The sequence below is a fragment of the Rhyacophila brunnea genome, unplaced genomic scaffold (assembly GCF_057557595.1).
Source record: "Rhyacophila brunnea isolate RB1 unplaced genomic scaffold, BYU_Rbru_1.0 scaffold_22, whole genome shotgun sequence".
NCBI classification, from domain to species: domain Eukaryota; kingdom Metazoa; phylum Arthropoda; class Insecta; order Trichoptera; family Rhyacophilidae; genus Rhyacophila; species Rhyacophila brunnea.
In genome coordinates, this window is record NW_028232882.1 from 32,423,360 (window position 1) to 32,483,573 (window position 60,214).

The 60,214-nt window shown below is 33.2% G+C and overlaps 2 protein-coding genes across 5 annotated transcripts; both read right to left on the reverse strand.

Annotated features, from left to right (window-relative positions):
- Positions 1–6,530: 6,530 nt before the first annotated feature.
- Positions 6,531–13,835, reverse strand: LOC147070369 (royal jelly protein-like protein). The gene is made up of 5 exons (XM_085949952.1): positions 13,704–13,835; positions 12,504–12,668; positions 10,246–10,408; positions 8,431–8,612; positions 6,531–6,989 (listed from the first exon to the last, which is right to left on the reverse strand). The coding sequence occupies exons 1-5, from the start codon at positions 13,833–13,835 to the stop codon at positions 6,531–6,533; spliced, it is 1,101 nt and encodes a 366-aa protein (XP_085806078.1).
- An 11,688-nt stretch (positions 13,836–25,523) lies between these two features.
- LOC147070370 (royal jelly protein-like protein) lies at positions 25,524–49,063 on the reverse strand. 4 transcript variants are annotated; one of them, XR_015070974.1, is made up of 10 exons: positions 48,961–49,063; positions 43,757–43,806; positions 41,257–41,473; positions 39,355–39,533; positions 38,027–38,191; positions 35,226–35,394; positions 33,427–33,617; positions 32,154–32,399; positions 27,789–28,234; positions 25,524–27,345 (listed from the first exon to the last, which is right to left on the reverse strand). XR_015070974.1 is itself a non-coding variant. In XM_085949690.1 (9 exons), the coding sequence occupies exons 3-9, from the start codon at positions 41,456–41,458 to the stop codon at positions 28,112–28,114; spliced, it is 1,275 nt and encodes a 424-aa protein (XP_085805816.1). In that variant the 5' UTR covers positions 41,459–41,473; positions 43,757–43,806; positions 48,961–49,063; the 3' UTR covers positions 26,939–28,111. The 4 variants fall into 4 exon arrangements, 2 of the variants coding, with proteins under 2 accessions (XP_085805817.1, XP_085805816.1); XR_015070975.1 differs by lacking the exon at positions 43,757–43,806 and having other exon boundaries at positions 48,961–49,045; XM_085949690.1 differs by having other exon boundaries at positions 26,939–28,234.
- Between the last annotated feature and the right edge of the window lie 11,151 nt (positions 49,064–60,214).

The following is a 60,214-nucleotide window of genomic DNA, read 5'->3' on the forward strand; positions in this document are numbered from 1 at the left end:
CACTCTAAACTTTGTCAGTGATACTAATTTGTTTTCATTGAACTAAGAATACAATTTGCAGACGGTGCTGATTAGTTTTAAAAATTAAATTAAGCCCTGCTAAGCCAAATCATAATAGTTTAGGTATGCTATGTGCAATCCGTCATAAATAGTGCAAAATAATCTTTTTTAGTTATACTTATTTGTTTTTATTGAATAATAATACAAATTGCAGATCGTATTTGTCAGTTTTTTTAATTTCATTCAGCCCTGCCTATAATAAACCATAAATCTACCATGACTTATATTAGCTATGGTTTAATTGAATTTTAAAAACTAACAGACACTGTCTAGAATATATTGCAGTCTTAGTCCGATGAACATAAATATGTTCGACTGACAACGTTTAGTGTGCACTGTTTATGTCGGAACATGGTAGCCAACTTCCAACCTTTGCTACTGATATATTATTACAGTCGAACTTGGTTATTATGAAGAAGATGGGACCGACTGAATTTGCTCGTTATAAGTATTACTCGTTATATAAATTTTTTCGCGCCAGGGGCCCGATTTCCTAACTATCGTCTGGTGCCACACGAGACGATAGTTAGGAAATCGGGCTGCAGGTTCTATTTAAGCATAGAACATAAAACATCTGAAAACCATCGTAAAAATCCCCGAAACAAGCATGGCATTCATAAACTACAAAATAAGTTGTTTATTGTAATGAAGTGCTGAGCCGCCGGCGCTGGTAGGTACCTACTGACTTCACAAAGCTTGGATTTTTTACATGCAATTTCAATCATATGCCTGGATACTTTTTCAATGTTGTCGGCGAAAACACCAATTAGGTACTTAGACACTTAACTAGTGGCATAAACGTAATCCGATCCCAGCGGCATCAGTCTAGTTAACTTCCCGGTCGGATTTTTTTACTTAGGGTCGAAAATGTTGTTTTTAAACGATCGACACATTAACAGTTTTGCTCGGTATAGCCGAGAAGAAGCTCGTTATAAAAGTGAATAAATGTATGGATAAAGTCATAAATGTCAACGAATGTTTCCTCATTACGTCCGAGATCTCGCTATTTCCGTGATCGTAATAACCAAGTATTCTGATAAACCTACCACTTAGATCATTTTGTTTGTTGATAAAAAATATACATAGTATTTACATAATATTAGACCAAAAAAGGAAAGACCAAAAAGAATTTTTATCACCGAAAAGTTTATTATTCACAACAAAAATTATACAACCATATAGTTACACATTTATCATTCCATATTTTGCAGTAAATTCATGATTAAATGAATACAAAATAACATATGAATTAATGCTAATTATGATTGATAATGTAAATGGCGTCGGAAAAACTTAACGTGAAATGAAAATTTTGGCAGGGGTAGGTACTTTATGATAATATTATATTCAAATATGAAGAATTTTATATCATCACTAATTTAAAGACGGACATGTAAAATCTTATAATTTTTTTTATTTTTATTATTTTAGCATTTATTGAATGAGAAAGAATGGGCATTGAGATTATCCATTAAAAATTGTACAGTATTATATTTAATATATTATAATATATATCACCATTATAAACGCTACTTTATGAAATATGAATGCGCTTATTATTATTTTTTAAGCATTCATTGAATAAAAAATGGGTGTAGAGATTCTACGCCTATACTAATTTCGTGGGGTTGCTGACAAATGTTGGTAAGTGGATAATTTATGTATTTAGTGTTAATAACGGATTACGTGTCTATATCAGTGGTTCTCACGTGAAGTTTAACTGTGGCCGCATAATTGACATTGACAGTTCTATGAAAACGTCTGGTGGCCGCACCAAATTTTACTTTTATTGTAATTGAAAAAATTAAAGCTAAATTTTATTTACTGCAAAATTGGATCGATTGATTTATAGACAAGTTTGAACATTTGAACATTTTAGTACATATCTATTTATTTAAAAATAATGCAACTGGAAATTCCCCAATACTCATTTTTTCCAATGCGAGCCTCACGGCTGCTTCTAAGTTTACATCTGTCAACTGGCTTCGATATTTGTTTTTTTTTTATGAAGTGCTTTACACAGAATGATTTTTCACAGTATACAGTTAGTAGTAGTAAAAACCGACAATATTAATAAAACAATTGTTGCCAATTCTTTGGATTGACTTTATTATCATAAACATACTATTTCACACACGGTCTCATCACAAAAAACACATTGTGGATCGTTTGAGCGAGGAAAAAAATAATAATAAAAGTCATGTGTATTCAACCAGTTTCCTAATTTTATAAATAATTTTTTGAAACATTATTCTGTAACACGCTGGTGGCCGCACACGAGAACTACTGGTCTATATATATGCTTGAAAAACAATTCAAGGCAATCCGTTGTATAGAACATGCACATAAAGCACAAAGAAATTAGCAATATGCCTGATTTCAGAGGGTATGTCAAACAAATTGCGGTAACTCCATAACATGATTTCGAGACTTAACAACTTTTGGCAGTAACCCATACTATCCATTATATACACTATACCATTTATTATATAACTACCCTCTATAAGTATAAAAATGATTTTTTTATTATCATTTTAACATTAGTTGAATGAGAATCAATGGAAATGGTGATTATAATATTAATAATATATTAAATAATTATTGTAAAATATATTCATCACGATGGTAAAATATTGCAATTTTTCCAAGATTATCAATCAATTATAAAATTAAATTAAACCGAATATATTTTACAATTTATGGTAAATAAACATTTAATTAAATGGATATTATGTATTTCAACGAAATAATACTTTAAAAAATTCTAAAACGATGAATATTTGATGAAACACTATTAGAAATTTTTGAAAGTTGATGTTTAAAATAAAACATTTGGGCAGTGTCGAAGGGTGGAGGTAGGCTGTTAAGATCCGCCATGAATAGTGCACACGAAGCTTTGTTAGTCATACGTATTTGTTTTCATAAGACTATAATTAACATATGGGTTTTCTTAGTTTTTAAAATTCAATTAAAACCTGCGAAAACTAAGCCATGATATATAAAAGTCCAAAAATAGTCGTCTATCAATAAAATATCTAAAATTATGCAATAAAATCATACATAACTATCAATATTTTATAGATCTTCTTTCGACCATGTCCGATCCTAATAGGACCATATGGGCCTCCACAGAAGGGAGGTTTGTATTAACAGATTTTATTTTTACGAGAAATGGATGTCAGCCACTTGCTCAACCTATTAGGTCCATACTCTGACTCATACACAAATTGAAAAACAATATGTGTACTTGCCAGACCCAGGATTCGAACCTGGGACCCTCGACTCTATAGGCCGGCGTTTAAGCCACGCGGACATCGTGGGTGTAGGCGTAGTGTTTTATAGATAGAATAATATTTTTATTTATTATAGTTTTGTTAGGCAGGGCTTAATGAATTAAAAAAATTAACCAACAGTTTGTGTAATATGTATTCTTAATCCAACGAAAACAAATAAGCATGACTGAAAAAGTGTGCAATACTTTTGTCGTATCGCCCATAGCACACCTAAACTATTATGGGTTGATTAGACAGGGTTTAATTGATTTTTAAAAACTAACCAGCGCCATCTGTAATTAATTGTAGCCTTATTTCAATAAAAAAAATACAAATGACTGACAAAGATTAATGTGCACTATTTATGTCGAACCTTAACAGCCTACCTCCACCCTTCGCTACTGCTATTAGGTGAGTATTGTATTATTAAAACATCATACAATCTTGATAATGAGAATAATGAGAACATATCGTCTCTGTTCTGGCAGAACACACCAACTGGAGAATACTAGTTTATATAGTTTATAAGTAATCGTAAAAAGGATGACTTTAAAATAAAGACTGTTTATTTATTAAAAAGGTTTCCAGACGGTAAAGTTTGAAATAAGGAACATTTTGGTATAACTAACTCAATATGTCATTTTTTCGAATTAGTGTCTTCTGCCAGAACAGTGACCATATAGGATCTCTAATAAACCCCTTATTTTTCATCCCTGTCTTGACAGAAGTAAATGCAACAATAGCAGATACCATTAGTTACTAAAGATTAAAAACCAACGCGACCTACTTAGTTTTGTCTTACAGTAGGTTGTGTTAAGCCTAGTACCTACGCACGTTCTTGCTCGACGGTTTTGCTCGATCGAGCATGTTGACTTGGAAGCATGCTCGTCGTTGCATCCACACAGTTGAGCAACTGGACACTAGACGCTGTGAGGCCACCGCCGCACCGCCACGACTTCCACCACGAGTGAGAGCGAGACCACACGAGCCTTGCCGGTGCGTCCTACCTCCCTCATTCAAATTAGATCGCGTAATGCCGGGTCCACACTGGCAACATATCGCCGGCAACTTCGGTAAATTTTACGATAAGTATGATAATTATCGTAAAATTTAACGAGGTTGCCGGCGATATGTTGCCAGTGTAGACCCGGCATAAGAATTACAGAACTTCAATCTTTTTTGGATAGCGCAATTTGTTCGATGTCGAACAAAAAACCATCGAGTCAGATGGTACACACGTAGAGACATGAGACATGTTGGAATCAGCGTAAAACCATCAAGCAAGAACGTGCGTGTGTACTTACTATTAGGTTTTGTTCAGCAAGCTTGCACATATTATTATATACATAATATACAATATCGACATTCACAGAGGACGTAGATATAGTGACGTATGGCAATTAACAAATTGGTAGCGTCAGCAATTTATTTAATTCTATAAACAAGGCATGCTGGTAAATTTAATCTTTTTTCATTATTAGGAAAGAAGGTAGAATAATGACGATGAATGAAGATAATACCAATAAGTCTTACATTGTATATAGGTAAAATACGAAAATAAACAAAATCCCGTCACCCTAAAAATACACACCAAAAAAGAAATAAACTATGTGATTACTCGATTAGTTTAAAAATAGTAAAAAAAATTAAGAAAAAAACTGAAAGTAGGTATATCTTTTTTTTTTGGGTTATTTATATAAACTCCAATTTATATAAAAAAATATTAAAAAACTAATCTTGTATTTGGACTAAAATACAGAAAATTTAACATTTATTAGTTTCTTATTATTCAATTATTAATTTAATTTAATAAAACGCAAATTTTATAGTACTTTTTACACTTGGGGGACATGCTAAGCGTAGGTCAAAATTGAGCTTTTATTGCATTTTCCAACCATGATCCTGGACATTCCTTAAACGTTGTAGATAATCTATTTATATAATTTTGAAGCCTTATTATCCTTTATATTTATTTTAAACATTTGATGACTGCATAAAGTATTTTTATTACATAAAATAGTATTTTTTTAAATTTCTCGCTCGAATGTTTTAGAATATAGTCATATTTCAGCACATAAATGTGCAGTGGTGTTAAGATTTTTTACATTTATTAATTTTTAAACGCATTTATAAAACCTTTTAAGGTTAAAGATAAAGTTACGTTTAAGGAATGTCCAGGATCATGGTTTGAAAATGCAATAAAAGCTCCATTTTGACATACGCTGAGAACGTGGGCCGTTAATATATTGGACCAGTTTCGTCCGCCAAAAAATGTCGGAAACGAAACCGGTCCAGATATAATTAATAGAAGTGGAAAAAGTACTAAGATAAAGATTTGCGTTTTATGAAATTAAATTAATACTACAATGCATATCCACTATGAATTGACAGTTAACACAATAGAACAAATTATTATTATTCAGCTATTTCTGCTGGAACATCATTATCAGGACTTCAAAAAATAATCAATTTGTCTCTTCAAATATTTCAACTCACATAAAAAAACAGTAACCTCCCTCTTACTTACTCCAGCACTATTCAAGAATAACCAGCCGTCGAAATGGATTTTTTACGAAGCGGAGCGCTCGATAATTTTCCAAAAATATTAACATATTAATAATAGTCTAATTTTATGTATATTTTATAAAAATAAGGGTGTTAGATTATAGCCTATCTAGTTAAAATAGTCAACGATATCTCGAGGATTACATGAACCGGAACTGCGCTCCAGTGGGCTCCGGTCTATTTAGACTTTAGAGGCTGATAATAATACAAGCTACACGGAAACCGTATTAACATGATTAACTATCTTTCGAATAGATTATTAAATATTATTTACGTGAATACACGGGATTCCTTGCCCCTCATAATTATCGTTATAAATTATTCAATAAGTATCATAATTTATTATAATTTGAATTGAATAATTTATATTGGTTATTACAGAAACCATGAAAACTCATTTATTAGCAAAAAAAAAATATATATTATTTGAGTAAAGGCGAGATGGAGGGTCCTGTTTTTTTCTATGAATTGTAATACTTAAGTGGATACAAATAAAAAAAACTCACAAGGCTTATAATCTTATAATTTACAGCCGAAATAGTCTTTGAGTAATTAATAAACCTACCTGTAGAATTTGATATAATTTATAATATTGTGCTGTAACGTATTGGTATTAATTAAAATTTAAAAAGATTATGACAAGTAATTGACTTGATCAGGCACAGATACGTCTACATCAAATTGAGGACTAAGATTTTCAGGATCTGGGGTAATGGATGCAGTTCCTATTTCTCTTGATCCTATTTTAATTTCACAAGCAGTACCTTTTGATAGTTGCTTTGCGTCACCAACCAGTATTCTGTAGTTAATAGTGGTGTTGGTCAGAGTCCCTGTCATGTATTTCTGAAAGCGATTAGTGTTCAGCCACAGTTCTTCTTTGTCCTGGTCTCTTGGGTTGACGATTATCTTCACGCCGCTTGCAAACTGTAACGTGGTGTTGTCTTGGGCTATGGTTTGGATGTTCGCTCCACCATATGATTTGGATGTATGCCAACAGGCTATCGATAGTTCTTCGTTCAGACCGAAGTACATTGTTCCAGAACTGTCAATTGCTGTTGCTACTGACTGGCAAGGTCTCCTTCCTGTATACACCTGGGAGTAGATATTTATTAATTAATTTATTTATTTAAGAATACAAAACATTGTGGGCATAAAACCTAAATTCAAGACGTACACAACATGAGATTTACACTATAAGTCAAATATTATCCTCAAATGAGAGAAGAAGAGAATATAGAAAAAAATATTCTTAATAACAATAATAATAATAATAAAAAAAATAAAATAAAATCAAAACATACTAATTACAATTTTATACAGAAAATTAATGTTTCAAAAACAAAATGCAAAGTACATCATTGAAAATGTTTATGTCTTTAGGGAGCGCATTTACTAATCTTGCACCCCTCGCTAATGGTACCTGATAGGCGGCTCTCGTGGTGCAGTGGGTAAGGCGCTGGCCTTCCACCCGAGAGTTCTGGGTTCAATTCCCGGTCATGACAAAAACATTAATGTGTTTTTCTCAAAGCCTGGGTGTTTGTGACTGTTCAAAATTACTAACAACCACCTTGTACGAAAAAGCAAGGACATGCTTATAAATAATTCTAAAAGAAAAAAGTAGTGCCTGATAGGCTTGATACGAGGAAACGGTTTCGATCCATAATAAATCATGGCTGCGACCACGTAGGTAATTGACATGGGCATGTAAATTCAAATTCATTAGGACACTAGGATTGGAAACCATCCCTCGTGATAACAGGCAAAAGTGTAATCATAAACAATATTCTTCGATGTATAAACAGGGCTCAAAATGGACCGGAACGCACAAGAGCGCCGGTCCGGTTCATAAAATCTCCAAAATATCGCTCCGTCTCGTGGAAATATTAATTTGACCGCCTTAGCTAGATATGTCATATAATAAAAAAATCTAACAGACTTATTTTTATAAAATACATATACAATTTGATAACAACGTTAATATTTTCATAAAATTATCGAGCGCTCTGGTTCGTAAAATTTTCCATTCCGAGCCCTGTGTATAAAACATCTAAAATGCTATATGATTTAAAGAGATACTTTTAGATATGTGTTATATAGATAGAAGAATATTTTTAATCTACAACCTATAATTTTTTGATATAGGAAGGGTTTAATTGGATTTTAAAGATTTACTAATACAATCTGCAATTTGTATGTTTTTTTTTACCTTATCCGATCCTAATAAGTTCATATAGACCTCTACAGCGTGGAGGTTTGTATTAACAAATTTCGTTTTTTACGAGAAATGTATGTCAGCCACTTTCTCAACCATTAGGTCTATACTCTGACTCATACACAAATTGAAAAACCATTTGTGTACTTGCCATACCCAGGATTCGAACCTGGATGCTTGTAAGACTTTGTATGCTTAGAGCAATAAAAACAAATAAATATGACTGACAAAGTTTAGTGTAGACTACTTATTCCACAATTTTTATTATTATCTTATCACACGAATTTCCACATGTACCCACACAGAATATGACAATAATACCTGGAAACTAAGTGGGGATGCCTTGGAGTTCTTTTCAAAGATGGTTGAGTTCCTGATGAGGCTAGTGGCCACGCGATTCTCAGTCAAAGCAGACAAGGATTGGAAATAGAGGAATCTATCAGTACCTATAAGTGGTCCAAGAGACAAGCCCAGCATTCCATCCATCAACTCGAATTGTTCGCCTGAATAAGAAATTTTAGAAAAATATTAAACTACAAATTTAGCGTTGAACTAGCATTTAACACTATACCTACAATATAGAAGTAGTTTTACATTTGTTTTCGCTTGAGAGTTTGACAAATAATGGTTAACAACTATACCAGATTAGGGATTGCAATACCGAATGAAAATGTCAATACCGGTTTTTCGGTATTTATTATTGAATACCGGTATTTCTTAAACATTTAAAAAACAGAAGTAGGTGCTTATCAATAAATATAACTATTAAAATCTTTTTAAAATATTTTTTATAGCGAAAACCTACATACCTAGATTTATTATGTTGACATTTAAAAATATGTATTAATCATAATTGTAGAACTAGTTATTTTTCACAAATAATTTGAATATATTGATAATTTTAACTAAAGCCCTCAAAAGTTTATCAAGTGCAAATAAGTCCCGGCTGCAGGAAAAGCTTCTTAAAAACAACGCTTGTACAATCATCGATAATTATAAAATTTTTGTCATGGATGTTTTCTATTTCGAAATAATATTATGATTATTTATCGCGACAATTACTTTATAAATATATTTGGTGAAATTTGTTTTATTATTTATTCACCTCTGGTGGATTCACTCAATATATTTGCATTTTAGCAGCACATAAGTTATAATTCATTTCCAAAAACGTAAGCGAGTGTGCGTTCCTAATACGGAAAATTCCGGTATTTTGGATTTTTAAAGCCAGTATTTCGGTATTGATACATACTGGAATACCGATTTTGAAAAACCGGTATTGCAATCCCTATAACAGATACCTAATGCCAATTATTGAAAAAGTAACCAAACTGGGATACGATACGACTTGTGGACTTTCTAAAGACCTTGATTCAAAAGACAAAAACATATCATGACAATCATACAAACAGATGTGGTATTGTAAAGATTATTTAATTAGTAAAGCACATTGGCTGGAATATATTATTCGATGCAGGTTCAATGATCAAGTCCCACCCTACAATATGCACTGACTTTCTCTTACGTATGCTTACATACTGCAGTCTGCAATTTAGAAGAGATCTTTATTTAGCTACGTATGTTTTTCGACTTATACGAGGTATAAATGAGAACTCCACCATTCTGGGTAGTGTTGACCTGTGTGTCCATGATAACTATTTTATAAATAGGTAGCATCAGTTGTTTAATTTCCCAAGTTACAGAACCAACCTGACACTGGTAATGCCAATAATTGGGAGGGCGATAACTATGTTCAACCAAATTGCTTCGGGTGTTGATATATTCCACTTGCGTCAGAGTGAGTTTAGGTGGACGTTATTTTATAAATTATTAAAATAGAGTCTCCTTGGCAACTTCGATGTACTTCTTTGAACTTCTATAATATGTATAATTGTATTTTCACTGCTTTTGTATGTTTATATTATGTTCTCTTTTTATATTTTCATTTGTATCCCTTTTATTACTTTTCTTTTTTCTTCTTCTTTATAATACTTCTTCATATTGTAAACGTTTTAATCTTATAATTTGTAATGTCCACGATATGTTAAAAAAATAATAATTGAATTGAATTGAAATAAAGTGAAAAGTCTACTCCAATTCATAAAAAAAATATTTTGAAATTGTGTGTAAATTTACCTGCTACACGATGTGTTCCTGACGACGGGAAAGGATAGAAAAGTTTATTGTCTATTCTCCACGAGGAGTTCCTGGCATGGTCATAGACAAGCAGGCCAAATCCTTGAACATCGGCTATATAAAGAAATGTGTCTCTACATTGAGTATCTCGAACATCGGCTATCTGTAACAATTAATAATACTGACAATAGTATTTTCTTTATACAGATTAATACAAAATAATTACAAGATCAAAAGAACTTTTTATATACCACGTTTTTAAATTTTCTGTTGAATCATACAAACTTGACAATTCTATGTATTAATAATTTAGGATAAATAAGGCAATTGTCAACAAATCATTTTTTTGCTATTTTGCAACAAACAAACAAATATAGAATACTGAAATGTCATTTTGATTTACATATTAACGCATGTATATATTAATAATTTAGTTGCTATGACCACCTCCTTAGCAACCAATAATAGTGGATTGGATTACGGATTAATTCCGAAATAACTTTTCATACAAAACAAAATTAGCTGAAAATGAATTCAATTCTACTTTAAGATGGCTAAAAGTATTAAAATAATGCAGTGGCATCGTGTTCTGTTATATTCTAAAAGTTTAAAATGTCTAGCTAGTCGGGAAGTTAGTTAAAAATCAATTACAAGATTTTACTGGGTAAACAACCACCGGACAAACAAGAATACGATCTAAGAAAAACGTGGTAAAATAATAAACACTTCTGGTAGACTCACCTACCCTCGACGACTGAAATTCCATTCTATTGAAAGTGAAGTGTTTTTTTTTTAATCATGACGATGTCCGATCCCAAGAAGATCATATTATGGATTTCCATAGATGTTGTATACAGATTTTTGTTATTACGAGAAACGAAATGGATGTTAAAGCCAATTGCCACCAATCAACCTATTAGGTCCATACACTGCTTCAAACACATATTACACAAAATAAAAAAATGATTTTTCTAGACCCGGGATTCGAACCCCCGACTTTACAAGCTGACAAGGTAACCATTTAGCCTTCGTGGGCGTCAGTTAAAGAATTTTTACTCAAGATAGTAGTCTTATCTGCATTTCGTATTAGAAATTATGAAGGCAATTCGATTTTAGAATCCCATTTTATCTCTTCCATTGGTAGTCCTAAAAACAAAATGATTGTTCGCGTTTTGGTTTGAAGTTTGTTGCTTTGTTTACGTGACGCATGCATTTTTCACTGATTTATGTGACTATTCATCTTTAAAATACTGATCCATGTATTGCTTTTGGTTACCTTCATATAATTTGTAGAGAAACTATCTTTCGTTTAAAACAAAGTTTTACATGAAAATCTCTGCTTTGATACAGCATTGTGTGAGATGCGTGAAAGTTACATTTAAGTCATCTTTAATTAATCAAGTTTAATTTTGACAATATCTGTACATAATAATATAATCATGAAAGTATGTAATAATTATCTAATAGGTGAATCTGAAAGTATGGTAGAAAATAATAGTAGAAGTTCGAAGTTCTCTTCAAATAAACCTGCAATACAATCACTTTGAAGATTCTAGCCACCGGACAATTGTAACCTAAATTGGTTTTTTATGTATTGTCATCAAATATATCCTCCCCCTCAAAGTATGCCTCAAATCACGCATCAGAACTCAATATCAAATCAGTAATCTAACCACAAATTTAAAAACATCATTAGAATATCCCTGACAAAAGTTGACCAGCCCTACCTTGCAAACAATATTACAAAAATATTCTTTCAAAAACGACGAGGCGAATTTCGTGTACGAAGGTCACGAACGAGACTACCTGCGCCCAAGGGTATTAGTTTAAATGTATAAAAGTGAGAAAATGTGGGGACGAATATTGACTCTTGGTACATTAAATTTAATGCAAGACAGTGGTTGTAGGAATCTTTATGGTTATTAATTATTTTGAAGATAAAAATAAGGTCAGAAATTGTACGCCGTGTTTCTAAAGACTGGATTTTGAAATGTTATAATTGGGAAGAATAATTGGATAATTTGAGGTGATTGCTGAAAGATCGATGATTTATGTTGATGAGTTATCATTCAAGCATAGACAAATCGTTAGAATATGTGAAAGTTGACAATCGAAATGTAAAACTATATAATATGATTATTTTAAAATAAGTTTTCTTCTTATGAATGAGGTGGGTGGTCACAGGTTGCTGGAATATTTAAAAGGGGGTCGCGACTCTTTTGAAGTTTGGGAAAAAATAAAATAAAATAAATATTTACCACGTTCACAAAGACCGACGCCTGCTTGTAAAGTGGCTGAGCGAAACGGTGCCTATGAAGAAGGCTGTCTGTTTTCAAGTCGAAGAGAAGTATCTGTGGTGGACAATACTGTGTCGCCCCGATACGTCCGGAGTCCAGAACCCACGCGCGGTCACAATGATCTAACTGAAAATGATTTAATGTTATTGGCTTAATTATAATGTATCTTTTTATTCACTATTGACTATAGGTATCTGAGAATTTAAATTCAAAATTATTTATTTAGATATATGTAGTGAACTTACCAAATTATAAATTTATCATTTAACATTTGAGTAGTAAAAAACAAAAAAAATGGATACAGTGCACACCGAATGATCAAAGTCAGGGATTCACAAAGTGTGTCCCGCGGGCCAATTATGTCCCGCGTAACTTTTTGATGTGTCCCGCGAGATTTATGTTAAATCTGTATTATTTTTTATTCTTCATATCGAATATTAAAAATTACATTTAGAATTAAATATCCTTTGGCAAGAATGAATGGTCAGACACTTTGATATTTGTATACGACTGTATGCGTATGTGCAAAGTGCTGTTCCCGTAGATATGCAGTTTGAAAGAATAGATTTGTAAGAGAGCATGGAAGCAAAAGCATCTTATCGTGATAAGAATTTAATTGAATTATACAAAGAACTTTCACTTAAGGTATATCTAAATATAATTAAACATACTCATCAAATGGCTTCTTTATTAGTAAGTACTTACCTATATTTGTGAAAAAAACATTTTCTACAATATGCATTAATATCTTAGGATCAAAATTAACAGACAACCATATTATGGCACCTGTTTTGCATATTCACACCACAAACTTTGAGCCTGGATTGCAGGATTTAGTTTCAAACAACCAAATAATGCATAAATTCAATGTTGAAAAATTTTTAATATTATTTTTTAGTTGAGTAATAATAATGTGTAAGTATTTAATTAAAAATATAAGTTTACATAATAAACCATATTTTTTATTTTTTTGCCTAATGAATTAGAGTTTAGACTATATTAAAAACAGAAAATATTTAAAAAATGGCGGCAGTTCAATTCATTGAATTTTGTTCAATTCAGTATGTAAGTATACTATACGACAGAGCTACGAGATGGCGAGCGACAGGGGTTCTTGGGCGGACATAGTCTAAGAAGAATAATATTATTTGTCAGACTTACCGCGATCCTGTAAACCGATACCATTCCCTCACACTTTGTAGGATTGACGTGCCAAGAATAGTCAGGGAATGGCCGGAGGAATGGTCCAGCTGGTCCTCGACTGATGTCAGTTGCAACTGTAGTCAGAGTCATTGGACGTCCAGTATTGAATCGTGGAACAGTTAAGAAGTATCTTGGTGCACCTTGAAAATACAAACAGGTTAGTTTAATGTAGTGGAATCTGAAACCGCTCCAAAATTCATGTGCACGGTTCCCGTATGTAGGAATGTATTTTTGTTATCTATTGATGCTATAATAGAGTGTGTTTAGGTCGCATCTGTTATAATATCGGTATCTCTTATTAAATGCCCCACCCACTCTTTCTTGTTTTCTGCCAAAACTAGTGAACCTTGTGGTTTGATTATAACATTATTTTTTTATTAAATAAATTAATCGTGTAGGTATAGTCACTATACCAACGAGTGCTAGAACATCGAACCGACCCCAGCGCGTGCCAGCCCTCTCAACATAAAGGTCAGCGTCTGGCATCCTGTGTAGACCCTCCCACCTTAGATCCGTAATCCACCAATCCAGCATCACCCTCAAATTACAGTCCACTGCTAAAAGCACCACCAGGAAGAAACGATTCGCAGCTCCGAGATGAATGTGATGTTTTTGAGAACATTGTACATTATAGCACTGCAATACCATAAATATGAACGTCACAGAGTACAGCTGCGAATTGCGGATATCTATGAGAATGTCGACGAATTAAAAGGTGCCCTGGCGGTGGGTAAAATGGAAGAGCTTTGCAAAATTGTGAATCCGAATGAAATGGAAAATCCTCTTCTAGAAGAGAAGAGGCGATATGACAGCTAGTCGCAGTCAAAGCCTCGGTGAAATCACAAAAAAAAGTAAAGTGTCGTGATACGCCAGATTAAGACCGATTGTGGTGCGGGGTGGTTGGTTTGGAGGGTTCATGTTTGTAATGTCATTAACGGTCAGTGCAGTACCAGTCTCAATACCAAAATTCATCACTTTTTCAGAAAAAAATTGACCGTTTTGAATCTTTTGAAGATTTTTGTTTTCCCGGTTAGACAATTTTTTTGATGATGAAGCTATTTAGCCAAAAAATAGCCTCCTCACAAAATCTAGGTATAATCGGTATATTAAAAATAAAATTTAATTATTTTAGTCCGTTTGTGCACTATAGGTACACCGTGTCATATTAAAAATGACAAACATAATATACTCAATTACTTACCAATAGCCCCATAATACACTGAAATATCGATTGGCACCGAATTCCCCCGGATGTATGACTGATCAGCAATGGCCGCATTCCGAGCTGAATTGTTCGGGAACAAAAACTCCAATTCCCTCCATTCGAAGACTGTCCTCAAAAGAGGGGCAGGGCCAGATGGCGTAGGTGCGAACGGAGATATGAATGCTACTGGATCTGGTCTGAGTAGTTTAGGTGCTGGAGTAGTTGTTGTTATTGGCTTAGTAATTGTCGGGTTTGGTCTCCCCGGTGGTGGGAATAACTGCTGCGGAGAACGGGGTATTCGCTGGACTGTTCCCATCGGTATTGGCCGTGGATTATCAGCTGATTTTATCGGAGGGAAAAGCCCCATTGTTACAGTTATAAATAATATTAATATCATTGTGTTTTATCGTTGGTAGAATCTGGAACATAAACCAATTATGTGAAATGAAAGATATTTAATATTTTTATTTGTGGTTCAAAAAACATGTATCTATGTTGTATTTATTAGGTAGGTATATAATGTGTTGACCTAAAACGTCTTATATTTCGATCAGCGCTCGAAATGAAAAACTTTACGAACCGGAGTGCTCGATAATTTTACGAAGATATTAACATACTTACCTAGTTATCTAATTTTACGTGTATTTTACAAAAAAAATGTGTTAGATTTTTTTATATGGCCTATCGAGCTCAGACGGTAAAATTAATCATTCCACGAGACAGAGCGATAATTTTGGGGATTTTATGAACCGGAACGGCACTTCGGTGCGCTCCGGTCCATTTAGAGCCCTGATTTCCATACAAATCGCGCTTTAATCTCAGCGTTCGCACTTTGGCGTTATTTATGTTTCTTCATATTGCTCCGCACCTATGTCGAATGACTAGCGCAGTGACCGATACATCATTTGAAAGGTTAAAAATATCCATATAAAAAAATTTGTCCAAAAATCTTAAAAACAGCCAAAATGACGTCCATGTAAAACATATTGGAGGGTCATGCAAAAGAAACATATTTTAAGGGCTCTGGGGCCCCTAGTCCTTTGGCTTTATGGTAAATCGGACCTTGCATATCTAGCAGTTTAATCATTTTAACTCAAGCAAAAAAAAAGATCGCCAACATTGAAGTTGTTGGCGTGACTTTTTATGTAAAATTTGCGCCTTAATTGTAGTTTTAACCTCGGCGCTTTTAGTATCGCAGTGAAAGAATCTTTACAAACTAAGGCTGCAAACAAACGGAATTACAGTCGATGCAGGTACTTGTTTGATTCTAATCGGATGCAATTGGAATCAAATAAGACCTGCGTCAATGCATGTCGACTGCAATGCCGTGTGTCTGCAGCCTAAGGGTGTAGTAAAATGATGAAGCGTAGGTATTAGGTGATTAAAAGAAATAATGATGCTTACCAGTTGTATGCAATTTAATATATTATTTATCAGACGAAACCAAATGAAAATTATAGAACACTACTTACAATATTATCAGCGGCCTCAAAATGCATCTGTCCCCAAATGCCTTCAAACCAATTATAAAATGCGTTTTCTACCAGGGGCTGACTAAATGTAAACCTTCTGGCTAATTTCGTATGCAGGCAAACAACATATATTATTTTCTATTCACTATTGTATTGTTGAAATGTTTGCAAACGAAACGAAAGTAATTTCATTGTTTTTATACAATTCGTGAAACAACAAGGATACAGTGCCCACGTATTATAGTACAAAGTAGTATTATTATATTAATATAGTATTATATTATAGCAGTGGCGAAGACTCCATACTAGGCGATTATTTAAAGCCTACATTCTTAAGAAAAATAATTTTTATTTTCATGTTGACGTATTTATATAATCACAAATAATAATATTATATTAAATATGCCCAAAGACATCTATCGTATAATTGTCATAATTTTACGATCTTTTCCCATATTTCAATAAGAACCATCTATGGCATCTCTCGAAAGTTTAAAAAAATAGAACACACCGCGTTTCGCTTCACGTATTGTACCTATAGGATTATTTTCGCGTGAATCGACGGATTTTTCAATATGAAGTTTTTTTCTCATTATTTAAAAAATGTCTGGCATCCCGCATACAAATGTACAAGCTGTTTCGTTAGCGCTTACGTCGCGAGAGCACGTTTATGCAAAATAATTAATAAGAAGATATTTTAAAAAATACTTTCTATGTGATTCAATCATATAAATATGTATTGATTGTTGTTAAAAATATAAAATAATTTATCTCGTGATTTTTATTTATTTATTTATTAGTTCACTCATTAGACAATTTAGATATCAGATATTGTACCTACCTAAGTCTGTGTTTTAAAAATAGAAGTATTTTAAAATGTCTAGTTTTACGGGTAAAATTATAAATTGTTATGGAACATAATATATGTAGAACAACGGATATTTTCATAGATGACAGGTAATATATTTTGAGCGTATGTTACGTTTATAAATGTTTAGGAAAATACTTAAGTAATTCAAACTAATTGCTTATTTTTATGAACTAGTTATAACAAACCAATTAAGCTTTTGAAATTTATTCGTTTTAGCGTACCTATTCATCAGTAGTAAGTAATATTGGGTTATCTTCTTATTTCCCGCAAATATATCTGACAAGCATGGTTACTCCCACAGCCTACCTCTTCCAAAAAGTCACCCTTCGCCACTGTATTATAGTATAGTACGCGGTGCCGTACCGAAAAACATGTCAACCATCCATATTATATCACTCCTAGTTTCTTCCATTCTTATCAGTCCCTAGTTCTTCCCGTACATCCACCAGACATTATCCATCGTGTTTTAGTGTGTCGCTGTAGTTATTTGTGTCTCTTTGGAGTAACTGTGTGGCTGCATTTGTCCAGCGGTTGTCCACTTGGAGAGCGACATAGCCAGCTCATTTCTAAAACATCTGCTTGGATACTTTTGTTTCGTAATTTTTGGATATTAAGGGTACGTATTTCACAAGCATACGTGATCACTGGTAACACGCATCGGTTGAACACTTAAAAACACAAGAGAAGAAATAATATACTATTCAGGCGCCCAAATACGCGTCATGCCAGTTTATTTCTGCAAGCAATTTCATACATACCACCATCAACTGACAGTATTGTTGTCCGAAATTGACATAGTTGTTAACCCGCTCAATTTGAGTGTCATTGAAGCGTCTCGCTTTTGATTTAGAGACATTTACCTTTAAACCTGCTTTGTCACGTAAAAGATTATAATTTTTACAATATAGCCCCATTAACAAACTGGTTTACGGCAAAATGTCCATTTTGCCCTTTTGCCTTACAAACTAGCAATATAAAAGAACAAGGGAATACATAATTAATGGGAACTGAAATATCTAACGAGTCTGGAGTAACAGGCGACCGATCGCGAGTGTGGAAGAATATCGGATAAACTTGTCAATAATACTTCATTCTAAGCTTGTCCTTCGTTCCATCAACTCTGCTCTTAGTTTATGGACTGATGCTCCTTCAATATTGGTGTATTTGAAGGTTGCAACACACACTATTGCACGTCGATTATGTGTTGCATTTTTGTAGAATAGTCATACATTCAAACCCCTGCCTAAAAATGTAGTGCATTGGGGTATAGCCTATCTGAATTATATTTATTAGTAGGAAGCAAATAAGGGTGGAATTTAAAAAAATTCAAAATCCTTTTAAAAATATTAAGTACCTACTTAAGCACTAATAATAATTAGACTCATTAAAAAATCGGAAAAAATGTTCACCATATTTTAATTAATCTATTTTTATCTATTTTTTCCAATTTTAATTTATTACCAAAGTACGAGTAATTGGAACCTAATTGTAAAGTAAAATTGTTGTAACTGAACATGACGTGCAACACTATTGTTGGCATGCTAATTACCACCTTATTAAATAGGCGTTTAAAGATATTACTAGTGTAAATATTTACGTTCAATTATTGTCATTTTGGATTATTTAACGATATAATAATGTAAACAATAATCTAGTGCAGTGGCTCTCAATTTTACTCTAATTGCGGTCCCCGAAATCTGAATAAAATCTGAAAATACCAATAATTATTAGATAAATTCTTGTAATAATTTTTGACTGAGTTTTAAGCGTCGGTCGTAAGCGTTGTTGGTGCCATGTTCGAATCCTGGGTCTGGCAAGTACACATATTGGTTTTCAATTTGTGGATGAGTCAGAGTATGGACCTAATAAGTTGAGCAAGTGGCTGACATCCATTTCTCGTAAAAACAAAAATCTGTTAATATAAACCCCCACTCTGTGGAGGCCCATATGATCCTTTTAGGATCTGATATGGTCGGAACATTCAATCCTACATCTGTCACATGCCGGGCGAATGCTTCACCAATGAAATTACAGATTCAATTCAATTCATTTATTTTACATATTGTGGACATTACAAATTATAAGTTTAAGACGTTCACAACATGACATTTAGAAACAACGAAATATTATTAAAACAATATTAGGTACATAACAAAAGAGATAGATCAGTATTAAGTTATTCTACAGTATAAAATGTGTAAATATAAAAAAAATATATAGGTACAAGGAAGTACACCGGATGAGTTAAGCAGACGATTTTTTGACTCAGTTCACTAAACACTTCAACTCACTCAGTTCAAATTCAAATTTTATTTATTTTTACATAATATATTGAACATTACAAATTATTAATTTAAGACGTTCACAATATGACATTTAGAAACAAATAAATGTTAATAAATAGTATAATATAATAATTGCAAGATAAAAAGAACTTTTTATATACCACGTTTTTAAATTTTCTGTTGAATCATATAAACTTGACAATTATATGTATTAATAAAAACGTTTTATTGTACTTGATAGAAATACTGAATAAATATTATAGAATATTGATTGACATTTCATATTGATTTCTCTAGTAACGCACGTATATATTAATAATTTAGTTACTAGGCCACCCTTAGCAACTGACAATAATAACTTTCCATACAAAACAGAATTAACTGAAAATGAATTCAATTCTGCTTAAAAATGGCTAAAAAGAATGCATTGTCGTCGTGTTCTGATATATTCTAAAAGTTTCAAATGTCTAGCTAGTCGGGAAGTTAGTTAAAAATCTTCAATCGTCTAATACAAATCTTGGACAAACAAGAAAAAAAATGTACTGGACAAATAAGAATACGAGCTAATAAAAACGTGATAAAAAAGAAATACATACATCAGCATTAAGTTATTAAACAGTAGAAAAGTGTAAATACAAAAGTGTTTTTGTTGGGGCACATTTTTTATTACTACCCCTGGTGCTAAAATATCTTAATAAAGATTATTGTGATTCGCTAATGCAATCAAATATACTATTTTAATAGATAACTAAAGTCGTATGTAATATGTTACTGGTAGAGCTTCAGGTGTTCTTAATTTGAAAAGCAATGCTTTATTGAACTGATATTATACTACAATAAGATTAATAAGTCTGCATATTGTTTACCTTGAGTTCAATGCCATATGTGTCATTAGAACCGAACTCATAATATATGCAAAGATTTACCTAAAACACTTAAAGAGGCCGGTTTGCATTAGTCGAGTAATTTAGTCGATGGCGAGTAATTTAGTAACTAAACGTCGACGAACAGACAAATTTAGTCGAGTAATTGAGTAAAATCATTTAGTCGAGTCAGTCCATTTCTGTTCTAATTTTTCGGTGGATCAACGACCCCCACCACCTCTCACTAAATACTATACAAGCCACGAGCCAACTCTGAACACGTTATTTTTAGTCAAGTACATTAGTTGTCGAAGAATTTCTTCCTCCAATTCTTCTAATATAGCCATTATTAATGAACTTATTTATTTTTCGAATATACATAATTTAAAAACAATTATAAGGCCAGTGGTCACTTATGGCTGTGAGACTTGGTGCTTAACTCAAAACGAGGAAAACAAATTAGCTGTCTTCGAGCGCAAAATACTTGGACCCACATTGGAAAATGGGAACTACAGAATAAAAATGAACCACGAGTTGGAAGAGCTGATTGAACAGCAAACAATCATAAGATACTGTAAGTACCAAAGACTACGATGGGCGGGACATGGGGAGAGAATGCCTGAAGTTAGAGCGCCAAGGATCATGACGAAGTGGCTACCCCAACGGAAGAGACCCAGAGGCCGTCCAAGAAGGAGATAGGTTGACGCCGTAGAAGTGGACTGGCTTCATATGGGAAGATCCGGTAACTGGAGAAGTGTGGCGAGATACCGGAGTGAGTGGAGAGCGGTTGTGGAGGAGGCCAAATCCCACCCCGGGATGTAGCGCCGTAGAAGAAGAACATAATTTGAAAACACTTCGAATCAGGTTCATCACGCAGGTTCAAACCTGGTAGGTGTCGTATTTTTATAAAAAAAAGATTTTTTTCTATTGATTATATTATATTTCTCAGAAGTATTTTTAAATTATGTATGTTCGATAAAAATACTGTTACTTTATTAAATCTTGTGAATTATTCGTTGAATAAAAAAAAATAGTTAATTATTTATTGTTGTTTTGTAACGTTGTGATCTATTCATTTTGATACGTCACTCACTAATGTACTGTGTTCGGACATTTTTCAGTTACTAAATCATTTAGTGGTGACTAAGTCACTCGCCACTCGACTAAACTACTCGACTAATCCGAACCGGCCTTAACCAAGAAAACACTGGTTATAGAGACCGTTCATGTGTAATGGAGTTTCAACATTTAGGATTGCAGAGGCTTACCGAATCACAATATCCTTTCAGTCATCCACTCGTATAGCGATAGGGTGTTATTAAAAATTCAATGTGTTTGTTGTTCACTGATAACTCCAAACTTTCCAAGAAAGTTACCACCTTGGACGATTGCTGTCAGCTTCAACTTAAAATAATAATTATCAAACACTTCATTTTGTATTATTACAGGATGATGTCACTGACTGAACTCTTGGGGATCTCAAGCGAGCGAGAAGCCCACCTGCTGCGGTGCGTCTATATCCCCACGCAGTAGAGGACACCAGTGATGGTGGTAATTGAAAAAAAAATCCCTTTGTTTTTTATGAATTCGGTTTCATCATATAGGCACACTATTTTAATAATTATTTCAATTGCTATTTTAATAATTTTACTTCATAATATTATATAGGTAACTTCAACATTTTTTTAATTTTCTGCGTTTTATTTGTATACAGCAGCGGTCGGCAAACCGCGGCTCGCGAGCTACATGCGGCTCTTTGGCCCCTTGAGCGCGGCTCTGCCACAAATGCCATCTACCCTATTTGACATGGCTACAACATGGACCCTGAAGGCAAGAGAACGGAAGGCAATTGATGCCTTTGAGATGTGGTGTTGGCACCGAATGCTTCGCATTTCTTGGACGGAGCACGGGACAAACCAGTCAATCATCCAGAGACTGAAGATAAAGGAATGGCTCTCGACGATATGTCTGAGAAGAATTCTGCAGTTTTTTGGACATATTGTCAGGCGCGGACCGGACAACCTGGAGAGACTGGTAGTTTTGGGTAGCCTCCAGGGAAAGCAAAGCAGAGGAAGAGCGTCTGCGCGATGGAGCGACCAAGTGAAAGAGCTGACTGGGGGCACCGTCCGTTCTGTCCTGAGAGAAGCGGAAGATCGAGAAGGATGGAAAGTCTTGGTCGCTCAAAAGATGGCGAAATTTAAATGTGGTCACGATCCTCAGCCATGAGTGCATGACCAAGAAGAGACAAAAAAGAAGCAAAGGAAAACGGAAGACGAAAACCGTGAATTAAAAGTTGAATGGACCGAGACTTTTGCGTTTATTCAAAACTTAAATGGCCTACCGACCTCTATTATTTGTCGGGAAAAATTGGCGCATAACAAGAAGTCAAATTTGGAGAGACACTTTACAACTAAACACGCCCTGTCACGTCATTTAGCACTAAATATCCTGTCAGTGATGAAAGGAAGAGAGCGGTTGAGGACCTTTAGAAGAGTCATGAAAAATCAAGTTCTCTATTTCGTTACTGAATACAATCTTCCAATAATGTTAATAAAGCAAGTTTTGTGGTTAGTAAAGTAATTTCTAAGAGAGTAAGAGTAAATTGAGATGTCACCTTATTAATGAGAATCTGGAATTGTACTTAAATTTAAAAACAACAACATGCAAACCTGACTTCCCAAACTTTCCAAGGAGATAGATGCATGCCCATTATGCACATTGAGTGTTTGTCAGTTATTGTCATGATTTATTTTTATGGATAACCTACTGAAAATTTATTTTTAATAAAATAAGACCATTATTACGTATGGTATCAAGTTTTATTATGTAAATAAACAGTGTATTTTAAGTAAAATTTGGCTCTCAAAAGAAATCTCAATCGTTGTACTGTTGATATTTGGCTCTGTTGACTAATGAGTTTGCCGACCACTGGTATAGAGTATAGACGTTAGCAAATGCAGAAAAACTAAATTGATAATATTATAATATTAGCTTGGGGTAGACATAACAAATTGGACTTCAATATTGATACAAGTAATTGATTTACCATTGCCTCATAGGTATTATTTTTCCTATAGACGATGCATAGCAGAGTTCTTTCGCGGATATCATCTGTAAAAGATCTTGGTATTATATTTGACAGTAAACTGATGTTTCAATTTGTAAAAAGGCGCTACAAATATCTTCGTCTTCCGTATTTTCTGGGTCTTTTCGGATGCTACTGCATTCAAAATCCTTTATAATTCCTTAATTCGAACCAGGTTTAAGAGTGGTGTAGGATGGTTTTTATTTATTTATAATATTTATAAACACGTTAAACCCCACATTGCCAGTTATAGTATGTTATAGTATTTATAAAATTGAAACACTTCCGGTTTAGTATTTAATCAGAGTTCACAGAGATTTAATCAATAATAACAGAGAATACTTCAAACGGTACACAAAAACAGATTAACAAGATAAGATTACTCGCTTGACAAAATAACCAGATGATCTTTCCAAAGGATTAGTTCAGTTCAGGTATGTATCACATTTGACAACTAGAAACCACACTTATCATTAGAAACAAATCTTAATAGTGTAAGGTGCTTAGTTTTAAAATAGAGGACCTGTATGATCAAAAGGGTCAGAGCTAATCCGACTAAGCTGACTAGCTATAAAAGTGTGAGAGATCTGTGAGAGATATCAATAACGGAGTCAACATAGACTTAAATCCTAATCCGTCTACCTACATAGCGGTTGCGGCGTCCAGTCTATGGGCCGCTCCATCTATGGGTCTCTTTTCGAAGTCACGCCGCTATACTGCCCCCATAAGCAAAAATACAGCTAATTTTTATAAAAACATAAATGTGTATAACTTGAAATCCTTTTTATTTAGGTACATAATTAAAAAATAATCATAATAAATTGAAGTTACACTTCTTTTGGCGCGTTTGGGAAAACAGATCAGAGTGTATTTTTGGCGTGTGACGAAGTTGCGCGCGCCGATGCAGCACATAATTTATTAATATGATTATATTAATTTCGGTCTCAAGGATACCTACATGCGCATGCATTATTAAAATAGTGGGTCTATTAATTGGGTACCGCATCAGTAGTTGAAGTACGGCCTTATGGTAGAGAAAGTTCAGAAGAAATTCCCGAGATATCTTAAATTGAGACTGTATGGATACCAGATATGGCTTTATCCAACAGATTCATCATATTTTGTATGATCACATACTGTAGTCTAAGCGTCAGAAGAAATATATATATTTGGCTACGTACCTTTTCGGTTTTACACGGGATGTGAATTTAAACTGTATTTTTGGTAGTGCGAATTCCTGGTAATTATCTTAAAAATCGAGAACATCAGTTGTTTTTCTCCCACGATGCAGAACTAACATTTGCACCGCAGCCTTCTTTATGAATAATAATATTAAGTATGTAAGACCATCTCTCCCCTTCAAGTCTTAAAGTCGTATATGAAAGACCCCTTAATAGCAGATAGTTCGCTGGATAAGGCATATATGAAGCAGGTTTCAACGATATGCTCAGTGGGTTGGATTTTTTCGCACCCACACAAAAAGACAGATTTAATTCTATATTATGTTGTATGCACATCTGGTATATTCTTTAAGTATTAAGTTGAGACTAGTGATTACTTCATCTTGTCACGCCCCATAGTTGGAGCATAGGGAAAATACAAGACAGCACCATTGCTCGGTCCATCGCTACGTCTTGCGTCTCCTGCCATATGATACTTGCAGTGCGTAAATCGCTTTTGTAGTACTGCTACAGAAAGAAGGAGACTGATGGTGTGCCAAAAAAAAAACAAAATAATGATAAGAAAATATTTGGTCACCACAAGTTAGTGAAACACTGATTATAATATAAAATAATGTTTATTTAAAGGAACATAGAATAGTAGAACAATATAATTATGCCATTTCAATAATAATATTAAATTGTATTATAATATTTTATAATATACTATAATATCAACGCATACTATAATAATATAGTTTAAAACCCTTAACTGCATGGTGTTGCCTTTCAGCAACACATAATATTCTTATTATTAGTATTATTCTTTATATTTTTTGTGTGAACGAAATTTTATTTTAGAACTTACAGTTCTCTGCAGTTGACAAAATGTACTGACAAAATAGTTATAATTTTTATTCAGAGGCGCCACTGTTAGTTTATAATAATATTACACATTGAATGTAAACGTTTAAAAAAGTAATAATGTTTACATTTATTAAAGAGTTGCGATCATGCACTAGTCTCAAAATTATGCATAATCGGCCGGAGATCAAAACATACAGTCGTGAAATGCAATAATAAATGTTAATATTTCCTTTACTAAATTTAAACTTTATATCGCTGTTTTTTAATATATTTTTTCATTCTGGGACAAATGTATATTGTATCCATTAAAATGTTTTCTTTTTCGAGTGCAAGAATAGAGTTTTTTAGTGATGTTATTGTATTTCACTAATAAGTAATATAATCACAATCAACTGCATGAAAAAAATGCGTATTAACGTCCAGAATCTTTATTTTATCAAGCATCGCTAATGAAACTGAGAGGTCTCGCAAATGGGATTTTGAAAAAATTTATAAGTATATTATTTCGAAACAAATAAAGAAAAACCAGCTATATACTAAATAAAGATTTTTTACATTTATCACAACTTTTAGCCGGTAGTGTCGGAGCACACTGCAAGGAGCTGTGCGATGCGCGCACGGCGCAGAAGGCATTTGATGCAAATGATAACTATACCGACTGCAGATCCTCTCCTGCTAATCCATAATTTGACGTGGATAGCATATCATCCAATATTATTTTAAATCATAATCGTATCTTTTACAAAATAATTGAAAAACACCTAGTTACCATTTGTACGAGTATTACACAAAAAAAATTATTAAGAATGGCCACAATCATAATAAAATAAAATTGGTCTGTATTAAACATATTAAGATTGATTAAAATAAATGTAAGGATTTTATTTAACTTAAGTATTTTTAAAATTTATAATGTCAATCATGAGTTTTTATTTGCTATAAGGCACTCCGCACACATACCATCGACTTAATTAACCGACACATAGACGTTACTTATTTCATATGTATTTTCAAAATGATCAGCCGTCAAAATAGTTCGTGTCCGGAAACTTGTACGTACACAGTTCGCCATATTACACTTCACCGTGAAATGTTGTATCGGAAATATATGGCCGTAAAATTTTTTGAGAATAGCCGATATACAGGATTATTTGTTATGTTAGGTTTTTATTCTTGAATTCATGAATTTTGCCAAAATCAGCTATGAAAGTTGGAGTAATTGTTCATATTGAATCTAATAAAATTGAAGACCGTATAGTATACGGTCATCTCTTTTCGATATGAAAGCGAACTGTGCCACGGTGAAATGTTTTACGTATAATTTACATGTAACCAAAATAGTTATTGAGACGAAAAAGTAGTGATTTTGAAAACAGTATTTTTGTTGCATTCATCAATTAGTATTACATAATATGGGATGCAGAGTACATCTATTACTGGAAATATGTTTATTAAAACTTTATACAACACATAATTTATTTATGCTCATCGGCCATTGTTGTGCTGTGCGTTTTGATAGCTGGTTGATGAAAACCAATATGAAGACAATTATCTGTAATATCCATTATCCGTATAATCAAATGTATGGATTATCACGATGAGGTCACTTGACAATACATCTACGTAGATTACCACTGCACTTAAATATCATAATGCGTCAATGACATTGAGCTACTTTACGAGCTGTTTGTTGTCGAATTTAAAAGCGGGCGATTCAGCTACTGATGAGACAGCTTGTGATGATGACACACAAAACTTTCCATTCGCTGAGAAGCCAGCAAGACAGGAGGCGTCTAATTACAAAAAGCGACAAGTCCACAATTCAATATTTTCGAGAAACAACGTTTTTATGTTTCAAGCTTCAATTATTTGTTTTAACGTGAGAATATTTTTTCCGTTGTATTCTTTGTCGAAATAAGAACCAAATGGCAATTTGTTTCAGCCGATAAACTCTTAAATGTTATAAATATAGGCAAAATAAAATTGGACATAGCGCTACTTGTACCTCACTTTTTAATTTATGCCGCATAAGGCACATATTTCCATGGCACTGTCATGAGTTTACCAGATGCTATAGCATGGGAGATGCCCTTTTCAACATTGAACGTTCCCTTATTGGTTGACTTAAACACACGCGAAATCAACCAAGCTTTAAATAATATGAAACACGGTTCTTTTTTCTCGATTTTGACCAAATGTGGAATTATCGCTTTTTGGAATTAGACGCCTCAGTGACTGTTTTGACAGAACGTAGTTCGTTTTTTACGGGGAGGTCGCTACTACGCTCTACTGCGCAGACGCAGTAAGCCAACACGCCGGCGTGTAGCGTGTAAAGTTGACCGGCTTTCAACTTTTCTCGGTAGATTGTTTACAATCTGCTTGTTAGCTTGTTCGATGATGACACTGGGCGACTTTACAGACATATTGTAAATTCGCCAACAAGCAGCTTGTGAAGTAGCTCAATGTCATTGACGCATAAGGTAGAGTCAATATTTCACTGCATTTCTTCCGACTATTCTTAATAACTGTGCGTCAACCAATGAGACATGCTCTTAATATTTAACGGCCATAGTTCGAGGAACTACGTGTTCCTGCGCACTTGGTGTCCCTGATGAGGTCGTCAGTGCTGGCAGCGTGAATTCGGAAGTTCACTTCTTCCAAATTATAAGTCCTCCTCATTAGCTGGTGAAGAAATATTGAATGATTAATAACAATCATATTTTTAATTAACTATTTATTTTATTCAAACGATTAATTCACAAGATTTAAGAATATATCATTCTGATTATTGAACATTATATTATTTAGAAGAACACTAACTGAGAGAGTATATCACAACCAATAGAAAAAACTTTCTTTGAAAAAAGTAAGCCAACCGGTCGGGAATCGAACCCGGCATCTCCAACGGGTAAACGCCCCAAACTAGTCGCATTCAGCCATTATGCTACGGAAGACATACTAATGACGACAAATATTTAAGCTATTGGCTATTAAATACCTACCACTCAGCGCTCTTCGAAATCATGTTACTTCGGCAATCGATTTTTGTTTATTAAATCAAAGTAGGTAGTTATTTTACTATTACAACGATTACTAACCGACGTCTAGGAATTTCTCCAATATTTTTTAAGCAACTTCTTGTACTTGCTAATAATTTTTAATTAACTATTTCTTTTATTCAAACGAATAATTCACAAGATTTAAGAATATATCATTCTGATTATTGAACATTATATTATTTAGAAGAACACTAACTGAGAGAGTATATCACAACCAATAGAAAAAACTTTCTTTGAAAAAAGTAAGCCAACCGGTCGGGAATCGAACCCGGCATCTCCAACGGGTAAACGCCCCAAACTAGTCGCATTCAGCCATTATGCTACGGAAGACATACTAATGACGACAAATATTTAAGCTATTGGCTATTAAATACCTACCACTCAGCGCTCTTCGAAATCATGTTACTTCGTAGCATAATGGCTGAATGCGACTAGTTTGGGGCGTTTACCCGTTGGAGATGCCGGGTTCGATTCCCGACCGGTTGGCTTACTTTTTTCAAAGAAAGTTTTTTCTATTGGTTGTGATATACTCTCTCAGTTAGTGTTCTTCTAAATAATATAATGTTCAACAATCATATTTAATTGCATCACCATTGTGTCATAAATAACTCATAATTATGCGTGTGATATCTACACACAAGTGGAGTTACAATAATTTCGTCATGACTGGACACTGAGTTGAGTTAAAATATTGAAATTTGGAAGAACATTATTTCACCTATGATCCAGAAGCCATATTATGTTGTTTTTCTCCCTTTTTTGGGTAATAAAAATACTTTTATTCTCAATATATTCTAATTTAATTGAATAGCTAGGTAGGTATTCAATTAATATTAGCCATTAATATTTCCCGACGATGGCCGCGCGGCTTAAGCGTCGGCCTATAGCATGGGTAGTCAACCGTTTTATACCTACCGCCCACTTTTGTATCTCTGTTAGCACTAAAATTTTCTAACCACCGGTCCACAGCGATGGTTATTTTTAAAGTAGGGAAGTAACTTTACTTTATAAAATTTATAAACCAGAGTTACAGCAAGAAAGCATAATATAATAATAATTACTTACCAAATACTTTATGTCAGACTTTCGTGAAGTTTGGCTGAATACATCTTTATAAAACAACTTACTGTAGTTTTTAAAACCCCTACCGCCCGCCATGAAAGCTGGAACGCCCACTAGTGGGCGGTAGGGACCAAGTTGACTACCCCTAGCGTCGTGGGACCTGGGCTAGAAACCTGGGTCTGGCAAATACAAATATTGTTTTTCAATTTGTGTATGAGTCAGAGTATGGACCTAATAGGTGGATCAAAGTGGCTGACATCCGTTTCTCGTAAAAAAATAAATAAAACCTGTTAATACAAACTGCCACTCTGTGGAGGCCCGTATGATTTTATTAAGATCGGATATGGCAGGGATCAAGGCCTGAACAAAAACGATGCTTGAGTGCGAGTGAAAAAGTATTCGGCACCCTTACAATCTCTGCGACACGCGCTAGAGTAAGATAAAAGGTCTACATATCTATGGGCTAGTTTCCAAAAGTATCGCCATCAAATCGGGGCGAAACGCTTCACATAGCGTCGATAACTTGCGAGCTCGAGTTGCTAAAATTGATATTTTTTGTGTTAAGAGGACGTTCTACAGAATTGGCCTTGAGAATTGAAAATATGATTTTTTAACATGTGGTCCATAATATCTGGTCTACTAGTTAATATAAAAAGGTCGTGTCAAAGTTGTTTGTGTTAATAAATTTGCTCTGTGACTGATCCGACTCATATTTCACATTTATTTCATCAGGGCTGTCGAAGACATAAATCATAATATATATTTATAATTTTAAATTTTTATGTATAATATATATTATTTAAGTTTTGTGCATCTAATGCCGGGTCCACACTGGCAACAAGTTAATTTGCTGGCAACCTCGTTAGATTTTACGATAATTATTGTAAAATTTCTTAAGCAATTATGGTAAGTATCGTAAAATTTAATGAGGTTGCCAGCAACTTGTTGCCAGTGTGGAAATGGCTTAATATCCACTGTGGTTCACGTAGTGGCATGGACCTGGGGTTAGCTAATTCAGGAAGTCAACACCCATGATAGAATTTTTTCCAGTTTTGGTTGCATTATATTCCAAAACTCTTCTGTAAAAATCGTTTCCGAGTTTATAAATGGAAATTTCTCGGTGTACACAGTAAACAAACCTATGAATAAAAAAAGACAAAAAGGAACATACTGATTCATCGCAGTAAAATCTGGTAATCAAATTCGCCATTTTGAAAAGCGACGATTTTGCGTAAACAAATATCACGTGGTCTGTACGTGTGCGGCAAACTTCGAATGTGTTTGTAATTTTGTGCAAAGTGCGAATGTAATGTTTTCAAATAATTGATATGGATTAATTATACCATCGTATTATTTTCTCGAAATCATAAACATACTATAATAGTATTTGAGTATCAACCTATGTTCAATTTGAATTGGGTTATAATAATAATATACCCGTATATATATCAATAGTATGTTTGCTACAAAATCCACCCAAGTTATCAGTACGTACTTGCACAGGTTTGATTAAAAACCATGATGAAATTAACATTTAAAAAATATGAATGCTTAATATTATTTTGACAGCCCTGTTTTCTGATCGGCTTCATCTCGCAGGTGTTCATAAAATAATAATAATTCTCCGCGCGGCAGAAATTATCAGTAATAATAATAATATTTCTTCAAATAAAATCTCCGATGATTAGTGATTTTTGCGAAAAGATCGATTTAAATTGACGTAGTTACGACGCCGAGGTCCTTTTTACACTGAATTATATTTGAACGGCGGGCTCTTCAGCGGGCCCTTAAACATAAAGTCAATGGTAAATATTTTTAGTTAATTAAGTAGAAAAGATGGTTCTGTGTGTTGTCTTAAAAGTGGTAGCCGTACTGATAAGCAAGAAGATGGTATTACGTTTCATATGTGAGTTGATACATGTTCGTGATAATTTGTTTGTATTTTATTATATATTTTAATATCAGTGACCTAGTGTTTCTTTAAAATAACTTAAATTATGGATATTTTTACCAAATGGTTGCATTTTGACCGTTTAAAAATACTATATAAAGTAAAAAATAGAAAATTATATTTTAATTCTGAGCGTCTAGTACGAGCTCTTTGGGCGAGCACTAGCGAAATGGTCTATGGTCTCGAACATTTGTAGACAAATACGTTCGCTCGCCCACAAACCAAACGCAAGGCACGCGGCTTCATTTAGCAATGCAACGGGTGGCGTCTAGATGTATCTATAGTCTAAGGCAGGGATGAATGAATGAAATTATAATATTTATTGTTAGTTGTAATAATATTGCACTGTATGCAGGTTTAAGAACTTCAGCAGGGGTCAACAGCGTATCTGAAATTGCATGGATCCATAGCTGTTCTGCAAATCAATGCTCAGATGTCTGCAGCTACAATTACTTCGACGATAACCTATTAAATTTGATAATATATCAAGTGTAATTTTACCAGTATATCTAACTAGTTGACATTGTACCTTTTGGAAACGACACGACAAGGCCCACACCTCCTGGTTTCCTTGCATGTTAGTTATAACTTTCAATCCGCTGATAAATTGAAGAGTGTCTGGGTCCTCGGCGATGGTTGCAAAGTTCTTTGGCCCGAAAGGAGTGGTGGTGTCCCAGCAGCTCATGGACGTGGGGGTCGCCATGCCGAAGTAAAGAATTCCGTTGCGGTCCATCGCCTGTGCCGCTGCTTGAGATGGTCTCGTCATTCTAAATAACTGTAAAATTATAAATAATTACTAGAGAGATACATGTTGGGCATAAGGTGTAAAGATGTTATGGAATGGCGGGATCATTTTCATATAAACACCTTTTATATTGATACCGATTTTATTTGAAGCTAATTCATATAATATATAAATAGCAGATTACATTTTAGTCAACTTGTTACAGTATGCTTTGATACAGTGAATCCAGTCGATGCGTCTTTCTGGATTCGCGTCAGTATGCTCTTCTAATTAAACTACGGGCATATTATTAAATTAAAATGATTTTAACTAGTAGTTGTTACATGAAATGCTTATCGAATCACGTTATAATGTTGGCTATCGGTTTTAGTTTATTAAATTAAGATAGGTATCAATTAATTCCTTAATTACTAACCAACGTCATGGATTACTCCTTTACACAATCACTGCTGAACTTTTAATTACCACATTTAAATAACACGTTACTTATATCTAATGGCCAAGTACTCCGAACGCGTCTGTCGCGGTTTTAGCACTAAATGAGTTAGTTATTTATTATTCGTGGGTTTATTTACAATCCGTATATACTGGCAAATATTAATTTTCATGTTCCCACCAATATCACTCGTAACTCTACGGTCTTCAAGATACCTCGTCGCAGGACAGATGTTATGTTTCATGATGCTGTGTATCGTACGATTAACTTATTTGATGGCACCATAAAGGTTGATTGTGGACCTGTTAAATAGGTTAAATTTATAATTGTATATATTATCATGTTTCTTTAATATTTACATAAACACATGCTGTCTTTTCTACTGTCTTGTTATATTAGTTGTTATTTGTAATTAGGATATTTTTATAGATTTGTATTTATTATGTATTATGGCACATTGGCCAATCGCTGTAATGCCGTAATACTCTTTTTCTAAATAAATCAAAATAAATAAATAACGTACTGAGACTTATATATTACTTATAATAATTTAATAAACTATATTTTATTTATATTGGTGGTGATAATAGGCAAAACGAAAATATACTGTCATTAAGTTACCTCAAATTGTCTCGGGTTGGCAAACGGAAGAGCACCAATCCATGCCGAGGAATTCCTTAAAACTGCTGTGCTGACTTTGTTTTCGGTGTGTGATGCCAGGGCGTGGAAGTATAGGGACCTGTCAGCGGTTGGGCTTCGCAGTGGAGATAGAGCCATACCGAATACTCCACCCATAATTTCAAAGGTTTCACCTGTTCGTAAGGAGATTGGAATGAAGTAAATGCGGTATGAGTAGAGGGAAAAACCTTAAAATTAGTAAGTTATATAACTAAAATAATAATTATTGCAAAGATGACGATGTTTGTTTATTGTGGTTTAAATTAATCAGTATATTTTTTGTTACAAAATGTTTTCGCCAATTCCTAAGTTACCTTCCATCAAATACTTTGCAATCTTTGCCTGCCTGTGGGTCTATTCTATACTATTATCGACCGCTAAAGTGATAAAGTAAGAAATATTATCAAACTTAGGATAGGTTTATATCAAAGTATTAGCACTTATTGCAACAATACAACCAACTTATTGTAATTGTTACAATACGTGCTAATACCTTGATACAAACCTACCCTAAGTTTGACATTTTTTTTTTTTTTGACCATGTCCGATCCTAATAGGATCATATGGGCCTCCACAGAGTAGAGGTTTGTATTAACAGATTTTTTTTACGAGAAATGGATGTCAGCCACTTGCTCAACCTATTAGGTCCATACCCTGACACACACATATTGAAAAACAATATGTGTACTTGCCAGACCCAGGATTCGAACCTGGGACCCACGGCATGATAGTCTAATATAAAATATAATAGTGATCAACATTTAAATGATAAATGCCAAAATACAGTGATTAAACAATAATAAAACCGCTCGCATGTAAAGCCAGTTACTCCGTACGTATGTGTGTGAGAAACAGTGACGTCCCTAGACCAAATGCCGTCCCTGAGCAGCGCCAAAATGTCACCCCATTTTTTTTATTCAGTATTTTTTATCATCCGTGCACGTGTAGTTTATGGTCACCAAGAACATCGAAGGGAAACGGAAGTAAACTAGATATCGCGAACCCGACAAAAAAGTAGAGTCCTGTTAAATATTTTATGTTAATTAATACATTTTGTTTCCAATCACTGAGCTGAATTTTTTTAAGGAAAGATATTTTCGTTGTAACTAAGTTTAGGAAGCTGTTTCTATATAATATGTACGAAATGATTATCCTCGATTTGGGGCCCTTCGAGTAACTGCCGCCCCCAAGCGACGCTCAATCTGCCTACCCTCACGGGATGTCACTGGATAGGTTAGCAGGACAAAACAGAACGTAACAAAGCAGAACATGACAAAATTGAACGGTGACAAAACAGAACAGTGATATGTATGATTGAATGACATGGAAAATGCATTATTTTCAAAATAACGGTTTTGTAAAAAATGTAAAATGTATGTATATGTAAGTACCTATACCTTATAAAGAGTTGATGATTTCACTTCAAAATTGAAACTTTTTAAAATATTAAATATTTATATATACATTTCGTTTATAAAGTTAAGTTTTATAAGTATTTAATTAATAAAAAGATTCCACAAAAATGAATGTTTTTCCCCCCCTGGTTGTTCTGTTTTGTCATGGAACCGGTGAGAGATAGCAACTCTTGCAACGACGCTTCAGAAAAAAGCCAGTATTTGGAGTGCCCACCAACAACATAAGGTGAATGCCCGGGCTCCACAGTCCACCCACCAAATGTATCACTAATACAGTATATTAAACTACTTATCATTAAATGTTAAAAATAAATTGACATAAATTACCGGCAATATTGAAGGTTCCTGCTGGCGGATAAGGGTATAATAGGGTGCTTTCGGTCCGCCACGAAGAATCAGTGGATAAATCAAAGACGATTATTGCATATGCCATAGAATCGGCAATGTAGACAAAAGTATCTGTGCATCCATTGCTCGGGTCGCGAACGTCCACCACCTTTTGAATTACAAAACAAATTGATTTTTCTTATTAACATGGAACATGTTTTACTCATGATATCCGACGCAAAAGCGTTACAAAAAATAGATGTAGAATAGCTATAGACGCGCAGCCTACCCGCGCAGCCTACCCGCGCAGCCCGACCGTGGCCCGCGCCCCACCCCGATTACTTCCGTGCGCCGATTATTTTCATTTTACGTTCAGTAGCCTACGTTTTGTGTGACGTATTGTTCTTCTGTTATCATTACTGCTTTAGTTTTATTATTGTAAGTACATAATTTTCAGTAAAGTAAAATTGTTTGAATCCTTTTGATTCGGTTACTTTGATAAATATTTTTTTTTCCAATTTAGACAACCAGCATTCAGAGAATCAGTAGGCAAAGCATGTTCCATGTTTAATAATTTTTGCCATCAGGGTTTAAGTAAACATCATGTTAGAGTCCCCCGCGAGGCCCCAAAAGCCGAGTTTTGACCCTAGTTTTTATGAGTATAGTGTGTCACCCCTAGGGCTAGGGATCCATTACTCTTCAGAACTATATTAATTAGACAGAAATAGAACCTAAAGTATAATAGACCAGTGATATTGGGAGAGATGGAACAGTGCAAATGGAAGTGGCGAAGGGTGGAGGCAGGCTGTTAAGATCCACTATAAACGGTGCACACTAAACTTTGTCAGTCGTACGTATTTGTGTCCATTGAAATAAGACTACAATTTACATAATGGTGTTGGTTAGTTTTTAAAATTCAATAAAACCCTGGGAAACCAAACCATAATACAAAATAGTCAAAAAATACTCGCCTCTATAAAATATTTAAAATTATGTAATTAAATCATACATAACTTTAGATATTTTATAGATAGAACCATATTTTGTATGTTTTATTTTTATTTTTATTGGTTTAGACAGGGCTTAAGGGCGGACGTGCTCAGCGTGGGTCAAAATGAAGCTTTTTTTCTATTTTCAAACCATGATCCTGGACGTACCTTAAACGTTGTAGATAATATATTTATATAATTTTGAAGCCTTATTATCCGTTATATTTACATTATACTATACCTAATATATATTATACCTAACCTAACCTTTTTTTTAACGGTACATGTTCAAACACGCACGTTATCATCATTTTACTTCCTACTTCAATTATAGTTTGTCTATTTATGGCCACGGCCATATGTTGTAGCTTAACCACTGGGGAATGCCAAAAAAAATGGCGTATTTCAAAAAAATTCTACCTTATTCTTAGGTCAATAATTACTATAAAGCAATCATTATTCGTAGGATGTTTATCACACTTGAATGGTCAAACATAGCTTATAATAATTAGTATCTTTAGAAGTATCTTCAAAAGTGTTAATCTTGCCCATTTTTTGAATAATAAAATGCCTAATTCTTGTCAAATTTGGGATCACAGAGATTATCAATATAATTTTTTATCGTAAATCACTATAATAATGTCAATATAAATTATACTGATGGTTTTATAAATGCGTTTAAAATTAATAAATGTAAAAAATCTTAACACCACTGCACATTTATGTACTGAAATATGACTATATTCTAAAACATTAGAATGAGAGGTTTAAAAGAATACTATTTAAAGTAATAAAAATACTTTATGCAGTCATCAAATGTTTAAAATAAATATAAAGGATAGTAATGTTTCAAAATGATATAAATAGATTATCTACAACGTTTAAGGTATGTCCAAGATCATGCTTTGAAAATAGAACAAAAGCTCCATTTTGACCTACGCTGAGCATGTCCCCCGCTTAATGAATTTAAAAAAATGTATAATATGTGTTTTTAATCCAACCAAATTTTATAATTATATATTATGTATTTAATACAATTAATATTAGGCATCGTGTTGGTATTTTTTAATAAACGTGTGTAATGAATGATATCACGATATTAACTGTACGGATAAAGAAAAAAACAAACAATTCGAAAAACAACGTCGAATGGATTTTTTCCTTCAGAAGCGATAGGTTTTAGTGCACTCCCAATTTAAAGATTATTGGAAAGCACTTGCCGCCACTGTTACGAGTTATCATTACTACGTTATGTGATCGTTACGTCATCCATTTTGATAACAATATAAATGGATACCAAATAACTCACAACAAACTGCAAGTGATATGTGAAATTTACACAGGCGTTAAAACCAATGTTAAGAGGCGGGTATTGAAATCATGGCCCCCACATCCTGAAGCGGGCCCACAGGCTAGTATATTTGACGGGCCCCCCTACCCATCGCTAAAGACAAAGCCAGTGTGATGCTCTACCGTAGGTGTACACAATAAAATTAATGTGTATATTTAGTGCATTTTGTATATTTTAATACATCCATTTGAATTATGGAGTTTTCGAGTATCGTACACAATTAAAAATTAAATCGTACAACCACATAATTTTATATAATACTAATATTGAAGAACAATAGCGCCGCAGGCGACTTTTTTACTATTAGAGGGAATTTGTGATGTGTATTTATATCATTTATCTGGTCGACTCGCCACGCTTGGCCCTTTCTGAGCCCGGGCCTCGAGGCTAGAGCCCTGCTAGCCCCCCCTTTGTGGGGGTCATGATTTAAATACTGTATTAATTTATTATTGACGACTTACAGGTGTGACTAAAAGCGAAGCTGGCAAAACAACTCCTGGCTGAAAGCGATGTCTATGAATAAGAGTGTCAGTGTTGAGATCAAACGCCAAGATCTGAGGAGGGCAGGTCTGGTTATTGCCAATTTTACCACCGTCAAGGACCCATAGTCTGGAGCATTCGTCAATCTGAAATTAATAAAAGATATTTACTTTATAATATGTCATACCAAGGTTTTTGGCGCGCTCCATAAACGGCAATGTACCTAAGGCGGTTCTCGTGGTGCAGTCGATTCCTGAAGAGGACACAATATTTATTTACTTTTCTCAAAGCCTGGGTGTTTGTGATTGTTCAAAATTACCAACAACCACCTTGTACGAAAAATTAAGGACATGATTATTAATATTTATTCTTTAAAAAAAGTAAATGAAGTTAGCTGCAACTTACTAGAATACGTATAAAAACACAAAAAAAATAAGTTTTAAAACAATTTAAAAATCTGCCATGTTAGTATTGTACTAATTTATTACTTAAAATGTATTATTTAATGGTAACTTGTGGCATCGATCCTAATGGTGTTAAGGTCCTTTCAAAAGAGTCAATGAGATTTTTGAATTATTTTCAGTTTTAATGCATTTATTTAATTTAAAAAATTCTCGATCTTTCTAAAAAATAAAAATATATTTAACTTGAAATCATTTGTATTTATAACGAATCGAGCATCGATATGATCACAATACTGAACATATATAGCATAATAGTAATTATTGAATATATTACGTTACATTTTAAGATTATAATAAAATTGAAATAGGTAACTGTACCTCGTAAAAACAAAAATCTGACCAATGTGATTGTCTTAGGATCGAACATGTACCCGAGAGGCAGTTTGTCTTATAACCAAAATCGGGATAACGATTTTTCTTTTGCATTTAATGTACGTTACATAAATAGAACATACATACATAGAACATTACAAGTCTAGCTCTGCCCAAACATGAGGACAGAATCATGGGACATACTAGTCCATGTATATAACCAATAGTAAAAATCTTTTTTGGATCCCTTTCCAAAAAAGGATCAAACCTGCGTCTCTCGGAATTCGCGTCCACGAACATCGACCACAATTCTATAGGCTTCCTATCTAATTGCGACAAATTTTATCTAATAGCTCTTACACTACTCTCTGAAGCGCTTTCCAAATTGACTTACTATTGGCAATCGGCTTTTAGTAATTGAAGTAATTAATACCTACTGTTATTTTAAATGAATAATGTTACATTCTTTAATATTATGAATTATTCAATAAAAATAGTAATGTCTATGTTTTTATTAAATAAACAGTGCGCACAGCTGTCCTGAAGACTGATGTCATTCCATTGCAGTTGGTTTCCTGATCATCATGCCACGAATAGTCAGGATAGGCTTCCACCTTAGCACCTCCAGGCCCCACGTCGTCGCTTATCACACCCAGGGTTATAGGTCTGCCAGTGTTGAAGCGGGGAAACGTTACGAAGATTTTTGTCTTGTCTAGAATGTAAAAATTTTGAAATTTAATAAATATTTTTGTTTAGGAAACAAAATGATTGAACATAATACTTAATAATCACAAGATAAAAAGAACTTTTTTATATACAACGTTTTTAAATTTTCTGTTAAATCATATAAACTCAACTTGCTAGCTTAAACGATCAAAAAAAAAATTGTACTTGATAGAAATAATACTGAAATGTCATTTTGATTTCCATAGTAGCGCACGTATATATTAATAATTTAGTTGCTAGGACTTCAGACCCCTAGCAACCAATAATAATGGATTGGATTACGGATTTCTTCCGAAATAACTTTTCATACAAAACAGAATTAACTGAAAATAAATTCAATTCTACTTAAAGATGGCTAAAAGTATTAAAAAATGCATTGGCATCGTGTTCTGATATATTCTAAAAAATTAAAGTATCTAGCTAGTCGGGCAGTTAGTTAAAAATCGATTGGAAGATTTTTACCGGACAAACAACCACCGGACAAATATAAGAATACAAGCTAAAAAAACGTTGTAAAATATTGTTAGTACAGGGGAGCGCCAAACGGTTACATTTAAATTGTATATAAAACATTTCACCGTGGCACAGTTCACCATGAGCTTTCTTATCTGAAAGAGATGACCGTATTACTATACGGTCTCCAATTTTATTAGATTCAATATGAACATTAATTCAATTTTCGTCGCTGATTTTGGCAAAATTCATGAATTCAAGAATGAAAACCTAATTTAACCTAACCTAACAAATAATCCAGTACATTGGCTATTTTCAAAATTTGTTTCCTGCTGGCTTCCTGTAAAGTGTAAACCGACAAGAACCGTGTTATATTTTGACATGAATTTTATGTCAGTACTATACGACCCAAAGAGGTTGGACGGTCTTTAATATACGATCATATATTTCCGATGCAACATTTCACGGTGAAGTGTAATACGGCGAACTGCGTACGTACAAATTTCCAATACCGAAATACCGGTTTCAAAAATCCAAATTACCGTATAAAGGCGATGTTCTTACCTACCAGAGCCACCTAGCGGAAAAATACGAAGATATTTTTGATAATGTACAATTTCAACTGTATCAATAATTATTAATAGATAATAATGTATCTGAAAACATTACAAATAAAAATATTTTTTATTTTTAGTCAATGATACTCGTAAATTAAATTAAGATATTGTAAAAAAATGTTATAAAATGTGAATTTGTCAAAGGACTCCATCTTATTATTACTTATTATGTTATGGTCATATTTATTATTATAACTTTGTTTATTAAGTTTTCTATGCTGTACATAAGAGATTTTTGACTAATTCATAGTTTTAATATTTTTTATATTTATTTAAAAAAAACGTCGATTTTTATAAAAATATAAATGGATATAACTTGAAATCCTTTTTATTTAGGTACATACAAAATAATTATAATATATAATTTTTTTATTTGACCATATCCGATCCTGATAAGATCATAATATGGGCCTCCACAGAATCGAATATAATATAATAATGTACCTAATAGGTAATAAGTATATTTCATTCTAGGTATATAGTCAATACAATATATATATATAGTAAATAATTACAATTTATATAGTAAGTATAGAGAAAATTGTTTAATGACGTAAATATTTTTAAAATACGACCACATGCGTAACGCCTCGTCTGACTTAATATGCCGGACCAAAGTGAGTTTGATATTTTTCTTACCTTCTTTATAGAATACGTCTACATCGATCGGCACCGACCTTCCTCTGATGAAAAACTGATTATCCACCGCCTTGGCCATCGCACTTTCATCAGGATAGACAAACTCCATCTCCTTCCATTCATAAAGAATTCGGGGGACGGTAAGGGCCGTCGCTGTCTGCAGCAGCAGAAAACCGCCAAGCAACTTGCCAAGTGTCAACATTTTGTTCGCCTAATTCTGAAACAGAATGTAAAAATTCATCAAAATAATAATAATATTATAAACATACTGGTTGAGCCAAATTGTGGTCGCATTCATTCTTAGTGCGCATGTACTCAAATCCCTTTATTTAGTATTGTTACAAGACTAGACAATGAACAATTATGGGTCAAAGAAGACCGTAATTGCAAACAGCATTGAGTTACCCCAAGACCGCCGTTGCGCGTGAGTAAGATCAACCAAACGATCGGGTGCGTGTTGTCACACCGCGTAAAATACAGACTGATTCAGAAGTAGTTCGTGAACCCCGGCCGGGTCAGCTTGATATAGTGTGACCATCGTACAAGCGATACTTCTGACTACCTGCCAAGCCGTGATACCGGCTCTCATCATTCATATCACCAATCATCATCATCCATCAACCCCATATCATATCATCCATAAACAGTGTACCGTCAAGTGCCGCGCACCGGGTAACCCAAACAAACAAACCGCGCGAGTGATAGTACAACTAGACCATGGAGCCATCATCAACATCATAAAAGGTCAGTGTCTGGCATCCTGTTAAATTGCCCACACCCCTAGATCCGGAATCCACATCATCCTTAAAATTATACAATCCACTGCAAAAAGCGTGACCACATACATAATTTCATATATCATAAATATTGTATTTAGTTTTTTTTTTTAATATTTATTACATAATATGTAGCTATTACATAATTGAGTTATCAATTAATCATCCCTAAAGAATTCCTAAAAATATACAACTTGTGTTATTTCAAATTGTCGTTGATTTTTGATATATTTTTTTGAAATATTGCTTGAAGTTATTAAGAGCGTACATATAGTGAAACGGCAAATAATTTTCAACAGTATGTGGGACGTAATTTCGGCCGCGTTGCCAGTTGGAGAGCGGTCGACCTGTGAGCACGTCAATTTGTTATGTGATGGCGTCGGAGGAATATATTCTTAAATCGTCTAAAGATGACTAAAAAACGTTCCGCATGTACTTGAAAAAGAAAACATGTCAATGAATAATACTGTTATCAAATATTACGAATATAATAATAAACATAACATTAAAAGGGCGCATGTTGAATTTTTATGACAAATTATATTTCGTTCGGCTTGCGCCATTTACATAATCCGCGCATCGCCTAGTCACGATCTTTTTAGACCATGCCTCAGCTGAAGTATACGCCTGAACAATAATTATGTATCGGGATTTCTCCATATTTTAGTGTTACGGTACCTATTAATAATAATAATAATTATGGGAACTTATACTTTGAACAACATTTATTATTTATTCATATAAAATAACACATCTGCTGAGGATACTAATTGATGAATTTTAAATTTAAATTCAAAATATTATAATTTTAATATTAATACTAATGGATTTAAGTTTTGTACTATTCCATTTGAGTCGTTTTTTGCAACCCGGGTTTCGCCTTTCGGCATCTTCAGGCGCTGTGTATACTCAACAAAGGCAAACACACGCTGACAACGAATACTCTTAACTCTAATTAATATAATAAATCAATAAAATAAAGTTGGTAAAAACTCCATTACCCTAGGTCAAAATTCAAAAATAAATCAAACAAATTATGAATAATTGAAATGTTAGTAAAAAAAAACCCCTATCTTATTAATAATCATACACTCGATAAACATATTATAATAAGTAATATTTAATCTAATATGACTGGACTATTTTGATGGTATGTAGGTATATAATATATAAACTATGGTTACAAACATTAATTTCACTTAAAATTTCTATTTCTACAGTACTTTTATCAAAATATAAACAATTAATTAACTATATTGTTTGTATGTGTTATAATATTTAGATACTAGTAGATTGTCGCCCAGGGTTGACTTTCGAGTTCCAGATCAGGCAGTTTCACATGCTGTTTCTTAAATGTGTGTGTGAATCTAAATAGGCTAAGAAGGTGACTAATATTAATGTATCATAAATAATATATAAATAAATCTCTCGAGGCGTCCGCTATCCACATCGGATTATAAGTCAAAAATAATATTAGATTTAAACATGAAACCTGTTTAGAAGACGTCATAACATGACAATCGTTAGATAATGCTAACATTTATTTATTGTTAATTGAATCAACAGAGAATGTCTCGGACGAAACCGGTCTTGGAGTAAGTAAATAAAATTGTTGGCAATTGTATAAAAAATAAAATATAATTAATTACACAGTTTATAATTAATACAACATCTTTTTATTGAAAAAATAACAGTGCACAAAAATAATATTACAATTTGTTTACCTTGAACTTCAGATGTGAATTAAACAGCAAATATTCTCCTCCTATTATAACTGAGAGGACAATTATTATTATTATTTTTTATTTTATTATTATAAGATAAATATATTTATTTAAGAAACACGTCAGAATAAATTAATGTTTTATGTATTATAAATGAAGCCGAAATAATGTGTTAAAGTGAATCTGAATCATAAAGAACAATGCTAATGATAAAATTAAAAGCTTTGCTTTGAAGCTAGAATTTTCACGTTTTCGATAATAATTTCGATTCCATAAATCATTATAGTATTATATAAGCAGTCATTATTACACTGGAGTAAGGAACCACATATGCATTAAAATATAATAGCAGCCTTATCATTGGCGGCGATGCTTTTAAAACTGAGGTGTATTTTTTTATCTCAGGTCTGAGATTAAAAAAAAACAAAATACAAGCAATGAAATACATCGCTGGATAAACAGCCAGCATGTGCTATTTTGGTATCCACCACAGAACAGAATATAATAAATAAAATTCCGGTAGACTATATACCAATACAGTAAATTGTGTTGTAGGGTTTTGAATGTGTGAGTGTTCTACGAATAGACGTGTGTAATACACCAATATTAAATGAGCTTCAATCCATAAACCGAGATCAGTTGTCAGGGCGGAGGTTTGTATTAGCAGAATTTTGGTTTTATAAAAAATGAATGTTAGTTAGCCACTTGCTCAACCTATTACGTCCATACCACAGAACAGATTAATAAAAATAATTCCGATAGGCTATACCCCAAATACACTACATTTTTATACAGGGTTTTGAATGTGTGAGTGTCCTGAAAAAATCAACCACATATTATAGACGTGCAATATTGTGTGTTGCAAACTTCAAATACACCAATCAAATCAAAAATCAAATTTCGACGTATGACGTATTCTTTACACGCATTGAAATTTATTCCGTATTCTTCCTTACTCGAGATCGGTAGCCTGCTTTTCCTTACCCGTTAGGTATTTCAGTTCCCATAAGTTCCCTGTAAAAGACCTATAGGAAACATTCAACACTTATTTATACGTCATAACTTAATCAATTTATTATTAAATTATCACTTTTTAGTTTCAATTTATTATTTTTAATCTCCTTTTTATCCAATAGTTGGTGACTAGTACCTACGTTCACTTTAATTATAAAAATCAACATAGAGTTTCATTCGTTTGTTTTATCAAATTTATTCAATTTGGGTAAAGTATCTAAAATAATATTAGTTATTGATTAATACACGTTATATCACTATTTATCTATATCTACTTGACACGAAAAAAATCTATTTACAACCGGTATTTGAAATGTATCAAGAAATCATGAAATACCGCTTTATCTGCTTCAAACAATAAAAAATGGTCTGACAATATAATAATAAATAAATGGAAACTTGTTAGAATTAATTATGTATTTTTTTAGAATCAATAATATTTTATTCATTGAAAATAATATATTAAATCGTTCCGTGTGAGATATATCTAATAGTTTTGTTCAAGTCATGATTAAAATGTATTTATTTTGTATATTTTGTTCCATATTTATAAATAAATAGATATTTCATTTGAAGTATAAGCAATAATTAGGACTATCATTGATATCAGCCGGCGCTCCATTGGCACGCAACTCAGACGATTTACAGTCTTCGAACTTTTTTTCGCGTGGAGCACCCCAGATCTGCGGACTTTTTAATCCGCAGACCAGGCTCGTTGGATTTCAAAAATGTTTGATATTTTACTCTCCGAGTTGCCAGACGTTCGTCGATCACTATGAAAATCCGATTTGACATTAATACGCGATCATTCGGACCGAAAAAAAATCTGTAATTGTTTTAAACATTTTCATTGATTAATTTGTTTATTTACACATTAGAAAATGAGAGATTTACCAATTATGTTTTTATTTGTATTCATGAAATTCATAAAAGAAAACGTAAAACTTATATTTTTTTCACTGCTATATTATTTTATGCAAGTCTAAATATGAATAACACAAAATTATAGGATTATCGGAAGACATTGCGATAATTGCAACTTTTGACTTTTGACAGCTCGACTTTTTTATTCGTTCGTCGATCAGTAGCAGAGCATAGACAAATCGGACGATTTATTGTCCTCGGACTTTTGGCTCGCCAATGGAGCGCTGGCATAGTAATAATATGTAGTAGGCTTTGAAAATAACCCTTTACGACGTGCCGGATTCAACACTCATTTTCTACAAACAATAATTTACCATATTGCATTCGAAGTATAACAATAACTATCACTGCCATATAAGTTTACAGTTTCGCGTCACGACCTGATTATAGTAGACCGTGATTACTACCACATACACATCTAACCAAGTACTAGTAGTCAGATATTACACAACGACTATGCTAGCCGAAGTTTTTCAAAATTCATCAATATTCGCAACTGTCCCTGTAATGGGAAACGGAACTCAAGGAATTGGCGAAAATACGGTCAGGAAGTGGCTACTTAAATAATATCGAACTAATGAAAATACGCCTCATGCTTTCGGTAATGTACCTACTAGAAACCAAATTGAGGGTTCACAATAATTACTCTACTTTTAATGTTCACACAAAAATTACCATTTGTTTTTATGGCACGAAGCGAATGGGGGGGTTGGAAGAAAGATGTATTTACATCCATATTGATAAAAAAATTGAAAACGGAGATGGAAAGCCGTCAGCCCAAATATTGTAATAAGGAGAAATGTTTAAGTTTACCTGAATCAAAATATCAAATGGGGTGCAGAAGCTAGCACTGTAAAAAAATATTACAATGGAAGAAAAGTACCCTTAAGTTACTCATAGTGAAATGGACGTAGGTAGATGCTGTCCATAATATGAATGAGAGAAAGCTTGGAAGAAAATATAAAACTTTCATCCCCGCTCATTATATTCACTGAGAATCTCTCCAAATCTAAACAATTTGGTATCACTAACCACCATAACTTTTCCCGGTATGATGGAAATTTGTGCCTTACATTATATTTTACTCCGCGTCAGCCTATAGCATCGTGGGTCTCAGGTTCGAATCCTGGCTCTGGCAAGTACACATGTTGTTTTTCAATTTGTGTATCAATCAGAGTATGGACTTATAAGGTCGAGCAAGTGACATCTATTTCTCGTAAAAATAAAATTTGTTAATAAAAACCTCCACTCTGTGGAGGCCCATATTATCGTCGCAAAATGAAAAAGGCACTTATGATATTTTTGATGGTTTTAAGTTATGAATGCAGTTTTGTTCATCATTTTTTTCTCTACATTATCGGAAAAATAACATTTGTGGAGCTAAATCCATGAAATCACAATTTACGAAAGAAATAAAGGTCACTTGTTATTATTTGTAAACTAATCTTCCATTAACGTATAACAAAAACGTACCATTTAGTACGATTTAGACAGTCTATGTGCAGCGGTTACAATAGTATTATAAGAAAAGGGTACTATGTGTAATTATGGTACTGTTCGGTTATACCGGAGCCAGCGGAAAACGCATTTTGAAAATAGCCGATAAACTGGATTATTTGTTAGTTTGGGTTAGTTTAGGTTCGGTTAGGTTGGGTTCACAATATATGAAAAATCAAAATTACATTTCAATCTTTGAGTAATAAATCACAATTTCTCTGAATTTCATTACAAAATATTAAGAAATAACCTCCACACGATTTTTGTCACTCAAAAAAAAAACACATTTTTTCTCGAAACTCTATTTTTGCACAAGTGACCTTTTCCGTTTGGTGCGACGATATCATCTTAATTGGGTTGGCTATGGTCGATTATTATTATTAGTATTATTATTATTTGCAACAAGGTTATGTAAATTACAAATTACACTTCTCATATACACGTACTGAGATACCTAGAGCCAACACGTCAGTTGAGCACCCTACATTATATTCATCGCCGTATGCTATAAATAGAACGTTCTTAATTCAAACATCTGCACGATTTTAAAAGTTGATCCCGACTGGCCACCACCAACCCTTATCATACTGAATGTTTACAATTAAAAAATGCGTACACATTCGATAAAGTAACTGTAATTTGTATTTTTATTTTAATACAAAAATAAAACTAACAGGGTGTTTAATTATTCTAAATCGTAGTTTACTATTACACAAACTGTTTGGTCATTTGTTCTTAACGGATAGTTAATAAACATACATAATTTTGAAAACACTTCTGAGAAAATATATTATAACCAATAGAAAAAATCTTTTTGAAAAAATTAAGACACCCCGCAGGAATCGAATCTGCATCTCTCGTGTATCGCGCCCACGCACATTGACCACAATGCTAAAGGAATCATTCTTAATTACGACAAAATTTAATTAATACTCACTGAAGCGCTTTCTAAATTGAGCTACTATTGGCAATCGGCTTTTATAATTTAAATCAAAGTAGGTATTACTTTAATTACTAACCGACGTCACGGATCACTCCAAGATTTTTTGTTGTAACTTAGGTACTTCTACTTGCTAATAATTTTTAATTAACTATTTTTTATTCAACGAATAATTCACAAGATTTAAGAATGTAACATTCTAATGATTACTACACTATTTTAGCTTGCCTTTTATATTTAAAGATAATTTATATAAATAACGGAGTTGTTCCATTTACGATATTGAAAATTTGGTACCTGCAGTTTGATAGCGGCTGTTTTGTGTGAATAACGATAACGCATTTATTTATAAGTTTAGGAGTTTGAAATTTTGTGTGAGCATAGAAAACATGCTTTATATCAAAATGCCATCAAAATTTAGTAGTTAGCTGGTTTGAAGATTAAGCAGTCGATATATCAAAAAGTATCGACAATTTGAAAGGAATTTATAAAAATTAAATATTCAATTAAGATATTAACAGTAGGTACACTATTGCAATCGTAGGATTGCATGTTTTTATCGCTTCCTGAACACTTTTTGACATGTGACCTATTGAACTATCAACGATGAATAATGAAATAACCTAGATTGTTGGAATATAGTTATCAATATTATTTTATTTTGTATATATATTTATATTATGAGTTTATTTTTATTGATTTATTAAGTTTTTTTTAAATATTTAAAAGTAGACTTCACAAATTTATATTACATTAAAACAATGACACTTATATTTTAAGTTACACTATATTATATTAGTTAGAAAAATAAAATATTTGTTTTACGAACTTAATTTTGTATGTATTAAATTTTTTCTCCGACCAAGCGACGAATCCGAACGGACTATCGAAAGGCAATGAACGTTATAAGACGGGTACAGTGATAGGAGACGTAATAAAAAATATATTTGGAGATTAGCTGCTGACCGTTTGGTTTGATAAAACCCTTCGTGTCCCCCCCATTGAAAATAATTAATAAAAATATAATTAATCAACAATGACAATCCCTCTAAAATTTATATTATGTGCGGATCATAAACGAATGTGAGCATTATTATTTATATTATAAGCACATTATACCGACCGAGTTTAGTGGTCCGCGAGGTCCAAAAGGTTGGGACCGCTGCCCTAGTCTACTAGGCCAGGGGATTATACGATAAGAATTATAAGTAAATTCGTCGTAATTTGATTAGTAAAGCACATTGTCGCAAATCAAGCGGTTGCTGGTTCGTGCTCCACTGGGCATCGTAATTTAATCAAAGAAAGTTTATAGTTGGTATATAGTATGTGATTTAAACTATGTAACTAACTAACATTTAATTTACAGAAATAATTTAGAAATTCTATGATTCAATTCGATCGTTTATGCGATAGACCATTGCCGACTCAAGTAGAAAGACGATACATTCACAATGACTGGTCCTACTTTTCCGCCACTCCCGTTGTTGTCGATGGATGACGTGTCATTGCCTGTCATTGTTCTAGTGCTCATACTGACGCGTCTGTCGTGTTCACACAGGGAATGGTTTGGTTTGGATAGATGAGTTACATGATAAATAATACACTAGCATTAACACACCTTTTACAAATTAATGTACCTAATGCATAGATCAATCCTACATATTTTTTGGAAATAGATATTACCACCGGTTTTTGTGTGACGGACTAGTCTGACTTTGACAGCTGATGAATGACAGGAATGTATAAGTATCATTTATTAATAACACTGATAGTTAATATATTTGATGTGAGAATTTTTTATAATTCAATTTGAAACGAGAAATGGCGAATCAATATATCAAGCAATCTGGGATCTAATTTTGACAGCTGAAAAGTGGACCACTCGTTGCTTGTACAAAAAAATATGCTCAGGCTTTATTAATCTAAAGATGGTGGTGGAAACCGGCTCTTTTATCTAAGCTCACCTCGTCTGCCGCACAGCCATAAATCAAACCTTCTAGTAACGTCGATCCGGTGTTGCATAATATGACGACCGCGCACATCTGCCTAGTGATTGTCGCACGTAACCTCTCAAAACGTATGGATATGTAGGTGCGGCAAACGGTGAGCCAGTCAGTATAGGAATGACCAATTTTTAGGTGTTCGTACGCGTTCTAGCGTCTTCGACTCGCTGCCTGAAAAGCATGCGATGTGCTGATTATAAGCACTAGATATTTTTTTTCAAACTTAAAAGTCGTATTCGACCAATCGGCGGAGCTTCATTTGGCAACGTGTGTTTTGTGAATAACGAATGCTAGGCGAGTTTATATTTGAGAGCCGGCTAAGGGTTAACATATTTGTCCCCAATTGATAACGTCATTATACGAAACCGGTCTCAGTTTATTATAAAAAGTGTGGAAAGTACAAATGATAAGAATATAACAATGATAAGTGAAAATTATAATATTATATTGTTGATATTATTATTTGCGTTTAATAAGTAAATTATCATTAAGTCAGGAGAGGTCTATGGCTACGTAGTTTATCTGACTTATACGCTGGTAAATGCAAACACTGCCATTCTTAGTGATTATTTAACCTGCCACTGGATGACTCCAACGTCCAACGATTGTCTCTTCTTCGAGCTATGCATCCAGCCCATCTCCATTCAAGGCATTTAATAAACTCTATTACATTGCAAGTGGTATCCAGTGGTATCCAAGAAGTACAAAACGTCCGCAAGGTAGACCTAGAGCCCGCTGGATCGATGAAATGATAAAGTTCTGCGGAAGTACGTGGCAACGTAATTCACAGGACCGAGAGAAGTGGAAGCAGCTTGAAGAGGCCTTCATCTAGCAGTGGATAGATTCAGGCTGATGATGATGATGATTTAACCTGCGTGTCCCTGAGAGAAATCTTAGAATTCGGGAACATCGGAAGTTGTTCTCCCAAGGTGCAGCACTAATGCCAATAACCGTGTGCAATCAAATCGCTTGGGACATTGATATATTCTACCTACGTGAGGATGAGTTTAGGTGGACGTTGTTTTATAGATTCTTAAAATATGGTCTACTCAACTCATTCGGTGTACTCCCGTGTAGTTCATAATTTTTGTAGTTTTACTAATTAATATTGGTTCTATTTATTTGATTTTTCAACGACTGTTTCAATACATTTTTTTTTTTAATGTCATGTTGTGAACGTCTTGAATGTGTAATTTGTAAAGTTCACTTTATGTAGATAAATAAATAAATTTGAATGTGAAGTTGAATGTGAATGCGAATGTGAATGTGAATGTGAATGTGAATATGAATGTGAATGCGAATGTGAATGTGAATGTGAATGTGAATGTGAATGTGAATTCGAATGTGAATATGAATGCGAATACGAATGTGAATGTAAATGCGAATGCGAATGCGAATGTGAATGATTGTGAATTTTAATCACTTCTCCTCGTAAGCGGAGCAAATTGGTCTACACAAGGTAGCGGTATATTTATTCACTTTTTATGAGGTATGGTTGTTAGTTAGATATTTTGTCTACTCATTAGTATTTATAAATTATAATTAAATACACATTGATAATAATAATGTATATTTTATTTTATACAATACATGGGATCGAACTCACATTTATGGATTAAGAGACTTTTAATGATAAGACGTGTTTAATTATTTCAGAGCATACTATGTTATATTAAATTAGTGTGACCACAAAAGAAACCATAACAGGTAAAATTTTGCGATATGATAGCTGTTATCGAGCTAATTAAATTTAATATGGGTGGACCGGATATGTCATTTCGGGAATGGATAATTGCTAAACAAAAATGCTGTTAAACAGTGGCAGTAAGCGCCCATATGGGAACCTTAAGGCCAGTGGCCAGATATCGGTTGTTATCGTGTCGTGTGAGCTCAAAATATGATATATTATATAACCCAGTGGCAAAGAGTGGAGGTAGGCTGTTAAGATCCGTCATAAACACACTAAAATTTGTCAGTCAAACGTCATTATTTTCTGTCAACTGAGACTACAATGTGTAGATAGTGTTTGTTAGTTTTTAAAATTCAATTAAATACTGATTAATTCAAGCTTCAGTTAGTAGATAATAGTAAAAAAATACTCGTTTATCCATAAAATATCTAAAATTATGTCATTAAACCATACATCATTTCAGATATTTTATAGATACAAGAATATTTTTTATCGATTATAGTTTGGTATTAGACAAGGCTTAATTAATTAAAAAAAACTAACCAACACCATAATATGTAATATGTATTCTTAATTCAACGAAAACAAATAAGTATGACTGAAAAATAAGCACTATTTTGTCCGATCGCCCATGACATACCTACCTAAACTATTATGGTTTGGTTAAGGCAAGGTTTGATTGAATTTTAAAAACTAACCAGCACCATTTTGCAAATTGTATTCTTAGTTAAATGAAAACAAATAAGCATGAGCAGAGTTTAGTGTGCACTATTTGCGTTGAATCTTAACAGCCCACCTCCACCCATTCGCGACTTTTTTCTTCACCATTCGCCATATTATTGTCTCCATACCATTTTTTGCGTTTATCAACCAATGACTATCAACAGGCGTTCGTCAAATTGGTACTGATGCAATACATGAAGAACTTTTCGAAAACCAGGTTGTGAATTGAGATCAATAGATTATGGTTCTAGATTCTAGACCAGTGGTTCTTAACCTGGGTTCGATCGCACCCCAGGGGTTCGGTGAGTCAGTCTCAGGGGTTTGGTGGAGGTCAAAACACACACGTTTAGTGTTGAGACAACAGATGTCAATGATGAATACCTCGATGAAATCATTGAAATTCAGCAAAACCAGGTTCAACAGCAACTCTTCAGAATAACAACGCTCTCAACGTTTTGGTGTCAACAAATGGTAACATACCCTGTTATTGCTAAGAAAGCTCTGGAGATTTTCATACCGTTTGTTACAACATATCTTTACGAGCAAACCTTTTCGAGGATGCTGGACATAAAAACGAAGAAAAGGAACAGACTTTGTTGCAAAAATGACATGAGAGTGGCACTTGCCAAGGTGAAGCCGCGCATTTCTGAACTGGTCTCTAAAAGGCATGTTAAAACTGTGAACTAATAAGCTCCTCCTGTTCTTAATCGCACTTTGACTGCAACGACTTCCGGTTATCGACGAGTTGTCCACGTGTTAAAACTGTGAACTAACAAGCCCCTGCTATTTAGTTAATCGCACTTCGACTCCAGCGACTTCCGGTTATTGCCTAGATCTTGTCGGACAGTAGGTACATAGATTCTTCTATTATTTTAATTAGGTTTTGAAGTCGGTTTGATAATTTTATTGATAACACGAATAGTAAGCAATGGTGATGAACCCTTATTAGACTTATTTATGTTACCAAAATAGGCATTTACCTGTGACCTAGTGGAATATTGTCAATATTGTATGGAAACTCAAGTTGACATCACCGGAGCAGGCAGAATTTATTAACTTCGTAAATTTAAATTTCTATTTTAACATATGATGAACATTACAAATGATAAGTTCAAGACGTTCACAACATGATATGAAACATTATTATAAAGAAGAAAAGTAATAAAAACAATACAAATGAAAATATAGAAAGAGAACATAATATAAACATACAAAAGCAGTGAAAATACAACTATACATCTATAGAAGTTCAAAGAAGTATACCTACTGAGTTTGCTAAGGAGACCGTATTTTAAGAATTTATAAAATGGCGTCCAACTAAACTCACTCTCACGCAAGTGGAATATATCAACACCCGAAGCAATTTGGTTGAACATAGTTCGTCCTGCCAATTGGCATTATCACTGGCAGGTTAGTTCTGCACCTTGGGAGAATAAATAACTGATGCTCTCTATTTCCGAGATAATTATCCAGAATGGCTGAGTTCTCATTTATACCTCGTGCTCGTGCATTTATACCTCTGTGCTGATTGCTGATAGTTTAAAGAGTTTACATCAACTGGTAGAAAAGGTTAATGAGGTCAGTAATACTTATGGTTTAAAAATGAACCTCAAGAAAACAAAACTATTACCAGTATCAAAAACAGCGACACCAGACACCAACACAAATTTTGTCATTAACAGCGAACCAATCGAACGTATGACCCATTATAAATATTTAGGTACATGGGTCAGTGAGAAATGGGACCAGTCTCAGGAAATAAAAACTAGAATTGAGATCGCAAGGAGCGCCTTTCTCAAAATGAGACACCTCCTTAGCAATCGAGATCTTAACCTAGGTCTGAGACTGCATATGGTACGTTGTTATGTGCTCTCAATTCTTTTCTATGGTATGGAAGTATGGACGCTAAACCAAGAGATGTCACGGAGACTTGAAGCTTTCGAGATGTGGCTGTATAGACGCATCCTCAAAATTCCTTGGACTGACCGGATGACAAATGTTGAAGTTCTCAATCGAATGGGGAAGGACCGAGAAGTTCTACGTAGTATCAAAACCAGGAAACTACAATACCTCGGCCACATTATGAGAGGACAAAAATACAGCATTCCCCAACTCGTCATTCAAGGAAAGATCAATGGGAAGCGTAGCAGAGGACGGCGCCGCATTTCGTGGCTTAAGAACCTCCGTGATTGGTACGAGTGCAGCTCCGCCGAACTATTCCGGGTAGCAGAAGACAAAGATAAGATCGCCTTGATGGTGGCCGACCTCTGCTAGGGGATGGCACAATAAGAAGAAGATAAGTCGAAAAAAATACGTAGCTAAATAAAGATCTTTCCTAAATTGCAGACTGCAGTATGTAAGCATACCTAAGAGAAAGTCAGTTGGATAAAGCCACGGATAGTATCCATATAACCTCAAGTAAAGGGAAGGTTAATATCTAATTTGTCCAAATTTTAGTTGTACCATACTTGCACTCGCTAATAATTTTTAATTAAACTATTTTTCTTTTCACACATTTTAAATATATTAATATCCCAATATTAGAAGAACAAGATCGACGCCTTCCTGTATTTTGAACTTCAAACTATTAGCATCTTCATGAATAATAAATAACCCCTAAAATAAAAATAAATAAGCCGTAGTGGTTATTCCAATAAAACCAATATATCAGGTTTCAGATTATGTAAACATGTTGCTACTAGTTTTGTTAAAAACATCTCATTTTTTAAATAATCAATTGAAAAAAAACATTAATTACGTCTATTAGTAATTTGATTAAGTTGATTATCTTGAAAAACAAATCATTAAATTTAATGCACATCGCGGGGTTACTGCCAAAACTTTGTAAGTCTCAAAAATATGTTATGGAGTTATGACCGTTTTAAAATCAGGCGTCTTTTATAAAATTGATCTTAGTGTAAACCTAATTGTATTATATATTTTAGCTGATATTTATTGTTTCTGTGTTAAATTTAATATAAAGGTAGTGGTAATTATTTTAATATAGTATAGTTAATTTAGTAGAAAATATGGTTAACTATATTGCGTTCAAATTTGGTAGTCGTACCGGGAAGAAACATGATTGTATAACGTTTCGTAGTTAAGTTAGTAATAATAAGATTGAGTTTCTATTGTGCGTTATACGCAAGAAAAATGGCTTCATATAGCTGAACAATACACACTCTCGTTATTTACTCTGAGGTAGGGATTGCAATACCGGTAATTCAAAACCGGTATTCCAGTATCAATACTGAAATACCGGTTTTAAAATCCAAAATACCGGAATTTTCGGCATTAAAAAAGCACACTCGTTTACGTTTTTGAAAATTAGTTATTAGTTATGTGCTGGTAAAATGCAAATATATTGAGTGAATCCAACAGAGGTGAAAAAATAATAAAACAAAATTCATCAAATATATATAAGTAATTGTTGCGATGAATTATCATAATATTATTTCGACATAGAAAACATCCGTGTCAAAAATGTTCAATTATTCTATAATTTTAATATTGTATATAACTGTACAAGCGTTGAATTTAAGAACTTTTTCCTGCAGCCGGATTTATTTGCACTTGATGAACTTTTAAGGGCTTTGGTTAAAATTATCAATATATTAAAATTATTTGTAAAAAAATCACTAGTTCTACAATTATGATCAATACATATTTTTAAATTTCAATATAATAAATGTAGATATATGTAGATTTTTGCTATCAAATAATATTTTAAAAAGATTTTAACAGCTATATTTATTGATAAGCACCTACTTCTGTTTTTTTGATGTTTAAGAAATACCGGTATTCAATAGTAAACACCGAAAAACCGGTATTGACATTTTCATTCGGTATTGCAATCATTACTCTAAGGCTCCATTCCTTCAATCTGTATAACTTTTATTTCCGTATTTCACGTGGGCTATTACTACAAATTAACATATCATTAAGGAAAACTATTTTCAATTGTAAACTAACGGTTTGACATACCTCCTAACTATTCCATAAGTAATATTATGCTAATTTTATGAGTGTGAATTATTTATTATAATTTTAAATATTATTCATATTATCTTATTTGTTATTTGGGTTGTCATTGTATGTTCTGTCTTCTTCCATGTTTCACGTTCTTGGCAGAGGTCATTCCTTAGATCAATGGTGGATAACCTATTTGACAGAAGGGCTAATTTATTTATTTTATAATCGTCAACGACCCACAGTGGGTGAAAATGTAGAAAAATATTGATGCATATATCGTCTCTGTTCTGGCAGAACACGCTAACTGGAGAATACTAGTTTTGAGTAATTTGACTTTGAAGTTGTTAAAATATTTGAAATGGCCTATCATGTGAGTTTATTAAGTAATCGTATTAAGGATGACTTTTAAATAAAAACTGTTATTTATTAAGAAGGTTTCCAGACGGTAAAGTTTGAAATAAGGAACATTTTGGTATAACTAACTCAATATGTCATTTTTTCGAATTAGTGTATTCTGCCAGAACAGTGACGATATACTATACAAGACATACACTTTATTATTTAAAATGTAATAGTTGCATATCCGGTATTTCAATCACTCTCCATTCTATATTACTTGCATATTTTTTCGATGAAACTTAGTATCAATCCAAATCAATCATATTCGTTATGAAGTATACACTGATTCGCGCCTATTTCTTCATTCTGTACATCTGTCTACTTTTAATTATTGTATATTACTTGGACACGGGATATCGTGTAGTAGGTATCGAAATAACCATATAACCTTAACATGGCCCCCACGTCTTGAAGCCGGCTTCCAGGTCAGTTTGTTTGACAGGGCTCCCTACCTATTGCTAAGGTTAAGGGCAGTGTGATACTCTACATTAGTGTTCCCCAAATGGTTAAATTAGGGGTATTCCGTGTAATTTTAACGATTTTTGTATTTTTTTAATAAATTCAATTGAATTATTGAGTTGTCGACACTCACCATCATATTATGAAACAGTGATCACCATCCTTTTTTAGTAACCAAATAATATGCGAACCTTCGCCATATTGGATAAATAGTCATTTTTATTAGTCAGGAAACACAAAATAATTATAAAAAAGTTGTCGCTAATCCAAAGTATTTCTGTATTCAGTCACTTTGGTAATAGCTACTCAAAAAGACTCGATAGATATTAATCTTTAGAGATGTTTCGTTAATTCTCAATTTACAATAATTACATGGTGTAAACATGTCAATGTATCATGAAATTATAAGATATAAATGCATCAGTAGCCTGATGCTGAGTACCTCCGCTACACGGAAGTACATTAGAACATGTATATGTCTGAGAGCGATTGCTTGGGCGGCTCTCGAAAAAATTCGAACGTTCGCAGTTTATATATATACCGTAAAGTTGTCGCTATTGGCAAGGCGACTATTGTTGCAAAGGTAGGGCGTTCAGCTGCTAACCGAAAGGTCGGTAGTTCGAATCCACAGAAAAAAATATCTAAATTTATGCCACAAATAAACCATACACAATTTTAGATATTTAATAGATAGAAGAATATTTTTAACGTACCTATATTTGTCTTACTAAGGTTAAAAAAATTGAAAATCTAATAAACTAAATTTTAATAATAAATATGACCATAAAATATAATGTTATAACAACGTAACTGGGGAATTAAATCTGTATCTGTTATCTTTGACTTCAAAAAAATTTTTTTAATGTTTTCAGATACTTTAATTAATACAGTTGAAAATGTAAATTATTAAAAAAATGTCTCAAATTGCAAGCTTCGTATTTTTCCGCTAGGTCCTTCTCTAGGTACAACCCTTCCCCGTCTAACGTATATTTGTATTACTATGGTTAAAAATATAAATTAATAATTTAAGAAATACACTTATTAGTAATAAAATAAAAAAAATTAAATATAAAAAATAATTGTCAGTGAAAAATAAAATGTTCCCAAGCGGCCACCCATCCAGGTAGTATACGCACCCAATGTTGCTTAATATCGGTGATCGGAGCTTTGAGAGCGCTCTGCTAGCGTAAGCGTAGCGATGACGCGAAAAATTTTGTAAAATAGTAAAAGTAGGTAACATTTTCTGCGTTACAGTTGAATTTCTTCCACACAATTTTAATATCGTGGCAGGCAAGCGGTAAAACATAATATACATGTTAATAAAATATGATTTAATTAAATTAGTCAAATCACACAAAACCGCATCGCAAAGCCACATATTATTATTCTATAATGTTATTACCGCATAAGTAAAGTGTGCAGGCGACTCTTTTGTTGTTACAGTAAATGTGTGGTGAGTAATTATCTCACTTGCCTGGTTCATCCTCCACACCGGGCCCTTCCTGAGCCCTGTCAGCCCCCCTCCTTATGGGGGCCATGACCATAACACCCAAATTTTTATATATGTATATTATTATTTTAAAATGAATAGTAAACAGGTTTGTAATTAAATATAGTCTTTCAAAATGCCAAAACATTAAATAGTACTGCATTATTACTAACCTTGAACGTCTGATACTAATTATTATTAATCAGCAATTCTATTTAATTTATATATTATAAAAGTAACTGTTATTTTATTGAATTTTTTCAAGGAAAAATGTATTTAAATAGAGTCAGACTGTAATTAATAAACTTTTTGATATTCAACGGATCCAAGATCTCTTGGATAAATGCTCCTGAAACATTATCAGTCAAAAAAATATGTTTCACATCCAAACGTAAGGTATTGTGATCGCGGGATTAAGACCGGGTGTGGTGCGGAGTGGTAGTAGTTTGGTGGGGCCATTAACTTCAATGGTCCAGGATAGGTAGGTATCCTACACGCTGGTCGCCTACTTTTGGTAGAAAACGGCACCAAAAGAAAAACTGTTAAATTTACAGATTTTTATAATCATTATAAATTTATTAATTTACCATATTAAAATAATATCAAAAGGAAAAGCAGATACTTACCAATCATCCCGTGATAAATAAAATACTGTTCATTTTATTACAAAAATATTTATTCAACGGGACAGAACGATACTTACAATAACTTAAACCATTGCAAGAGATGATTTTTTCTTATTTATAGTGTAAAAAAAATTAAAATACAATAAGAGTTATGCCTTGCAATAAACCTAAGTATCTACTGCATACTGATGTCTATCATACATAATAATTATTTATTATAACATAATATTGTAAAGCACCTTTTTGTATAGTGTAGTTAAATTAAACAGAGATTATTTCAGAAAATTAGTTAATACAAAAGTAACAATGATAAAATTTAGAGAAAAACTTAGGTTATATTTTAATAATATAATATATGGTCGGTGGTCAATAATTATTAATGAGGTGATAATATAGTAAAATTAATAAACAGTACAAAATAATGTTCACATTATTACATTAGTATTACCTAGTTTAGATTTATGTAAATTAAGGTCCCACGTACTATAAAAGGTCGAAAATAAAAAAGTCTAAACATCGGTAGATGTTGCAGGAAATATATATATGTATACATCATTATGATTTCCTATATTTTTTGAGAAAAAGATGGATCATGAGATAATTGTATGTAGGTACATATTACATTAAATCTTTATTAAATACAAAGGTATATCGTGGCAAATAGTTCAGTGCGCAAAATGTTTCAATTTCATCAAAATTATAAATCAATGCAATGGAAAGTT

Excerpts from the sequence above, each read along its gene's own strand:
- LOC147070369 (XM_085949952.1), bottom strand. The coding sequence starts at position 13,835 with ATGACTCTGACTACAGTTGCAACTGACATCAGTCGAGGACCAGCTGGA. Across the intron at positions 12,669-13,703 it reads TATCGGTTTACAGGATCGCG|TTAGATCATTGTGACCGCGC; the intron begins GTAAGTCTGACA and ends AATCATTTTCAG. Across the intron at positions 6,990-8,430 it reads CATCCCCACTTAGTTTCCAG|GTGTATACAGGAAGGAGACC; the intron begins GTATTATTGTCA and ends ATCTACTCCCAG.
- LOC147070370 (XM_085949691.1), bottom strand. The coding sequence starts at position 41,458 with ATGTTGACACTTGGCAAGTTGCTTGGCGGTTTTCTGCTGCTGCAGACA. Across the intron at positions 38,192-39,354 it reads CATCAGTCTTCAGGACAGCT|ATTGACGAATGCTCCAGACT; the intron begins GTGCGCACTGTT and ends TATTAATTTCAG. Across the intron at positions 33,618-35,225 it reads AGGAACCTTCAATATTGCCG|GTGAAACCTTTGAAATTATG; the intron begins GTAATTTATGTC and ends CCTTACGAACAG.